Raw genomic sequence first — 72,089 nt, forward strand, 5'->3', positions numbered from 1 at the left:
ATTCATAAATCATGCTACTAAATGAGTTAAATAGAGCAAGCATTGAAACAGATGATTCCCTAATAATTAATGAAAAAACATATAAATTAAGAATCAATTCAAATACATGAGAGTTCAAAAGGTTACATCATTCCCCAACAACAAATAGAGTTTAGTTCCCCATAGACATGGAGAAACTATATGAATAATGGAAAAACATGAGATAGTGAAACCCTAAGAGTAGAAGAGGAAGCTCCCGCCTCCAGATCCGCCTTTAGAGAGTATAAGAGTGTGTTGTTGTGTTGCTCCAGCCAAAGATACAAAACCTAGAGCGCCCGATTCCTTTAAATAAAGTTGGAGAAAGAGTAGAAACAAGGTCCGGTCCAAAAGAGTCGAAACAGAGCAAAAACTAGGCCGGATTTGCAACGTGCGACGTTCAAGCGCCCCATTTAGGGTGCCCTGGCGGTGGACAATCCTCATGTAGGGTCTAAGTCTTCAATTGGATGCCCAGGCTTCGGGGGCCGCCGCCTGGGCGGCCTGGGAGAGCACCCGGGCGGTGGATGTCGATTTCTCGACTCTCAAGCCTCGGACAGGGTGCCCAAGCTTTGTGCGATTCCTCCTTTAGGTGTTTTTCCAGTCCTTTCTAAGCTCTAACTCCTTAGCACTTCATCTCTGTTTTCTGCATTCTCTCATTACCTATCAAAACAAGGGTAATTAGTCATAAAATCATCAAATTCAACCTCAACTCTCTTATTCACACAATTAAATGAAAAAGCATGAGTCCAAGTAAGTTTCTAAGTGAAAAAAGGTGTATTTAATATCGAATTATATCACAAACAACGATATTTTCAACCGCTAACAAGCCCTTGTTGTAAAAACTCAGATGATTATAGTGCATTGGCTTCCAATCTCGGGCAGAGAGGAAGGACACTGGATTTAGGCAGATTGGCCGAACCAATATAAAACTCAGAGTTTGAATTTTATTCTCCCTATATCTTTACATTAAATCGATTATACTCTGTCTGTATTCGAATATGCATATTGTTACATTGCATACATTTTTATTTGCGATTCAAGAAAAGTTTAAAGACTTATTGTTTTGCGAAAAAAGATTTCAAAAGCGATCATTTTTATATAGCACCAACTCAGCCCCCTTGGTGTTAGAAACAAAGCACATCTTTTCTAACAAGAAAGGACATTAATAATTTCATCATGAAAAACACTAAAACCACACACTTTATCACACCCTTTTCAAGGTGGAAGAGCTTGAGAGACTCCTCTGTCCACATAAAATACTTTTGTATCAACTTTTTTTTTCAACATGATAATTTTAATTGTCAAAAATTTGATTTATAACGCTTTTTAATTAATGATAAGTGTTCCAATCCCAAATTCGTTGAGTGACATAGTTAGAATTAATCACCATATATCCAAGATATTGTTCATTTTGGAGAGTGAAACTTCGTCACGATTTTATCCTTAAAAGATGCCTCAGAGGATGAAGGGAAAAATGAGTGTTTAGATTCTCTTGAGTCTTGACTCCTAAATGATCTTGATTATTGGGTGTAATAAGAATAATAAGGATATTTTATAAAGAGTCCTACAAAATGAAGGAGTTAATTTTTTTTTCTTTTATATACTTTAAATGGGTTATTTAATATATTTTTTTGATAAAAACTAAAAACAATGCTTTTAATTATTAAACTTACGACTTCAACCATGAAAATGTATTTTTGAATGTTTTGAGTAATGCTTTATACTATTAATTATAGAAGACCTTCAATTAATGCATATATTACACAAATAATTAATATATAATTTATAATTGTTTATGTTACATTAATATATTAATGTATGTGACAAGTTTGTACAGTAAAGATCTATAATCATTAGTGTCGTAAAGGGAAATGACAACAATTATGTTCACTTATATGCAGCAATTCATGAACCGAGTTATATACAAGTGAGGCAAAACTGGGTAGGCTTTTTGTTTGGTTTCAGATGTGGGGCTATTTTGCCTTGGTTCAAATGCAACTGAGGTGAAAGAGGGTATTTCATTTAAATTTGGCGGTAAAGGTCATTTTTTTATTTATTTTTTTAGAAAATAGAGTCTTTCACCATAGACTCCACACTGTCTCGATTATGGTCATAACCGATGTCTATTCTACAAATCTTTTTTAGAAGACAAGACTATTTTTGTAACAATCCTTACTACAGAAACATAACTGCATATACAGAAATTGTCCACAACACACAAATACAATCCAAAAGCTTATTTTCAATGAAAATTATAATAAATCACAAATCAATGCAATGTACATAAAATTCTAACCATAAATTAACTTAGAATCATAATTCAATCCAATGTACATTAATTAACCTAATCATAAATATGCTAATGTACAACTTACTATATCTTAATATCCACATACTATTATAGAGTTGAATTACATATTTTGCAAGTGTTTTGCTTATGTATTTAAGGGACTTCTCAGAAATTGAAAGATAGAACTGAATCTCTACCCAAGACATAATGATTTCAATTAGTATCACTAGTGTAGTAAGGGAAAATGGAATCGGTTATTTTTGCTTATAGGCATCGGTTCTACAACCTAGACATATATGGACGAGGTAGGCTTTATACCTCGGTTCAGAACTGGGGTAAAACGAGATAGGATTATGCCTCGGTTCTTAGATAACCGAGGCAATAACATGTTTTTTTTTTATTTTTTCAGCATCATCGTCCTTTGTTCTCAGTATTTTATCAACATCATCATCCTCGGTTCTTAGTATTTTTTCAACATCATCATCTTTTGCCTCGTTTTACTTTATCAGATTGCAACTCTTTATCAACTGCTAAGGCAACATACACAATGGAAGCATGCTCTTCAGATCCAAATGATCCTAAAACAAAGTGGTGCAAGTCAAAGTGTTTTTTAGTTGATGTTGGAAACATGGAACAATGCACAACTAGAAAATCGCAACCCGAGATCAAAATAGAGATCCAAGATTTCCCAATTTCAGAAACCCAATTTGAATGGCAATTACCTGTACTTGTTCTTCACTGGTCTCAAGAACAATGCGAAAAAAAAATCCCCATTTCGTTTCCAAATGTCCACCGCACCAGCGTAGCCTCCGGTGAAGTCCAACCTCTACACAACTTCGCCCTTCCCTTCTTGAAATGGGGAGCCAGCGACAAGAACCACCACACCAACGCAACACATCACCACGGCTGCCGCCGCCTCTCCTCCCACCCCTCCGATCACACCTCCGAACCTGACTCCGACCCCGATTACTGCCCCCACCGCCTTGGATCTAGGACTGCCCATAACCGATTTGTACTCTCCACCTGCTCCCTTAAGCTGCTAGCTCCACCACCACAACCACTTCAGGCGTCGTCGTGCGAAGCACGACATCGAGGAGGTAGAAACCCTGAATCTGATTTTTGGAAAAGAAAAAAACCCTAAGAGATTTAGCCATATGGGCTTGACCTCGGAAGGCGACGGTGGTCGGGAAAGGGACCCATAGGGGCGAGAGAATCCACGACCGGCAGAGGCACCACGGCCGACGCTGGAACCGTGTTGCTAGGGTCCAGGACGGGGAGCCGCAGCACGAGAAAAGCCGTTGTGTGCGAGATGGTGAAGGGTTGTTTAAAGAATGAAGGGAGGAAGAGTTTTGGTTTGGTAGTAGCAGTAGAGTAGTAGTAATAATGGAAGGGTTTGGTAGTAGCAGTAGAGGCAGGTCCTTATGCCTCGGTTCTGCTATTAACCGAGGCCGTAACTTTCTGTCAGATGAAAAGCCTCATTCACTTGAAAGTTCTTATGCCTCGGTCTTGTATCAACCGAAGCAGTATAAGATCCTTACTTTTTATGTCTCGGTTCTTTGTACACCCGAAGCATATAACTTCATCTTAATTTCAAAACTGCCACCACGTCTTTAAATGCTTCGGTTTTTACGAGTTAAAAAAGTGTTTTTTTACTAGTGTATATATTAATTCTAAACTATAGAGAAAAAAATTCAATAAAACCAAATATTACCATTTCCCATCCACTTATCATATGGACACGAATAGTGGTCATCATCCAATACATTATATAGTAATCACACTCATATGACCCGTTTTGTCTATTACACTACAATATATCATCATAATTATAAAATGTTAAGGAACATCACTGGAATGCTACAAAATGTAACAAAGTATGGACTAAAATAACAAACTTTAAGGGTCAACCATGTAATCTTTTTAGTGTTAGCAGTTAATCTCTCGAACAGAATCATATGTGTTGAAAGGGAACTGTTAAAAATAAGGCTTCAACATACATTTATATAACAAAGAAAGTACAAAAATTGAGGTTCTTACCAATGTACTACTTGTTTGAGATGTTTGGGGGGAAACTTGTGCAATGAGCAAAACCAAACAGTAGTGTTTTACAAAATGGAAACTACAAGTAGCTGCCAATGATGCCTGAAATTGGTAATATCTTAATTGTTATATATCAAAATAAAAAATGAAACTTTAAAGTTAAGGAACAAAATATAAATCCTTCCCCATTGCAAAACAACTAGTGACATATGTTTGGATGTCATCAAATTTATTTCCTTCGTGAGTCATTTGGGGGTCAATGAACCCATATACATCATTGAACCTCATCTTGTTAGTAACCCCAAACATATACCTAAAATGAAAAAAAAAAGTGCTCATAGATTACCCACATACACATTTGATATAAGTAACTTGATAAATACAATTTTATATAAATAACTGGTCATAGATTACATCATCCACAACTGAACGGGGGTAATATTAAGCTCTTCAAAACATCTTGTTTATCCAAGTACAATGGGATCTCAGAGTCTCTTCCAAATATAGTAGAATCCCATAGAACAATCATCGACGCAAATGCAATAATGTTAGAAATCTCATGTAATGCACCAAGAGGGTCGTTCTTGGATAAATGAATCTTCTTGGGTGTAGGACTTTCTTCTCGACCCATTTACTGTTACATGAAAAAATAGTTATGTTTGGACGTCAATAACAAGTAAATTTGAAAATTAAGAAGTGTATAGTAGGAGTCTATACTGAGGGGTAAGAAATATAACCAACCAAATATCTAGGCCAAGCGAGGAAAGATTGAAATACATGTCCCATAGTGACAATCTTATTTGTTGGCATAAGAATTATCACATATGGTACAATAATTTCATCTGTCATGACCTTCACCTCATCTTATGCTTACTCATACCATGAACTATAGTGGCTACCTCAAAGAATGTGGCACGAGCCTATTGAGCTAAACAACTTCCTTTGCTGCATCTACCTATCAAATTAAATTTTAGCTTATACAATAAGTAAATTATTAAAAAAAATGATTATTAATTTTACTTGGGGGAACATCCCATAACTCTCAAATTGCTGTTGAAACTGCCGCATAACCCTTTCAATCACTTTCGAAGCGACTTCATCATACAACTGCGCTCTAACCTTCTTTGTGATCTCCTGCATCAACCTTCTTTATACTCTTGATTGGGTGTGTATGAAGTATGACGCGAGGAACTCCTAAAAAAATGAGTAATTCCTATGCTAGATTCAGCAGCACACACTCGTCCTAAGTGCTTAGGTTGTCCGATTGCAGTAGCAAGAATATCCTGATGACCGTATTGAGTAAATTGACCTTGGGATCTCTACTCACCCAAGTATTCTTATAACATAACAAAAATTCAAACTTATTTCAAATTTCTGTGTAATATATATAACGAAAATCTTGTCAACATAAGATAAATGATATCTTACAATTCTTTCTGATATTTCTCTAACATTGTTAGAAGTCATTACAAGAATCGCTTATTATCGGCAAACATTATCGAAGGACTTTCGGCCATCGGTAAAACTGAAGGTGTGTGGTGATTTAATTTAGTGAGGGTGTTTGGCCTTCGATAAGTGACCCGACTTAAGCATTTGGGCGTATTGGTGGAGTTTGTCTCCAATTTCGTTGCACTCGAATCCCTATTGGTGCCCCAATTAGAAATTCCCTCTCGTCCTGTGGTTCCATTCTCGCCCTTTCCCTTTGCGTTTATCTCCCTCTCCCTTGGCGTTTATCCCTACTGGTGGTTGTTGGCATTGTGTGCCGATATCGTTGACAGCATAACCTCAGTGGGTGGTTGGGGTTGTTTGTTTGGCTAGGGTTCTTCAAAACGTTGTCGGTGTTGCGGCTGGGGTTGTGGTTCGTGGTGTGCGCTTCAGGATGTTGCGGCAGCAGGGGTGCTGATTCGTGGTTGTTGGCGTGTGTAAGTCGTTGCGGTGAAGCCAAGGTTGGTTGTTGTGTTGAGAGCTCGCACTCTTCCTTCGATCATTCTGGAGTGCGAGGTAAGGTCTTTGTTTTAGAACGCGTCCTCAATAAATGGTTTGCCCAGTTCATGCCTATATGTGTGGAATGTGTTTTGTGTTTAGGGATATTTTATAAATTGTTTGTGTTTCACGTGGTTAAGCAGGTCTGATGTTCATTTATTGATGAATGGGCATGTGTTTAGAGTTAAATAAGAATGATTTTATGGAGTGAAGTTAAATTTGAATCTGGTTACGTTGTAAATGAACATGATTGATGCGGCTGTCGCAGCCCATCAAATTTGATGTGCATTAAAGAATGCAGTATAGTGCTAGGAAGTGACTCCTAGGTCGTCTCTCAAGGAACAAATGTGGTTCGAGACTTAGGTCAAACACGTAGTGGGGGGGTTTGAAAGTGTTTTTGTGATTAGAAACAAACTAAATTAAAAATGGGAATTAAACACGACCGAACATAATTGAAAGCATTGAAATAAACTAACAAAACATGAAGACTGAACGGTTCTACATTGGGACTGAACGGTCTCTAAAGCAAGTGAGGAAATTGGAAATGCAGGAAGATAAAGAAGTCGAACATAATAGACAACATAATGAACGAAAACAGTAAACCAAACGATCCTAAAACAAGATATGTGAACTAATTAAAATGTAGGAAATAATAAAGGAAGACATGATAGACTATTCAAATGCATCACTTAATCTAAAACATTAAATACACAATGCAGCGGTAAAGAACAACAACCTATCAAACAAAATTCCAATAAAACCAAATAAAATGAAAGTGCAGATCTGAATGCATTGGAGTGAAAGAAAAACACAAAGATGAACACCAACTGTGTGCACCGTCCTCTCCAACAAAGAAAAGAAAAATCAATAAATCCCCGTTTGCACCATTTCTCCAAGAAAAACTGAAATGCTTTTCTCTAATTGAAAATGAACAATGAAAGTGATAAAGAATGTAACATCGTGCACACTTCTTCACAGCAAAACAACATTCTAATTTATAGAACATAGAAATGAAAATCTGGTTAGCATGAAGATAAAAACGAGACCCTTGTTTAAGTGCTACTTTTCACCCGTGCTCAAGCAGCTACGTGACAGCAGTGTGCTCTCCTTTTACTGGACGTGGCAGTGCTCTCTTCCACTTGAATGAAGATTAGATTCGTGTGCTTTCCAGCAAAGTGAGTCACGCGTCCCTCTCTTGCTGGCGGCTTCACCTCCAACAGTTAATCACCCATGTGCCATCTGCTGGATACCGTGCACACCAATGTTGCTCTCTTTCATTAATAGATTAAAAACCTCAATAAAGAAAATGCATGAACTAAATGAAAATGGCAATGTGTAAAATCAGCGACATAAAATTGAAGTAGATGCTTTTCATTCAACCGTAACAATGTTCACATTTTTTCCTCTCAAAATCCAAACGTTCCCCCAAAGAAAAAAAAAACTGAGTAAGTGAGGCGGTTGGAGCACATCTTCTCCTTGCCCCCATCCACGCTGGACTTGTAATTGCTTTCTAAAAAAAATTGAGATTGACTCCTAGTGCTGCTTCCTCCAAACCTCACCTCTCATTTAACCTCCAAATGTCCCAAATTGTATTTCCAAAATTTTCCCTGCAATTAATAATTCAAATAATTAGCTCAGATAATTCAAATTAATTAAAATTAGAATTTCTGGTCAAATTAAGCACAATTAGCAAAAATAGAAAAATATCGGACATTTAAGCACAATTCCCCGATTAATTCTAGCACAATAAACTAAGTCAAGTGAAGAAAATATTGATTCATCAATGATAACGTGGTAACTAAATTATTCTTACTATGTCCTTCACTGTGTTAACAAATGAACAGGTGTATTAGGTAAGGGAGGGGTTCGGTTCATGATAAATCAGGATTAACAAGGGTTTCATTAAATGAAATGGGGTTGTTTTGGGAAGTACGATAAAACTGAATGAAGTCTTATAATTGGCTGCACTATCAATTCAACATTAAAAATGTTTCTCTTCATTTGAAACCTTCCCTTTCTCTAACTTTTTCATCTCCACCTTTGGTAGTGAATTCTGCTTTTGAATCCTATAATGCTGAGGAGATAATTCTACAGTCGTCTGTGTTTCAGCCGATAATTTAGAAGCAACTTCTGTTACTTTTTTTGCTAATTTCTTCTGCCCTCTTTGATGCTGCTTTATCAACTCATTCTCCACTGGTATGTTTGCTGCTTCAGCCATCTAAGCCCTTTTGAAGACTTATTGTGTTTCATTTTTCATATCCTCAATTTCCTCTTAGGTTTCCTCTAACCTTTTTAGAACTTAATTTTCACTCACCTTTGTAGCTTCGACCTCTGCTTTGGCAGCATCCAATTTCATATCTTCTAATTTGTCAAAATCCTCGACCTTATGAACTAAGGACTTAAAATCCTCCCCTGATAAATTGAAGAGCACTTGCCTCAACTATTTTTGCTACCTCTACTTCTTTCAATGCTGCTTTGAGCTTTATTTCGGCATCTTCTAAAACAAGTTTAGTGACTACAACTTCCATCTTCAATTGTGCAGCCTCATTCTTCCAGTCTTGTGTTTCTTCCCTTGCATTTTCAGTTTTAGTGAACAACTGGTTCAATTTCCAAATAATTTCCTCTGATGCACCTCTAGATTTTGATTATTCTACAAATGTTGCTATACTTTGAACTTAACCATTTCAACAAGATTTAAATATCAAAACAAACTTGTTTGAGCTGCTAATGGACACTAATTCAAAATGTCACTTTTGCAACATTCAATTATGCAGAAAATTAACACAACCTCATCACCAATTCTGAGTTTTAGGAATTCAAATGACTGGCTAACAATAAAAAAGACTCAAAGAACTTTGAACTAACTGAACTAAGCTAGAAAAGGTCCAACTAAGTATGAAGAGAGCATAAATGAATTTACAAAGAAATTTAGCACAATGAAAAACTAATAATAAGACCTAAAGAAGCATGATTCAGATTTGAGAATTTAATTTGTTGGGGGAATTGAATGAGAATCTGCACATATCAAGTTTCTGAATAGTTTCTTATAATCAATGTAAAAGTATTGCACAAAAAATGGTTATCTCTTAGTGCAGAATGAGAACACCCATATTAGCCTTAGTTTCCTAAATAGCTATTTTCTTATGCAAGCTACTTTTATAATTTTAAAGTTGATTCCTAGGCTTTTGGCCTGCAATCAAAGTCTTTAACCACAAACAATTAGTCTCAAAGTGTTGTCTAGTTAATTTTTGCCACAAAAATGACACACAATTTGGTGATTTAAGACACAAAATGTCACAGCAGTGACTGTAGCTCAAAACTAATCACTATTGCAACTTGGATTAATGTTTTAAAACTTGTTCACACTTTGAATTGGCTCAAATCCAAACTGTTACTCAAAAAAACCTTGCCACTTCCCAATTTTGACTGAAAATTGAGGGTTTAGTATACAATTATGCACTTAGACCATTATAGCACTAATTGAACTCTGCTAGCAACTTTTAAACATCATTTTAGACTTGCTCAAACTGTCACACAACATAGAAATGGTAGCATTCGAAATCTGACTTTGTTATGGCCAAAAATGCAGAAAAATCACTCCATCACAAAAGCAAAACTGAGTTCATAAGATTCAATGGACTAGGCAATGTTAAAAGTGACTCTAGAATGTATAACTACACAATACCAAGCTGGAAAACAGCAGCTAGGTGGAGTTTAACTCGAATTAGACTCACACATAACTAAAACAACACGGTCCAAACTGCACTAAATTAGAATGCACTAGAATGGTCAAATTTTGCTAACTACACTAAACTAGCCTAAGAAACTACAAATAAACTGTCATAAGAAGTTTATAATGGTAAAACAATGCTAACTAGAAACTCACACTACAAGGCAACCTAGAACTCAAAATATGACACCCTAGAACCTCAAAAGTGTACTAAATAGGTGATAGTTTTGAAATTGACCTAAAGTAACCTAAGTATTTCTAATGAAGATTAATTTTAAGTAATGTTAACATCCTAACAAGTCTAAAGTAGTGGAATGATGCTAGGAAAGTGGTGAAAAACAAATAATTCCCTAAAAGTCAAAATCACACTACTTTAAACCTTAAAAAGTGAAGTAAAATTGAGTCCTTGCAGGTCATTTTTTGTTTTGCTGTGATTCTGTGATGTTTGGAAGTTTAAACAAGTCCAAATTTATGTATTAAAGTTGTTAGAACCATTGATGTGAAGTTACAAAGACGTGTATGCAATTTAGTATGTCAAACCATGATATTTGAGCCAATTTTGGAACTTGCAAAGTGAATCTGAGTTCCAGTTATATTTTGTGCGTAATTAGAGTTCAAACAAGTGTTTTTTGATGAATGAAAACTATTGAAATGATTAACAAAGTGTCATAATGACTTAGGTACAAAATCACTTCCAAAACCACAAATTTTGAGTCAATTTTAGGAACTAGAAAGATGATTCTGAGTAGTAGTTTGGTTTTGAGTTAAATATCAGTTTTAACATGTTTCAATTCATGAAAAAAAGTTGTTGAAGTGGTTAGTATTGATCTATAGCTATATCTGTGTCATTTTATTTCCTTGCAGAATTGTGTTATCAAACCTGCATTTAGACCATGAACGAATGTTGATGTATATATTGTATGTTCCTGTATATTGTAAGTTCATTTATTAGGCTACAACTTCATTAAGTTATGTAGTCATTTAAAGTCCTATGGTACTACACACATTCTCAATGGAATGAGAAGGGTAAAAGTTCCTTAAACACTTAGAACATACAAAATATGTGAAAGTACTCTATAAAAGAGAACTTTAGTAATGTCAGAAACACTACAAAAAAGTAGGGCATTACCGAAGGCCAGAAGCCCTCGGAAAATGCCAAAAGCCGTCGATAATGGGTGTTTACCGAAGGCCTATCGGCGGCCAAAAATCCTTCGGTAAATCCCCTGTCACTAACCATTACCGAGGGCTTTCGCCCTTCGGTAATTACCGAGGGCCAGAAGCCTTCGGTAATTACCGAAGGGCAAAAGCCCTCGCTAATTACCGAAGGGCAAAAGCCTTCGGTAATTACCGAAGGGCGAAAGCCCTCGGTAAGTTCCGAAGGGCAGGAGCCCTCGGTAATGAGCATACGATGGTATTTACCGAAGGGCGAAAGCCTTCGGTAATGGCCATACGAGGGCATTTACCGAAGGGCAAAAGCCTTCGGTAAAATGCAGGGCAGGTTTCAGCAAAATGGTTTTTCTTGTGCAACCCAGACCTGTATAACAAATTTCAATTACAAACAGACCTGCATAACAGTTTTCAAACACATACAAACATGCATAATGTGCATCTCAAAGATCCAATCAATGATCAATATCCAATGCACATCAAATAATCCACAAGACATCCATTAATGTATAAATAATGTATGAGGTAGTTCAAACATAAAACAATGTAACACAAGGATGTTGTAACATCCAAAGTCTGTAAGTACATCTAACATTGAAATGATATCAACTGAAAATGTTCTAATATCCAAATGTTTGTCTAACAAGTAATAAGAAAATGAAACCTAATAATGTACATAACTATCATCAGAATGATTTTCATCATCCTGCTCCTCTATTGATGGCTGGACTGGTGTGGGTTGGACTGATGAGGGTTGGACTGATGAGGGTTGGACTGATGAGGGTTGGACTGAAGTGGGCTGCTGAGTGGCAGCAGGTGATGAGGAGGCTCGTGGCTGGGTCAGAGGGATATTTTGTACTTCCTGTGAGGTTTCAGGCAAGACTCTCATGATCAGGGCCTTGAAGTTCGTAAACTCTGTTCTGAGATCAGTGATCTCCTGGTCACGTTGATGGAGTTCCTGCCTGAGGCGAACAACCTCGTCAGGAGTAGTGGTGGAAGAAGAAGGCTGGTGCTTCAGAGTACCTCCTCTGGATGCTGTATAGTTTGCAGCAAGCTGTCCCGCACCATATACTCGTCCCTTTTTCTTCCCACCAACGATGTCGATCCAGCACTTGTCCTACGGATGTCATCATCTGCATTACTGGCATCATCCGGTGTAGGAGCTGACTCATGTTCAGATCTAACCTGTGAAAGTCTCGTAGAAAAGTCTTCCTGTTGAAACATTAAAAGCAATGTCAGAGAACGATAGTATAACAGAAATAAAAAATTAGTAATAGTGTTATTTGCTTACATGAGTCTTCCGAGATCTTTCATCAACAAATTGATTAGTTCCCTTCCGAACATGAGTCTGTGCAAAGACCTCATCAACATGGACCGCCCGTCCTAGAGCCTGTGCCTGTAACATAATTAAGAATTACAAGCGTACATATGAAATACAATATACATAACTTGTGTATGAAAGAAAAAGTTATGTAATGAGATTATACCATACGAATGGCATGCTCATGAATGGTGATCGACCCACCAGTATGCAGGGTGCCACCCCTTTCAGACGCTCTGTTCCGCTGGGCTTTGGCACACTTATTGCGGAACTCTACTGTATTCCAATGGGCCAGTAAAGAGTTCCAAATGTGCTCACCCAGCCAGTTAGGGCGCTGTGCTGCATTCCGGGCATCCCTAAACATCTCTGACAGCCGATGAGATGCTTTCATGTGGAAATTTCTGTGTATCTGAGTTTCATGTTCAGGTTTCCACTGCACCTTCATCTGTAACATTAAAGAGAACAAACATTGATTACAGAACATACTAAAATAAGAGGACAATTAGTTATAGATTGCTCACCTGAAACGCTCCCAGAATGCTTTCTGTCGTCTGAGGTATTGCTCCCCAAGTAGGCCATGGACTTAAAAACTGTTGCTTTATTGAACGTGTGATGGCCTGGGAAGCAACCCTAGATGGAATAAACCTGCATAACAAAACTCATTTCAATTACAATATGGTTTAAACATCAAATGATATCAACAGATTATAAACTTACCCTTTACCATAGGGCTCAATCCATGGTCGATCATGGAGGGGCGGGTCAAGATCTTCAGCATCACCACTTGAATCTGGATCACCAAGTGGTGTGACAGTCTCAGAAGGAGGTACAGAAGATGAGGAAGGTATAGAAGTAGGGTCAGGGAGAGGAGTGGGGGTAATAACAATAGGGGAGGAGTGGGGGTGGCAATAATAGGAGGAGGAAGAGGGTCTGCTGCAGGGGTTGTAGAAGGGTGTGCTGCAGGAGGAGGAGAAGGGTCTACTGCAGTGGTAGTAGAAGGGTGTACTGCAGGAGGAGGAGTAGGGTCTACTGCAGGTGTAGGAGTCTGTATACTAGGGGTAGGAGAGGCCCCACAGATGATGTACTACCGGGAGCAGGGGTAGGTAGTCTAGCAGGCACCCTAAGTACATACTTTGGTGCCTGCCGTTGCCTCTTTGTAGGCCTTGCTACCCCTTTTCCTTTATCAGGACGCTCTGAACCTTGTCCTGTCATTACTGCATTCAAATGGTTACAAATAAAGCGAAAAATATAAACAAATAAAGAAGGATGAATTGTTTTCAAAGTCAATGTATAAGTAATTGCAACAACTTAAAGATGGTATTTTAGATAATGGTAATGAAATGATAGTCCAATTTGCTACAATAGATGTTCAACATTCAATCATCGTCATCATCATCATCATCTTCATCTTCATCTTCATCTTCAGCATCGTCTTCTTCTTCTTGTTCTTCTTCTTCATCGTCATCATCATCATCATCTTCTTCTTCTTGTTCTTCTTCATCTTCTTCTTCTTCTTCTTCTTCTTCCTCTTGTTCTTCATCACCTTGTATTGTTGCTTCTAATTCATCTCCATCACCATCAGGGTCGACCAATGCGGTTATACGTTCAACTTCGATAATTTCTTGTGTTTGTGACATTTGGTCAAGTTGGTAGGCTACATCTTCCTCAACTTCATTTGAGTCTATGCGACCTCTAGGCTTCGTTTGTATTGCTACGGCCCAACCACGCTTGTCAATATTGCGAAATGGTGGATATGGCACATAATAAACCTGTCTGACATTAGATGGTAGAATGAAAGGATCAAAAGGCCCATATCTTAATCTCTGGTTCAGTTCGACAATATTAAAGCGTGGATCGACTCTAGTACCAGCTCTAGAAGGATCAAACCATTCACAAAAAAGTACCACTCTGTTTGGAGAAGTAGTGCTGTTGTACTCTAACTCATATATTTTATGAATGATGCCGTAGAAATCATCATAAGACCCCTCTGTTAGGCCCTTGACATACACACCACAATTTGATGTTTTCTTTCCTTTAGACCATTCATGTGTATGGAATTTGTAACCATTGATGAAGTAAGTGTGCCATTCTTTGACACATCTCATTGGCCAATTGGAGAGATGTCTTAACTCTTGAACCGTGGGAGTTAATGCCTGATTAAAAACCTACAAAGGTACTAACAAAATTATAAAAGCAAAGTCAAATTAACCTTGCTCTAAACGTAGGAAAAACTACGGACCTGATTTCTAAACCAATGGGGAAACTCTGAGTGTATTCTAGCAGAAGTATTTCCTTCTGCGACTTGCTCAGCCACAACAAATGAGCTGGTACAAATGAAATTCATTAGTGTATAACAATTAAACCGTTTGATAGATTAGAGATGGATGATGACATACTCAAGGTACGGCTTGACTTCACTGCAATTGATCAAGACATGGACATGAGCAGAGTTGAATTCAGCATCAGTTAACCAATGAGTGAATTCTTTCCCTGCGTGACGGCCTGATTGTCGGAAAACTGATAATGCACCTTCACGTGGTTCAACTTGCCATTGCATTTCATTTCTGACATGAGTAGGGACAACATGAAGTTCTTGAAATAATGTGAACAAAAATAAGTTGTCTCTCTGTGCAAGTAAGCTGCACAAATTGAGCCTTCCACTCTAGCTTTATTTTTAACTGACCGTTTGGATTCTCCCATAAACCTTTCAAAGGGATACATCCACCTGTACTGCACGGGTCCCCCAAGCCAAGCTTCATATGCAAGATGAATTGGAATGTGCTCCATTGAATCAAAGAATGCAGGAGGGAATATTCTTTCCAATTTGCAGAGAATAATCGGGATATTTTCATCCATCTTTTTAAGGGAATCTTCCTTTAGTGTCGTGCAACACAAATCTTTAAAGAAGTTACTGATTTCTATCAGTGGATGTAACACGTGCATTGGCAAACAACTGAACGCAAGAGGGATGAAAGTCTCCATGAATACATGACAATCATGACTCTTCAACCCTTGAATAGTACCGTTCTGAACATTGGCACATCTGGACAAGTTAGAAGCATATCCATCTGGCATTCTAAGCTCCTTGATCCATCCACACACTATTCTTGTCTCGTCTTTTGACATGGTGTAATTTGCTTTTGGTTTAAATAATCGGCCGTTACCTTGTGCCTTCAACTCTAAGTCTTTTCGTGCACAATACAAAGGTAAATCTTTTCTTGCTTTCTCATCAAAAAAAACCAATTCCCTTAAAGTCCATGTTCTACTTGCCTATAATTCCAAGATTACAAAGGATGTTTACTTTAATGCACACATCAGAACACATGACATGGCATGATGGTAACAAAACTGAAGGATTTTTGCGTCATCCTTCTGATGGTGAAGCTTGGAAGCACTTCAATCATAAACATCCATCCTTTGCTAGTGAACCGCGTAACGTCAGACTTGGTCTATGCTCTGATGGGTTTACCCCGTACATTCAGGCATTTGCATCACATATTCATGCTAGCCTGTGATAGTTACCCCATACAATGTACCACCTGAGATGTGTATGAAAAAACCTTACATGTTTTTATCGTGTATAATACCAGGTCCATCTAATCCCAAATCATCGATTGATGTTTATTTGGAGCCTTTGATTGATGATTTGAAGAAGTTATGGAATGGTGTTTCTGACGTATGACGTTTCAAGGAAGCAAAATTTCCTTATGAGGGCAGCCTTGATGTGGACTATTAATGACTTCCCAACGTATGGCATGTTATCTGGTTGGAGCACGCATGGTCGATTAGCTTGTCCATATTGCATGGAACATACAAAGTCATTCCAATTGAGTTATGGTCGGAAAAGTAGTTGGTTTGACTGCCATCGACGGTTCTTGCCCATTGATCATCCCTTTAGAAGAAACAAAAAGCCATTTCGCAAAGGGCAAGTTGAAACGGATATGCACCCGCCGAAGTTGACTGGATCACACGTTTGGAGAAGAGTGAAAGACTATCCAAAAGTCACTGAATCTGGTCAGAATAGGATAGAAGGATTTGGAGAATGGCATAATTGGACTAAAAGAAGCATATTTTGGGAACTTCCCTATTGGAAAGACAACTTGCTAAGACACAACCTCGATGTCATGCACACACAAAAAAATTTCTTTGACAATGTCTTCAACACAGTTATGAATGTTATAGGCAAGACAAAAGATAATGAGAAAGCAAGAAAAGATTTACCTTTGTATTATGGATGAAAAAACTTAGAGTTGAAGGCGCAAGGTAACGACCGATTATTTAAACCAAAAGCAAATTAACCCATGTCAAAAGACCAAGCAAGAATAGTGTGTGGATGGATCAAGGAGCTTAGAATGCCAGATGGATATGCTTCTAACTTGTCCAGATGTGCCAATATTCAGAACGGTACTATTCAAGGGTTGAAGAGTCATGATTGTATGCCATGGAGACTTTCATTCCTCTTGCGTTCAGTTGTTTGCCAATGCATGTGTTAAATCCACTAATAGAAATCAGTAACTTCTTTAAAGATTTGTGTTGCACGACACTAAAGGAGAATTCCCTTAAAAAGATGGATGAAAATATCCCAATTATTCTCTGCAAATTAGAAAGAATATTCCCTCCTGCATTCTTTGATTCAATGGAGCATATTCCAATTCATCTTGCATATGAAGCTTGGCTTAGGGGTCCTGTGCAATACAGGTGGATGTATCCATTTGAAAGGTTTATGGGAGAATCCAAACGTTCAGTTAAAAATAAAGCTAAGTAGAAGGCTCAATTTGTGCAGCTTACTTGCACAGAGAGACAACGTATTTCTGTTCACATTATTTCAAAAACCTCATGTTGTCCCCCACTCATGTCAGAAATGAAATGCAATGGCAAGTTGAACCACGTGAAGGTTCATTATCAGTGTTCCGACAATCAAGCCGTCACGCAAGGAAAGAATTCACTCATTGGTTAACTGATGCTGAATTCAACTCTGCTCATGTCCATGTCTTAATCAATTGCAGTGAAGTAATGCCATACCTTGAGTATGTCATCATCCATCTCTTATCTTTCCAACGGCACAATTGTTATACACTAATGAATTTCATTTGTACCAGCTCATTTGTTGTGGCTGAGCAAGTCGTAGAAGGAAATACTTCTGCTAGAATACACTCAGAGTTTCCCCATTGGTTTAGAAATCAGGTCCGTACTGTTTCCTACGTTTAGAGCAAGGTTAATTTGACTCTTGCATTTATAATTTTGTTAGTATCTTTGTAGGTTTTTAATCAGGCATTAACTCCCACGGTTCAAGACTTAAGACATCTCTCAAATTGGCTAATGAGATGTGTCAAAGAATGCCACACTTACTTCACCAATGGTTACAAATTCCAACACATGAATGGTCTAAAGGAAAGAAAACGTCAAATTGTGGTGTGTACGTCAAGGGCCTAACAGAGGGTTGTTATGATGATTTCTACGGCATCATTCATAAAATATATGAGCTAGAGTACAACAGCACTACTTCTCCAAACAGAGTAGTACTTTTTTATTGTGAATGGTTTGATCCTTCAGGAGCTGGTACTAGAGTGGATCCACCCTTAATATTGTCGAACTCAACCAGAGATTAAGATATGGACCGTTTGATCCTTTCATTCTACCAACTAATGTCAAATAGGTTTATTATGTGCCATATCCACCATTCCGCAATATTGACAAGTGTGGGTCGTAGCAATACAAACCAAGCCTAGAGGTCGCATTGACTCAAATGAGGTTGAGGAAGATGTTGCCTACCAACTCGACCAAATGTCACAACCACAAGAAATTATTGAAGTTGAACATATAACCGCATTGGTCGACCCTGATGGTGATGGAGATGAATTCGAAGCAACAATACAAGGTGATGAAGAACAAGAAGAAGAGGAAGAAGAAGAAAAAGAAGAAGAAGAAGAAGAAGAAGATGATGATGATGATGACGATGACGACGAAGAAGAAGAAGAAGATGATGATGATAATGACGATGATGAAGAAGAAGAAGATGAAGATGAAGATCATGATGACGATGATTGAATGTTGGACATCTATTGTAGCAAATTGAACTATCATTTGAATAGAGTTATCTAAAATATTATCTTAAAAGTTGTATGCAATTATTTATACATTGACTTTAAAAACCATTGATCCTTCCTTATTCATTTCTATTTTTTCGCTTTATTTGTAACCATTTCAATGCACTAATGACAGGACAAGGTTTAGAACGTCCTGATAAAGGAAAGGGGGTAGCAAGGCCTAAAAAGAGGCAACGACAGGCACCAAAGTATGTACTTAGGGTGCCTGCTAAACTACCTACCATTGCTGCCCGCAGTACATCATCTATGGGGCCTCCTCCTACCCCTACACTACAGCCTCCTACCCCTATAGTAGACCCTACTCCTACCTCTGCAATACACCCTTGTCCTACCCTTGATGTACACCCTTCTCCTACCCTTGTAGCACACCCTTCTACTACCCCTGCAGTAGACCTTCTTCCTCCTCCTGTGATTATAACCCCCACTCATCCCCCTATGGTTAGTACCCCACTCCTCTCCCTGGTCCTACTTCTATACCTTCCTCATCTTGTATACCGCCTTCTGAGACTATCACACAATCTTCTAATCCAGATTCAAGTGGTGATGGTGAAGGTCTTGACCCGCCCCTCCATGATCGACCATGGATTGAGCCGTATGGTAAAGGGTAAGATTTTAATCTCTTGATATAATTTGATGTTTAAACCCTACTGTACTTCAAATGACTTTTATTATGCAGGTTTATTCCACCTAGAGTTGCTTCCCAGGCCATCACACGTTCAATTAAGCAACAGTTTTAAGTCCATGGCCTACTTGGGGAGCAATACCTGATGACGACAAAAAGTCATTCTGGGAGCGCTTTTAGGTGAACAATCGATTAAACTAATTGTCCCTCTTATTTTAGTATGTTCATTAATCAATGTTTGTTCTGTTTAATGTTACAAATGAAGGTGCACTAGAAACCTGAACATGAAACACATATACAAAGAAATTTCCACATGAAAGCATCTCATCGGCTGTCAGAGATGTTTAGGGATGCCCGCAATGCAGGAGAGCGCCCTTACTGGTTGGGCGAACAAATTTGGAACTCTTTACTGCTCATTGGAATACAGTAGAGTTTCGCAATAAATGTGCCAAATCCTAGAGGAACAGAGCATCTGAAAAGGGTGGCACCCTGTATACTGGTGGGTCGATAACCATTCATGAGCATGTCATTCGTATGGTATAATTTCATTACATAACTTTTTCATTCATATATAAGTTATGTATTTTCTATTTCATATGTACACAAGCTTTGGGATGGGCGGTCCATGTTGATGAGGTCTTTGCACAAACTCATGTAAGGAAGGGCACTAATCAATCCGTTGATGAAAGATCTCAAAGACTCATGTAAGCAAATAACACTATTATTATTACTAATTTTTCATTTATGTTATTCTATCATTCCCTAACATTGCTTTTAATGTTTCAACAGGAAGAATTTTTTGTTACCAATCAAGAGCATTGGTAAATTTGAAGATAAATGATTTTGATGATGCCGAAAGACGATACATTGTTATAGTTGTTTTAAAAGCACTTTGTAGATTATAAATGTATTAGGAAAAGCCTTAAACATGTAATACTTAGAAAAATTCGTATTTCTAGAACTGCTACGCATTTTATCGATTATTGAAAGCTATAATCGATTATCCTGAGCCCTTCTGAAAAACCTCGTTGCTCTGGAATAATCGATTATTACTCCAAATAATCAATTATCACTAGTTCTGATGAGAACTGCCAAAGTCTCTGGAATAATGGATTATTCCTCAAGATAATCGATTATCATTTTTTGAAAAACCTTGTAACAGACTCGAATAATCGATTATCACTAACAATAATCGATTATCTGTGGCAGTTATAATTCATCTTTGCGAACTTAGACCAGTTGGGTTTATAGGTTAGTTCCAAAACTCTTAGAACAGAACTTTGAGTTTTGAGAATACAGTGTGATCTGAGGAAATTCCAAAAGCTAGTTCATTGCACTGCCTAGTCTCATGAAAAGGAGAAGCTCGCGCTTTGTGGGTCAAAGGTCAGAGCGATTCTCTTCGAGTTGGCAACGCTACTGTTCTTCCAGTTCGTTGGTCGAAGGAAGAACTGTTTTGCACTGTTCCGGTTCGTCAGTCGAAGGAAATTGTAGATTGCTTGCTTCCAGTTCGTTGGTCGAAGGAAGGTTGTATCTCTCTGTTTTTTATTCACTTTTATTGTAATTTGTTGAAACTGATTTTAGTGAAATCGTTAATCACTTTTTATAGTGATTAACAACTAGACGTAGATTCTTTTGAATCAAACCAGGATAAAAATCCAGTGTGTCAATTTTCCTATACTCTTTTATGTTTTATGCACATTAACTGTTTGATAAATTTTCTCTAAGAAAATTGTTTTTCTAAAACGGACCATCTTATTACAAGTTTGACCGAACACGCTTTCCGCTTTCTATATTTTATTCCGCTGCGCGACTCTATAACGGTACCGATTGTTCTGACAATTGGTATCAGAGCTTGCTTTGATATTCTTTCAAACTTTTGCGAAAATGGCCGATCATCAAAATCAAGTATATGCTGAGGGTGCATCCATCAACAGACCAACTCTTTTTAGTGGTGATAACTATGCCTTCTGGAAAGTCATAATGGAAATTTTTATGGGGTCTGTTATAGAGGCATTTGGGAAGCTGTGCTAAATGGTCCCTATATTCCTAAAAGAACAGTTGATGATGTAGAAGTAGAAAAACCATACTTTAACTGGACTCCTGAGGAAAATAGAAGAGCCCAATTTGATATTAAGGCTCGTAATATTATTTCATCTGCTGTAGTACTTGATGAATTTTATAGAATTTCAGTGTGTAAGACAACATAGGAAATGTGGGAGGTCCTCAGAGTCACACATGAGGGTATAGACGACGTGAAACGTGCAAGGAAGAATACACTCCTCCAGGAGTATGAGATGTTCAGAATGCAACCTAGAGAAACAATTTCTGATGTCCAGAAGCGTTTCACTCACATTGTGAACCACCTAACAGGTTTAGGTAAAACTTTTGACACCGATGAATTGAATGTGAAAATATTGAAATCATTAGACAGGTCTTGGCAACCAAAGGTGACTGCCATCAAGTCAAAAGAAAGACGCTTGAGCTGAGTTTGAGATGTCAACGACAATTCTCTTTGTAAAGCTTCGTGAGCATGAGCTTGAGCTGAGGAGATTAACTGCAGAAGAGGATCAAGGCAAAAGAAAGACGCTTGCCTTCAAGTCTGAAATTTCAAAAGGAAAAAGTTATAAGAGAATTGAGAACGATGATTCCGATGACGATGAGGAAAACATGAGTCTTATGATTAAGAAGTTTGCTAAATTTATGAAAGCAAAGGGAAAAGACAAATACCGAGGAGAAAGGAAAGAAAATCAAGGATCTCCGTCAAGCATTAAATGTTATGGATGTGGAGAAAGAGGTCATGTGAAGACTGACTGTCCTAAAAATAGGAAAAGTCAAGCAAAGAAAGAAAGAAAGTTTCCAAAGAAGAAGAAAGCTTACATAGCTTGGGAAGAGAATGCTTATAGTTCTTCAAGCTCAAGCGATTCAGATGAAGAAGCAAATTTGTGCTTAATGGCAAACTTAGAAGATGCAAGAAGCCAAGTAAGTGATTCTAGCTTAGAGTCAAGTGATGAGTTTGATTTACAAAAGGCATTTCTTGATTTGTTAAATGAATCTGAAAAACTGATCTTGCTCAAAAAAGCTAAAGAAAGATCATAATGAATTGAAATTGAGGTATGAGAAAGTACTAGATGACGAAGTTGTTTTGAGAAAAAAAGTTAGTAATCTAGAAACTAAATTATCTGAATTTGATGTTATTGTACAACCTGTTGAATGTATATCGTGTAAGAGTCATATGTTTAATATTGACATTCTTGAGAATTTACTTGCAAAGGCAACCAAGTGTAATTCACATGTCAAAACAAACTTTACAAGAAGCAATGCTGGAAATAGAAACATGCATCAACACACAAAGTCTAAAGTAAAAAGAACTCATAGAGTTTGGGTAGAAAAAGGGACGTTTGTGAAAAATAAAGTGTGTGAGGCTTGTTGTTTTTACTGCATGAAATATGGTCACACCTTAAACAAGTGCCTCATTAAACATTTTGGTGTTCCAAATGGTAAATATGTATGGGTTAAAATTGTGAAAGGATGTGTGTCTACATAAACTAACCCCAAGGACCCATAATAAGATTGGGGACCTAAATTCTTGCTCAATTTTGTTTTGTAGTAACCTACTAAGTCAAAGAAGTCATTGTGGTATCTTGACAGTGGTTGTTCAAGACACATGACCGGTGACAGGAAAAAGTTTATATCTTTTGAGAAGAAGAAGCAAGGATTTGTGACCTATGGAGATAACAACAAAGGTAGAATCATCGGAACTAGAGACATTGGAGGAGGAAACACATTGATAATAAAGGACGTGTTATGTGTTGAAGGTCTCAAACACAATCTCCTAAGCATAAGCCAACTATGCGACAAGGATCTCAAGGTAACATTTGAAAGTGATAAATGCACTGTATATTTTAAAAATTCTACTGAGATTGCTTTGCAAGGTGTTAGGCATAATAACATTTTCTTGATTGATATTGAAAGTGCATCTAGTCATAACATAACATGTTTAGTTGTAAAAGAAGAAAATCCTTGGCTATGGCATAAAAGAGCTGCACATATTCATATGCAACATTTGAATAAATTGATTTCAAAAGATCTTGTGATTGGTTTACCTAATTTAAAATTTGAGAAAGACAAAATCTGCTCTGCATGTCAAAAGGGAAAGCAAACAAAATCCTCATTTTCGTCTAAAACCATAATTTCAACATCAAAACCTTTAGAACTTTTGCATATGGACTTGTTTGGTCCATCTAGAATTAAAAGTTTTGGTGGCAACTACTATGCTCTTGTGAAGAACATGGAATTGCTCATAATTTTTCTGTCCAAGAACTCCCCAACAAAATGGTGTTGTTGAAAGGAAAAATAGGTCGGTCATTAGAGGAACTAGCTAGGACTCTTTTAAATGAATCTAATGTGCCAAAATACTTTTGGGCTGATGCAGTTAGTACTACTTGTTACGTGTTGAACCGAATGCTAATTAGGCCTATTCTTACGCTAACTCCCTATGAACTGTTTAACGGTAGAAAACCAAATGTATCTCATTTGAAAATCTTTGGATGCAAATGTTTTGTTTTGAATAATGGTAAAGATAATTTGGGCAAATTTGATGCTAAATCTGATGAGGCAATCTTCTTAGGATATTCTTTAACTAGCAAAGCATATAGGGTGTTTAATAGAAGAACCTTGAAAATTGAGGAATCAATGCATGTTGTCTTTGATGAAATTGTGGACCTTTAGGTGAACCCTCTTGAGTCAAATAAACTAATTGCAGGTGATGAGGATTATTTGAGGGAAGCTCTTGAAGAAATGTATCTAAATGAAAACTATCCTCCAGAAACTTGAAATGAACTTCAAGCTGTTGCTCCTAAAAGCTATCAACAACCAAGAGGACTTTCTCTGGACAACATCATTGGAGATATATTAAAAGGGGTAACTACTAGATGCAATCTTAATAATTTCTGCTTAACAATAGCTTTTGTATCTCAGGTAGAACCTAAGAACATAAAGGAAGATCTTCAAGATGATAAATGGTGTGTTACTATGCAAGAAGAACTAAATCAATTTGAAAGGAATGATGTTTGGGAACTCATTCCTAGACAAGATGATTATCAAATCATTGGAACAAAGTGGGTGTTTAGAAACAAGCTTGATGAAGATGGAAACATCACAAAGAACAAAGCCAGGTTAGTTGCAAAGGGTTACTATCAAGAGGAAGGTATCGACTATGATGAAACTTATGCCCCAATAGCCAGGTTAGAAGCAATTAGATTGTTACTTGCTTATGCATCTTTGATGAAGTTTAAATTGTACCAAATGGATGTGAAAAGTGCTTTTTTGAATGGTTTTATTAAAGAAGAGGTATATGTTAGTCAACCTCCTGGTTTTGAGGATTTTAAATATCCTGATCATGTTTATAAGTTGAAAAAGGCCTTCTATGGTCTTAAACAGGCACCTTGGTCTTGGTATGAAAGACTTAGTACTTTCTTGATTGAAAATGACTTCTCTCGAGGAAAGGTTGATTCAACCTTGTTTATTAAGAAAGTAGGAACATATATCTTGATTGTTCAAGTATACGTAGATGATATCATTTTTGGGTCTACAAATGATTCATTGTGTGAGGGATTTGCACAAATAATGCAAGGTGAATTTGAGATGTCTATGATGGGTGAGCTTAAATTCTTCACGACTGCAAATAAAGCAAATAGATGGGGTAACTTTTATCTCCCAAACTAAATATTGTAGAGAAGTGCTTAAAAAGTTTGGTATGGATACTTGTAAAGAGGCCAACACACCTATGGCAACATCTTGCTATTTAGATAAGGATGAATTTGGTGAAGTTGTAAATGAAACCATGTTTAGAGGAATGATAGGATCCTTACTATATCTAACTGCTAGTAGACCAGACATTATGCAAAGTGTGTGTGTGTGCTAGGTACCAAGCTAATCCTAAAGAATCTCATCTAGTTGCTGTCAAACGGATTTTGAAATATCTTAAAGGAATCACATCTTTTGGACTTTGGTATCCTTCTGATGCTTTACCTAGTTTGATAGGTTATTCTGATGTAGATTATGGTGGCTGTAAAATTGATAGGAAAAGTACTAGTGGAACGTGTCACTTTCTGGGTTGTTCTTTAGTATCTTGGCATTCAAAGAAACAAGCTTATGCATCCTTGTCTACCACTGAAGCTAAATACATTGCTGCTGGAAATTGTTGTGCCCAAATCTTATGGATGAAACAACAACTGGAGGATTTTGATATCTTCCTTGATCACATTCCTCTGAAATGTGATAATACTAGTGCTATCAACCTAACTAAGAACCCCATAATGCACTCAAGAACTAAGCACACTGAAATTAGACATCATTTCTTGCGAGATCATATTCAAAAGGGAGATTGCCAAATTGAATACATTGACACTTTACATCAATTGGCTGATATCTTCACTAAAGCACTACCTAAAGATAGATTCTATGAGCTTAGAAGAGAGTTAGGAGTGTTAGATATGTCCTAAACTCCAAATTTATGAAATTTTCTCAATTCTCGCAAGTTCAGCGCTTTTAATCGATTATCCTAGGATAATAATCGATTATTTTTGGCTTTGGCAAAAACCTCTATACGCAGATAATCAATTATACCATAGAACAATCGATTATTCATATTCAAACGAAACTGGAAATTCATGAGAAGATAATCGATTATCTTCATACATAATCGATTATCACACAATTTCTGGAAAGTGATTTATGAGTAGATAATCGATTATTACTTATAATAATCGATTATTACGCGATCTGCTTTAAGAAAAATAGTCGTTACAGTGACTTCTAACGGCTGGCAACGGTCATAAACGGCTAGTTTCTCCATTTTTCTTATAAATAGCCCCCTATAATCGATTATTACTCACTTCTTTGCACCCAAAAAACTGCGGCACCCAAATTTGAACCAAACCTCTTCATTTTTTTTCTTTCTTCCAAAGTTTCCTTTTACCCACTACTCTCATGGCTGATTCAAGAAGAACCCGAAGGAGGACTGCTGGTGCTTCTTCCTCTTGTTCCCGAAATGTTCGTCCTACTTCTATCGAAGGTTGGATTTCAGATGAGGAGCAACATGGTGACTATGTCCATTTCTGGCAAGAACGACGAATCATGGCGGTAAAGTTCATCCGCCTCGACTTTTATCGTTTTTATGGCTTTCAATTTCCATATCTGTTTCATGCTCAAGGACTTACTCATCTCGTGGAGCAAAAGGGGTGCATCTACCCTGATCTCATCTGTGTCATCTACTTCAATATGTGTTATCGTGACGGCATCATCACAACAAAAGTGAAAGGTGTCCCTATAATTCTAAATGATGACATATGGACAAATTGCACAACTCACACTATGGGATGATGTTGTCAAAATCCATCTTGGAGTTCTGGACTTCAATCGTCTCCTCGCTTTTCAATCCTTTTTGCGCCATCCCGAACAACAAATCAATCGTCGACAACTGCTTGTAGGTGGATTCAAGGTTGAAGAAAGGATGATTCACTACCTAATTGTATGGATCCTATGTCCTCGTGCCACTAACCATGCTCAATGCTCGGAGCAAGATCTTCTACTACTATATGGGCTTTTAAATCACATCCACATTGATTGGCCAGCCCTCATCTCCGACACAATGGTAAAGGCCAAGAAATATTCTTTTATCATTTTCCATATGCCCTTCTCATCTCTCGAATTTTAGAATACAAAGTTGTAAGTGTGGACGGCGAACTCACTACCGCCATTCAAGCAATTGGCACTAAAATTGGTGAGGCAATATTTCGCCAAATGGGTTTTGTTGCTCGTGGCCGTGTGATCATTCACAAGGATGATGATCACCACGCAGAGGTTGATGGAGAAGTGCATACCTAAAGAGAATATACTAAATGACATTTAAGAGAATGGGAAAGAAATTAAAAATGGAAGAGATTAAGGAAGAGGAAACTTATGATTTGAAGATGCGCCACTTGAAGGAAGCTCCAAGATAAGCATCAAAGGAGGACCGCCACTTGCTTGAGCAAGATAAGGTCTGCCCAAAATAGGGACTTTGGAGACAGAATACTATCTCCAAGATGAAGCCAAATCAAGACAGCCCATGGTAGAAGCCAAAAAAAATGAATGAAAACTACAAGACAAATGATGAAAATAGAACCTAAAAATCAAGAAACTTGGCACACAATAAGGAGGCAGCAATCTAATGATTTTATGAAGACAAAAAAACAAGAAAAAAGGAGGCAAAATAGTGGCACAAAATGAACAAGACAACAGCAAACAAATTGACACAACTAAGAAGTAAATCACACCAACATGCTAGGCATACATGAAGAGTAAGATCAAATTAATGCTGGAAATAATTTGGCAAACCTCAAACCTATATATTCTGTAATTGTAGTAAAATAGAGGCTCAAAATGAAGCTAGCAAACACACCAACAATGAAGATAGCTCACGGCCAGACCAGCACAAACAATGCAAAACAATTTTGAATTTTTTTTGTGGTGCATGCAGTTTAGGAGATTGGCTAGTCTCGGCCAAGTAAAATTGAGGTGCTTAGGTGTGTTTGCACAAAGTTAATATTTGATTGGTTTAAGACCTCTACTAATGCAGAATATATAAGCAAAGTTTACACACGTAAATCCTATAATGATCAAACTCATTTCAGCATACAAACATGGAGATGTTAAAAACTCTTAGCTAAGCAATTTCAGAAAAATACTCTAGAAAACTCCTAAAGAGGACAAACATATGACTCAATTCAAAGTTAACAAGCAAGAAAAGACACATACAATCACTAGTGGAAAAATGACATTTTTATAACGTACAAAAATGACCTATTATAACGTAATTACTAAAGACATAGTTCTGGGCGATATAATAAGTCTGCGTATTTTATAACGTAGCAAAAATTTACGTTATAATAGCTTAAACATATTATAACGTAGTTTCTGAAATCGGTTATAATATGCGCGAAAAGATATTATAACGTAGATTTGTTGATACGTTATTAATATGGTGTTTTCAACACTAACGTATTATGACGTACATAACTTAGTACGTTATAATATATGTTTTTTTTTTAAAAAAAAAATTGATTATTACAATTTTTTTATTATAATAATTTGTTATTACAATAAAAATTGATTTATAACTAACTACTTATCATGTTTTTATGCTCCAATTTTTCCTGTAATTTAGTCCACTTTATTGTTTATGCTCCAAATATAGTGCAAATCAAATGAACTATCTGCACCAGGAGTTTTGCAAATTGAGGTTGGATTTTTTAAGTTTCATCCTTAAAGTCGGTAAATAATTAGTATTCATTTTTTAAAATCAAATGCACATGCTATGAAAATATAATAGTATTAGTTAATTAGCTTCTACCTTAATATAGACTTTTAACGAATACTAAATACAAACACTAATTATTAGTAAAAGGCAAACAATGATGCTCAATTTTTAACACTATATTGCTAAAAATATTTTTATTAACCATAATGAAAATAATGGTAAGTGATATATATATATATATATATATATGAATATAAAGTTTATTTATACGTTATATATACAAAAAGTTTCAAGCTCTGCCAATATAATTTCTTAATGCGTAAAAAGAGCTAAAAAGGCGAGTTATTAATAAAACATTTACAATAAAGACAACATTCTCCAGATTAATGCATTTGGCGTAGCACCCCTTCAATGTTTGAGACACCACTCTCACTCCAACAGTGTTCATCATCTCCAATTAAATACCTATTATGATCCATGGACAGAGCGGTCTTTCTAGTACCTAATATGAACAATTGTAGAAAAAAGGTCCATTAATTAGTGCTGCAAAATGGAAGAGGACAAAATCCATTTCTGGAATACGAAAGTTCTGTGTAACAAGACTGGTAAATTTCTGGTTCTAACACTTATTTGATGATCCAACAGAGTTATACCTGAGAGTCCAAAAAAGAGAGCAACATCCCCAGCTTTTCCCATGTTGCAGCCAGAGTGCAGGGATAGGATTTCGCGCTTAGGCATGAGATAGTGCATGACACTAAGACACCCTTCTTCATTTCCCCTGCATACTGTGTCCCAAGGATGATCATTTCCTTCCTTGCAAGATTAAGATCAATGCTAGTGGAGGATGTCATGCAGCGAGTGTAACGATTGCAAGGAAACTTCCTAACATTGTATATAGTGTATGGCTATCTCGAGCTGCATCTGTTGGCATTTTAATAGTAACAAATTCCATAAACACCATTCCTATGATGTACACATCAGTTTTCTCTGTGCCCTTTAGTGAGTATGCATACTCTAAAATCATAGAAATGTCAATCCATGGTTAACACTTGGACAAGATACTTAGAGGTTTCTGGAACAAAATTCTGATTAGATTAAACTAAAATTTCATCTGGGTATTAAAAGTTTGCATAACAAAAGAATGAGATGAATAACAAAAGTCAATGGTGTAATCAACTATTACCTAGGGCTATGTATCCATAAGATCCAGCAAAGCAAGAATTAGACAATGCATTAGATTCTGGATTCTCAACGAGTGATTTTTCCAATACAAAGTCTCCCAGGTGTGATTCTGGGCACATATAACTTGGAGTCCTAATGACCTAAGTTTATAGCAAGAACAAACAGAAATTAATTTAGACAAAAAATGTTGAAACAGTGAAAAAAAAATAGTTTGGCAATATATCATTGAGGAAGCAAGATCATCATATGTCAACATTTTAGCAAGACAAAAGTCCCCTGCATCCCCAATTTTTAGCATGCGGAAAGTATACAACACACCAAAATCCCAATTAGAGATGAAATCAAAAGAGCAGCGTGAGGATAAAATGAGTAAGCTATTTACCTAGACGTATATCTCAGCAGTAACCTTCTCCAATTCCACCAACTTCTGTTTGAAACCATTGATCTCCTTCTCCTTTTCATCAACCTTATCTCTCATCTCCTCCTCGAACCTAATCCTCTTGTTCCTTTCCTCAATTTCCTTGGTTTCCAGAACTCCAATCTTTCTCTCCAAATCCCTAACCATAACCTCACCCTCTGCCTTCACCTTCTTCAAAGCTGTAAGTTCCTTCTCCAGAGACTCAACCAACAACTCCTTCTCCCCTAAATTCAGAAGCATCCGCCCTCGCCTCCTCTAACGTAGTCATCTCTGATATCAAATCGTGATGTAACCTCGCCAAGTCCGTCTTCAGGTCCACTGCCCTCCCCGCGATAACCTCGGCCGCAACAACATCCTTCAAATCAACGTTTAACCGGTGGAAAGGGATTATAATCGGTAGAATGTGATTATAATCGGTAGAAAATGTGGAAAATGATGTTCAATTGGTGGAATCGAAGGTAAAGGCGAAAAAGATGAAGGTATGTGAGAAACCCTAGCAGTAGATGTGGTTGGATGATGAGTGAAGCGAAAATGCAGATCTGTGAAGAGAAATGGAGACTTACGGCTTAAGAACTCTCTCAAGAGAGAGTGAGAAGCTTCTGATGCTCGCCAGGGTGAAATGAGTGAATCTGTGGAAATGAGAGTGTTTCTCGCGAGAGAAGAAATGTTGAATGAAGATGTGAAGATCGGCCGTGGATGGAGTCAAGACCCTACTAAAGTGTGGTGTTAGGTTGATGAGGATTGGCGTCGAGAAAGAAGGAATAAGTCATTAGGTTTTCACAAGGTGAAATGAAGAGATATTATGACCAATTTTTGAACATCAGACATAATATATTACCAAACTCATATATTATAACATAGGTCAATAACTTCGTTATAATATATTTTTAATTTATTTACAAATTTGCCATCGCGTTTTATATCATGACTGATATTTATAATTTCGTTATAATAAGTTTTGAAATTATTTACAAGTTTGCCACCGCGTTTTATACTATAACTGACTTTCATAACTCCGTTATAATATGTTTTGAAATTATTTACAAGTTTGCCACCGCGTTTTATACTATAACTGATTTTCATAACTCCGTTATAATATGTTTTGAAATTATTTACAAGTTTGCCACCGCATTCGATATTATGACTGATTTCATAACTACGTTATAATATGTCTTGTTATAAAATGTTATTTTTCCACTAGTGAATCCAGCCAAGACAAGAAATTAAAGCTGGAACAGCAAGCAAAAAGGAATAAGGACACCTACTTGTTGAAGACTTCCAATAGCATTGTTGCTGTTTGAAGAAATGTCAGCATGGATAAGGCTCTGGACAGCCACGGGACTCACCTCCAAACTGTGATATGACGTGTTGAATCCTTGCTTAAGAGTGTTGGGAGGTCTTAGCATCGTCCAATTATCAAATCCAGCCACCACAAGTACCAAACAACAAGCAAACAATGCAAACAGATTAGAAGTCACTCAAACAATAAGCACTGGACTGACATAGGGGAGTGAAAAATTTACTGGGAACAGCATAAAACGAATTTGAACAAAGTAAAAACTATACGTGCAAATAGAGATCCAGACAAAACTTTGAAATAAAATTGCACAGAAAACGGACTAGCAATGAAGCTAAACTAAATCATACAAGTTGACTGTATTTTCACGCAGAGCTGGGCGAGACAGAAAATGACTCAGCGAAAATGAACATATCTAAGCTATTCTACTCTAGCATGAAATTCCTAAGAGATCAAAAACCTAAGGCTCATGATACCACATGATGGGGAAGTGCATACCTAGAGAGAATATACTAAATGACATTTAAGAGAATGGGAAAGAAATTAAAAATGGAAGAGATTAAGGAAGAGGAAACTTATGATTTGAAGATGCGCCACTTGAAGGAAGCTCCAAGATAAGTATCAAAGAAGGACCGCCACTTGCTTGAGCAAGATAAGGTCTGCCCAAAATAGGGACTTTGGAAACAAAATACTATCTCAAAGAAGATTGCTAAAGTGCAAATCAACTCAAAATTCAATTGATTCAAGGTAAGGTACAAAAAGGAGACCCCTAAGCCTTCTTATATAACCTTTGGAGTGAGCTAGGATGCAAGATCTAGGAGATGTGGGACTTATGAGTGTGGAGGTCATCCAGCAGCTGCTGCAGTTCCTCTAGGGACTTTTGAGTCCCACATTGCTCAATTCTCTCCACTCCAAAGGGTTTATAAGGCAACTAGTTCTCCTATAGTTCAAAACATGAAAACTACCTATGCTACCTAATGCTACACGCCTAGGACGCCCATTTCCTCTTCTTTTCTTTTTAAGACCAAGCCATGGAGAGTCCCACATTGCTTGTTCTTAAGGAGAAAGAAGAGTTTATAAGCGTTTATTCACAAGAACTAAGAGAAAGAAATGAAAGAGGCAAATACACGCCTATGAAACCTATTCTACTCTTTTTTACGCTTGTTCTCACTTTAAAAGCTCTTCATTGTTGCCCCATTTATGATATATCATCCCCCAGAGGTTGGAGAGGATTCAACCTCGAATCTTGAAAAACCTACAACAAAGAGAGATTAGTGACTTATTTCGTGTATAAACCAAAGCAACTCCTCCTGGATCAAATGTCAACCTGTAAAATTCATTAAATATTTTGTGAATGAATTTATGTTGACTAATCAATGTATATAAACAAGTAATTGTAAAAGAAAGTCTCCTAATATTTTTATTGCATTTAGTGGTGAAAACTAGGAGACCATTTTTAGAGAAAAAATTATTTTTGTCTTGAGTTGAATGGAACTAAAGGGGTAACACTAACTCATGATATGTTTCACAAATATTTATGGAATAGTTGGAAAGAAGGAAAGAGGAGGTGAAAGAGTTGTGCAAAATATTTTTGGAACAAAGAAAGAAAACTTAGTAAAAGGAGAAAAGTATAAGGATTGAAAAACTCCCCTGTCATGGTTTAGATCTATTTGAATGATGGGAGTCTGTGGTGCCTTCAGTAACACTTCCCTTTATACTAAGACTTTGTCCTTCTCCATTCTCTCACGAGTTCTTCTTTTTCTTTTTTCTCTCTCCTTTCTTTCTTTTCTCTTAGTCTTCTTTTACTCTCTCCTCTTTTTCTTTTCTTTTTCATTTAAACAAGTAAGCATGACCTTCTCTTTGGCATCACTTGATGAGGAAGAAGAGCTATAGGTTGGTGAAGTTAAGGAAGAGGTAGACTCGTTAGTCATAATTACTTCACCCTCAATGCATGTTGCCTTTTTGGTGGGGCAGGCAGAGGCTATATGACCATGTCCTAAACATTTAAAACATTTAATGTGACTTGGTCTAGAAGGAGATTTAGTGGGGAAAGGAATGGTTAGAAGAAGAATGAGGAAACGATTTGTTAGTGGGCTCCTTAGAAACATCCTTGGTTTATCCTTTGATGATGAGGATTTGTAGAAAACATCTCTTTAAGATTTGGAAAATTTGTTGTGACAAGCTTCTTTTTTCAAGAGTTTCTTCTCTACTTTCATGGCTCTATGAACCACTACATTTAAAGTCTCATCATCATAGAATTCAATTATATCTTGGATGTTGCTATTAAGTCCACTAATAAATCTAACTATTTTTGCATGATCATTTTCTTTAAGGTTAGTATGATGTAGGAGCACTTCGACCTCACGAGCATACTCCTCCACACTTCGTCTACCTTGAGTAAGCCGTTGAAGCTTAATCAAGAGGTCCCTATGGTAGTATGGAGGGACGAAACGTTGGTACAAAATGTCCCTGCAATGTTCCCATGTACTCGCGGGTGAGGCCATGGTTAAGTATCTCCTATTTAGCCATTGTTTGGCGTATCCCTCTAAAGCTAAACAAGCTAACTTTACACGCAAAGGTCCATTTACAGTATACAAATAAAAAATTTGGTCTACTTTAGCTATCCAATCTAGAAAAATAAACGGCTCTTCCCCTTTGAAAGTAGGCAAATTCAACTTTGGTAGTGTAAGGCCTTGGTCCATAGCTTTATCTTCTTGATGCTTCTTTGGTGAGGGAAGGTATACATTTACGGTTCTAGCTTATTGCTTCTTCTTGTAGGAACCATGATCATGACCATGAGGTTGCTCCTCTTTTGCTTTCGCGTCCTTGTCCAACCGTTTACTAATAGAGTCAAGTTGATGTTGCATTTGTTGAAAAGCCTTCATCAAATTAAATTTGCTAGAAGCACTTCCGTGATGACTACTTCCAGTGGAAGAAGAGTGTCTTGAACCTGCAGACATGGTTTTCTAAAGGCAAACAGCAGCAATACTTACATAAAAAATAGGTTAGAAACCAGTCCAAATACAGCAGCAAAACTGAAGTAAACAGCAGACAAGGTTCACTCGCAGCAGCACCAAAAAATTAGGCTCAAAACTCACGGTGTTTATGTCAAAACAAAGCAAGATGACTTCACTCACTTGCACTCTTCTTTCAAAATAGTAAGGTGTCTCTCAATTTAGTATTTTAGAGTACCAATTCAAGGACAAAAGCAAGTGGAAAGATGTACAATCCACCCTCAATGCAAAGGAGCCAAATCAAGACAGCCCATGGTAGAAGCCAAAAAAAATGAATGAAAACTACAAGACAAATGATGGAAATTGAACCTAAAAATCAAGAAACTTGGCACACAATAAGGAGGCAGCAATCTAATGATTTTATGAAGACAAAACAGCAAGAAAAAAGGAGGCAAAACAGTGGCACAAAATGAACATGACAGCAGCAAACAAATTGACACAACTAAGAAGTAAATCACACCAACATGCTAGGCATACATGAAGAGTAAGATCAAATTAATGCTGGAAATAATTTGGCAAACCTCAAACCTATATATTCTGTAATTGAAGTAAACTAGAGGCTCAAAATGAAGCTAGCAAACACACCAACAATGAAGATAGCTCACGGCCAGACCAGCACAAACAATGCAAAACAATTTTGAATTTTTTTGTGGTGCATGCAGTTTAAGAGATTGGCTAGTCTCGACCAAGTAAAATTGAGGTGCTTAGGTGTTTGCACAAAGTTAATATTTGATTGGTTTAAGACCTCTACTAATGCAGAATATATAAGCAAAGTTTACACACGTAAATCCTATGATGATCAAACTCATTTCAGCATACAAACATGGAGATGTAAAAAACTCTTAGCTAAGCAATTTCAGAAAAATACTCTAGAAAACTCCTAAAGAGGACAAACATATGACTCAATTCAAAGTTAACAAGGAAGAAAAGACACATACAATCCAGCCAAGACAAGAAATTAAAGTTGGAACAGCAAGCAAAAAGGAATAAGGACACCTACTTGTTGAAGACTTCCAATAGCATTGTGCTGTTTGAACAAATGTCAGCATGGATAAGGCTCTGGACAGCCACGGGACTCACCTCCAAACTGTGATATGACGTGTTGATTCCTTGCTTAAGAGTGTTGAGAGGTCTTAGCACCGTCCAATTATCAAATCCAGCCACCACAAGTACCAAACAGCAAGCAAACAATGCAAACAGATTAGAAGTCACTCAAACAATAAGCACTGGACTGACATAGGGGAGTAAAAAATTTACTGGGAACAGCACAAAACGAATTTGAACAAAGTAAAAACTATAAGTGCAAATAGACATCCAGACGAAAATTTGAAACAAAATTGCACAAAAAACGGACTAGCAATGAAGCTAAACTAAATCATACAAGTTGACTGTATTTTCACGCAGAGCTGGGCGAGACAGAAAATGGCTCAGCGAAAATGAACATATCTAAGCTATTCTACTCTAGCATGCAATTCCTAAGAGATCAAAAACCTAAGGCTCATGATACCACATGATGGGGAAGTGCATACCTTGAGAGAATATACTAAATGACATTTAAGAGAATGGGAAAGAAATTAAAAATGGAAGAGATTAAGGAAGAGGAAACTTATGATTTGAAGATGCGCCACTTGAAGGAAGCTCCAAGATAAGTATCAAAGAAGGACCGCCACTTGCTTGAGCAAGATAAGGTCTGCTCAAAATAGGGACTTTGGAAACAGAATACTATCTCAAAGAAGATTGCAAAAGTGCAAATCAACTCAAAATTCAATTGATTCAAGGTAAGGTACAAAAAGGAGACCCCTAAGCCTTCTTATATAACCTTTGGAGTGAGCTAGGATGCAAGATCTAAGAGATGTGGGACTTATGAGTGTGGAGGTCATCCAGCAGCTGCTGTAGTTCCTCTAGGGACTTTTGAGTCCCACATTGCTCAATTCTCTCCACTACAAAGGGTTTATAAGGCAACTAGTTCTCCTATAGTTCAAAACATGAAAACTACCTATGCTACCTAATGCTACATGCCTAGGATGCCCCTTTCCTCTTCTTTTATTTTTAACACCAAGCCATAGAGAGTCCCACATTGCTTGCTCTTAAAGAGAAAGAAGAGTTTATAAGCGTTTATTCACAAGAACTAAGAGAAAGAAATCAAAGAGGCAAATACACGCCTATGAAACCTATTCTACTATTTTTTATGCTTGTTGTCACTTTGAAAGCTCTTCATTGTTGCCCCATTTATGATCATATCAGAGGCAAGTGACGATATGGACGCCCATATGGTTGATCCAGTCCCAGCTGCTACCTCTGCTAATTCTGGTCCTTCTCCCATGCCTTCTACTTCATCCCTGACTATGGAGGAGCATTTTGCAAACCTGTCCAAACAACTGGAGGATATGCGTCTCTTTCAACATACTCACTTTGACCAAATATATGAGTGGCAAAAAAATCATGAAGAATTTGTGATCCACCAGTTCAATGATCTTGATACTCACATTGGAAACATTGAAAATCACTTTAATCTCCAACCTCCAGAGAGACCACCAAGTCCTGAATTTTAGATTTAGGATTTTATGTTAGTGTGTTTCATGTTTGTTTGTTTTTGAATTCATAGGATGTTTTATCATGTTCATGTCCTTCTTTATGTGCCCTTGTAATCTTTCATTTTTTCATGAATAAAATGATCTATTATTTTAGTACATACACTGTTTAAATTGAGGGGGAGCTCATATTAAGGGGGAACATTATAACTCTTTTTGCATATGATCAAAAAGGGGGAGAAATATGTGCAGTTACTACTAACTCCTATACTCTTTTCTGTTTTATGCACATTAACTGTTTGATAAATTTCTCTAAGAAAATTGTTTTTCTAAAACGGACCATCTTATTACAAGTTTGACAGAACACGCTTTCTGTTTTCTATATTTTATTCCGTTGTGTGACTCTATAGCGATACCGATTGTTCCGACAATTGGTATCAGAGCTTGCTTTGATATTCTTTCAAACTTTTGCGAAAATGGCCGATCATCAAAATCAAGTATATGTTGAGGGTTCATCCATCAACAGACCAACTCTTTTTACTGGTGATAATTATGCCTTCTGGAAAGTCAGAATGGAAATTTTTATGGGGTCTATTGACAGAGGCATCTGGGAAGCTGTGCTAAATTTCTTCCACCACTATTGCTGACGAGGTCGTTCTCCGCCTCACGTAAGCACTAGAGCAACGTGACCAGGAAATCACTAATTTCAGAGCAGAGTTTACAAACTTTAAGGCCCTAGTCATAAGAGTGTTGCCTGATACTTCACAGGATGAATTCAATATCGCTCCGACCTAGCCACGACCCTCCTCACCACCCGCTGTCCCTCAGCAGCCCACATCAGTCTAACCCTCATCAGTCCAACCCACACCAGTCCAGCCATCTATAGAGGAGCAGGATGATGAAGATCACTCTGATGATAACTATGTACATTATTAGTTTCATTTTGTTATTAGGTGTTATAGAAACATTTGGATATTACAACATTTGGAGTTTAGATCATTTGGATGTTAGATCAATTGGATGATTTGGATGTTAGAACATCATTATGTTACATTGTTTTATGTTTTAAATATAAATACATGTTCTATGGATTAATGGATGTTCTATGGATTTTGATCAATGATTGCATCATTGAGATGCACATTATGCAGGTCTATATGTGCTTGAAAACTGTTATGCAGGTCTATTTGTGTTGTGAACAGTTTGAAATACAATTGTGCCTTAGATTTGCCTCCAACTTACCGAAGGCTTTTTCCCTTCGGTAACTACCCACGTTAGGTAATTACCGAAGGCTTCCGCCCTTCAGTAATTACCGAAGGCTTTCGCTCTTCGAAAATTACTGAAGGCTTTTGGCCCTCGGTAATTACCGAAGGGCAGAAGCCCTCTATAAATGTTAGCGACAAGGGATTTACCGAGGGCTCTTTGGTCGTCGATAAGCCGTTTGTAATTACCTTTTACCGACGGTTTTGGGCTGTTTTCTTGGCCTCGTGGCCTTCGGTAATGCCCTTCTTTTTTGTAGTGAGTGTAGAAGCCCAATGCTACAAGGTAAGACCTAAAAACATCTGCATTTGGACCAGATGCTACACCGATGACCACATCAACAATGATAAGTGTCCTCACACCTGCATTTCTTCAAAGTAAAAGTTGTCTCAACCTGGTCACTCCTTTGGTGGGTCTAGAAGTGGGATCTTCAATCCCCTGATAAATGTGGTGGCCTAGTCATATATCTGTCAAAAGAAATAACATCAAAGATTAGTAAAAGACTTATACAATAAAACATGTTATTTAACAAACAAAATCCATAAATTTTAAACACATATGAAATTCATACATAATGATATGGATATTTTTAAACAAATATGAAATTCATACATAATGATATGGATTAATAATATGTATATTCCCTCATGATCTATTTGAATTGCATGTAAATCGTCAACTAGAGTTTTAAATGGTTGGTTGTAATACGAAGATTAGTTAGATTCTTTGTTAACTTTAATTTGTTTTTTTCCTTGAATTAGTTAGATTGAAGATGTAGTTAATGTTATTGAGATTCTCCTTCGGATGTGACAATTAATATTGTATCACCGTGATGGTTCTACATTACAGTCTACGAAATTCTTAAAATAATTATACTAAATAAATGTTGGGAAATCTCACAATATACGCACTTTGATATTTTCCTAAAATTGAGTCTTGTTATTCATTATAATTGAAGGGCTTTAAATAGCCATAACACTTACAATATTACGAGAAATAAAAATAAAATATCAATTATCTTAAAAATAAAATCTGCTTAATCTATCATAAAATAATATTATACCTAGATAAACCGAAAATCAGAACTACGTGTCCCTATTTTATCTCTATCAAATCAAACTAAATATTACTATACCCAAAAACTAATAAAATAAGATTTAAACAAAATTATTAATAAAACCCTAAAAGTTAAGTTTATCCCAACAAACTCCCCCATAAACTTAAATTCTTCCTTCCTTCGTTCGATTTTCCATGTGCATCATCCTACTTCGGGTTTGCATCTTCTCTCCAAGATTTTTAGCTTTAATTCATACAACCGGTTCTTCTTCGCTTTTACCTGGGTTGTTAGACCATCATGCTTATCCTTTAAATATAGTACCTGATTTTTCATAAATATTGAATTACCTTTTTCAATTATTTGACCCATGCTTAAAATATTGCTCTTCAACTCCGAAACATAATAAACATCCCTAATCTCTCCAACTCGTCCATTAATCTGAATATGTCGAATTGTTCCACGCCCTTTCATGGCCACCTTGGAGTCATCTCCAAAAGACACAAATTTGGCCTCCACCTTGGTGAGTTCATAAAAAAAAAGTTCTTGTTCCCACACATATGATTGCTTGCTCCAGTATCTAGATACCATACTGAGTTGGTAGAAATCTCATCATCCTTCATCTCTTCTTCATCTTCTTCCCTATTTTTATCTAGTTCAATAACGCTAGATGCATTCTCTTCCTTTTTAGGAGCCATCTTCTTCAACTCCTCAAGCTCAACCCTCTTTTATTCATAATTTCATTAGCTTCATCCAGAAGCCTCCCCATCCGCTGAATCTCTTCATCTTTTTGTTTGAGTTCCTTTTCCACATTTGTCTTACCTTTTATCGAGATCACTTCATCCAATATTGAGACAGAATTTTCCATGTCCACTGTATCCGAGCTCTTTGTCAGCAATAATTCTTCTACATCTTCTTCTGCATCTTCAGTAACGAGATTCGTCTCCCCCTTTGTCTCGGTCTTGCAATACTTTGCAATATGACCAAACTTGCCACAGTTGTAGCACTTTGTTGACCTACACTCGTTTGCAAAGTGGTCGTACTTGCCACACTTAAAACACTCCACTCTTGACTGATCTTCTCGACCTTTTCCTTGTCCTCGATCATGCCAATTTTGCTGACCGATTTGATCTTCATTATCATTACCTCGGCCACGTCCACCTCGTCCTCTGCCACCAAGACCTCGGCTTTGAGTAATCCGAGTTTTATTCGAGTCAAACTGTACATGTAGTGCTTGGTCGTCGGGTTCAACTTGATCATCCCAACTCCTTCTCCTTTGTTCGTGGGCTTCTAATGACCCAACAAGTTCATCCACTGTGAGAAACGAAAAGTCCTTCGATTCTTCGATGGCGCACACAATACTTTCGAAATCTTTTGTAAGAGATCTCAAAATTTTTCCCATAACCCGGTTAGATGGCATTTGTTCTCCATTCCTACCGAGTTGGTTGGCCACCTTCTCCACCCGAGTTATGTACTCGGTTATATGCTCTTTGGGTTCCATCTTCAATTGTTCAAACTCTCCTTTGAGAGCTTATATTCGGACTTGTCTAACGCGGTTGTCACCTTTATATGCAACCTCCAATATCTCCCAAGCTTCCTTTGTTGATTTGGCATTCGCTATCTTTTCAAATCCCGACTCATCTACTGCATTGTAGATGAAATATAATGCTGACCCATCTCTTGCACGAGTTTTCTTCGATGTTGTCATCTGTGCCACCATCTGATGTTTGTCCGTATCAGGTTCAACGTACCCGTCTTCCACCTTATCCCAAATGTCTTGGGATCTCAATAATGCCTTCATCTGTAGGCACCAATTGTCATAATTGGTTTTTCTTGTCAATTGTGGCACACTCATACCATTAACAACCTTTGTCATGTCTCAAAAAATCAAGCACTCACTTTTTCTCTCACGATGTTTGACTCTTTCCTCTCTCTTTTTCTCTCTCTCGGTACTCAAAGCATAAAGCTCTGATACCACTGTTGGAAAAATCTCACAATATACGCACTCTGATATTTTCCTGAAATTGAGTATTGTTATTCATTATAATTGAAGGGCTTTAAATAGCCATAACACTTACAATATTACAAGGAATACAAATAAAATATCAACTATCTTAAAAATAAAATCTCTTTAATCTATCATAAAATAATATTGTATCTAGATAAACCCAAAATCATAACTACATGTCCCAATTTTATCTCTATCAAATCAAACTAAATATTACTATACCCAAAAACTAATAAAATAAAATTTAAACAAAATTATTAATAAAACCCTAAAATTTAAGTTATCCCAACAATAAATACTGTGTAATATAAACAACGAGTTTCAACTACGTTAATTCATCATTTGAGTATTGTTTGGAGATCAAATTAATATTACATTCATAATTGAAATCACACTTTCACACTTTTTCTGCTTACATCACATGAAATGTAGCATTACATTCAGAGGTTAAGAACACGTGTATTTACAAACCATCAATAAGCGTTTCTCTTATTCTCCTTTAATCTTTCCCATCATATAACACTCTTCAATTTTGTTTGGACCCGTGAAACAAAAATATTCATAAATTTCTATCTGAGGTTGGACCTCAAGAAATTTGGGAAATAATATAAAGAAATGGGAAAATCCCACGCTGACAACTTTGACAGAAAAATTGTCCCCATTTCCAAATAATGTCCCAAATCATCATCCTGTCATTCATAAACAAAAGGCTTCTGTTAGAAATTAGAATCAATTTCATGGCAAAGATTATCCAGCACTCATTCATATATATAAAGATAATCTCCGTTTTCATGTATGTTTTTTGACAGAAAAATTGTGAAACGGTACTCAATATGTGTATCACTAAAAAAATGAAAAAAGTGGAGGATCTAATTATATATACGATACCTTTGGTATACTTCCTTGATTTGATTTTGAGAATCTCATTTCAAAACTTTATGTCTGCATCTTCCTCGTCTTCACCGTTGTGTATGCTGCTGCCCATTTCTCCAAACTCTAAATATTCAGAGACAACTAAAACTATTATTTTCTTACTGATTAAAATTCCATAACTTTGATCAGAAACTCTATCAATCTCCGCTTTATATAGATGAAAAAAAAAAGGAGATGAGTAATTTAAGGAAAGAGGATTAATAATAATTTTTATAGTAATTCCTGTTTCAAAAATATTTAAATAAGAAAAGTAATAAATAAATGCATTTGATTAATAAATAATGTCATTAATGTAATAAATTAATGTATGTGATATATTATTTATGTAATATCATTCAATACGTTACACGAAGTTAAAATATATAAATCAATGAAACATAAATAACCGTAATTTATTTATTTATTTATATGCGTAAAATATTAATATATGTATAAATTTTGTTTATTATATAATGGTCTATTAAAACATAAACAGTCTATTAATATTAAGTTTAGGAATAAGGACTGTCAGAACCATTAAAAACGCACCTAAAAATCCTCTGAACGAACGCCAGGTGTCAAGCGGAGGGGATCCTGAAATCAGATAATGGAATGCAGGTGTCAGCATATGAGCGGACATTCATTTTAAGCAAAATTGAGTTTTGGAAAGTTTACGTCACACTCTATGCATGCACCTTCTTCTCCAAACTCTGAAATTTTCATTTCTCCTTCTTCTCTCTAAAAAGCTCTCCCTTCTCTCTACGAAATGTCACTCTTTCTCTTCTCTGATCTTCGTTCAGGCACTGTAGAAGCACTTCCAGCGTCAAGAGCTTCAGTTTGAACCGATCGGTTTCGAGTTCTGAACTGGTAAGTTCTTTTTGTCCTTAGTCGTTCGTTATCTGGTACATCAAAACCAAGTTTTGGTTGCATGATTTCATCTTGTCTGAGCCATTGTTGGTCTTCTGTTATTTGGTTAGTTTGAAGAATTTTTGAACGTGAGGGTAGAAGGAATTGTAGTCAGGCGAGCCTTAATTTTGCCTTTAGGAACGTTCGTTCACGCTCAGAGGTAAGGGAAGCTTATTTAATTTAATTTGTATGTTTCCTGTGCTACATGAACGCTCGTTGAGTTGCTAAATTAAAGTGAAGCATGATTGTTGAGATATTTGACTATATGAAATATGATGGTTGCTATGTTCTGATGTATGAAGTAAATGAAATTTACTATGATATGAATGTATGAAATTATGAAGATATATGATGAGAATTGAAATGAGATAAATGATTTCTAAGTATAAAATTTCCCCTATAAAAGTGTATGTTCATCACTGAATGGTCCTTGACCGTTCGGTTTTCTAGTGAACTTGGTTAGAATTAGATTCCTTCATTTGGGAAGAATCCTAGTTGAGGACGAGCGCCTTCGTGTTGTAATACTATGTTTGAGTGTTCGGCCAAGCATAGTTGTATCTAAGTATTCTGTGATAAACTATATATATATATATATATATATATGTGTGTGTGTGTGTATTTGTATATTTTAGTTATTCTTAAACACTACTCAAATAATATCTGATTATATTTATCAAACCTATTCTCTATAATTTAATTAGTAGCACTTGGTCTTATACCAAGTGTTCGTTCTAAGCAAGTGTTTGGTCTTACACCATGCACTCGTTCTAGTTCCTTAAGCCAACTTCATAATAAGAGCGTTCGTTCAAGCCCAATAGGGTCGCTCACTATAGTGTTCAGTCTTTGACTGGCATTCAGATTGTTATTGGTGTTTAGCTACTTCAAAGGCTAAGTATTTATTAACGTTCGGTTTCATCATGTAAATTTTATAAGTATTATTCTTTGAAGTGTCTGTATTCATTGGTTTCGGCCTAGAGTTTTAGCAATTGACATCATCTTTAAAGTATTCATTTTGATCTTCCAAGAGTCAGTTCATTTAATTGACTCACTTTGTAAGTAACACGCTCGTTCTAGTAGTTCTTGTCATATATGATCTTACTCGGTTTCTTTCTCAACCCGATGGTAATTCTCTTTGATATTAATCCGTTCTAGAACTAGAGACCTCTCGGTCTCGCTCCAAGTGTTGGTCTCGTTCTGAGTTTAGTGGTTGAACGTTCGGTATTTAGTACCCTTAGTGATCCTTGTACAACTGGTTAACTTGAGATGATTGATTATGAAAGATGAAGAGAATGTGATATGGATAAAATGTGTTGAGTTATGGACGAGCGTTCCGGGGAGGAATGACTCATGTTTGAATATTGGAATTGGTAAAGTATGAATGTGGTCATGCTAAGCTGGCGGTTCATCTTGATGTTCCGTGAGTACTCGTCCTCACGTAGAGGAGGGTATGTCATGTGTGGGAACGATAGGAGGTCCTAGTCCTTAGGGTTACTTTGGACAGATAAGACTAACCTCGGGTGGTAGCTGTTGAGGGTATCCCAGTTACTACATCACCTGGGTGCATGAACATCGTAGCTACACAGATTTCATATATTCCGAACAGTCAGTCTAGTATTAGGCTTTATATGAAAAGTATGATGAATTATATTTTGTGTGTGTTTGATTATGTGATATGTATGTTTATACATGAATTAAATTACATAAGCTTACCCTGTGTTTCCAGTCTTGTCTTGTTTTGTACGTTCGTCTTGTCATTGCAATGATCATCCGTGTGGATGTGAGCAGAAGGAGACGAGCATTCGGTGGAAGAAGAGAACCTGATCAAGGTAGAAGTGAAGACCGAACAGTAGGACGTTCGGTTAGTAGTCTAGTTATAGTAAGGTGGTCGTTCGATCACCTTCCCTTTTTGTTAAGTATGACCGTTCGGTATTTTCTTCTGTAAATCGTTCGGTCAGGTTTGCTTATCCTGTATAGTTTAAATTTTTAACTCTTTCTATAAAGTCGTTCGGCCATGAGCGTACGCTCTAACTTTAGTGTAAGACTGATCTGGATTATTATTTAATGTGATTATTCTATTATATAGTTTTAGACTGTATTTTTGGATATTACAAGGACAAAATTGTTATAAAAGATTGTTAAGTAAATACTTAAAGTAATATTCTAGTTTAACAAGGGACTTTAAATTATTAAAATCTAGAATATGATTGTAAATAGTTATAAAATAGGGTATGCTTTCATTTGTAGAAAAGGAAAAAAATATATGTACTGCCTTAGAAATTTTGTTTTCTCGCTCTATCAAGACAGATTACAAAAGCATGCAGTTAGGCACCATTATTATATTTTAGAACTCTCTTCAATTTGGTATTAGAGTCGACCCATACTTATTCATATCTAATTTTGAAATTTAAGTTTTTTTTACTGATATCAAAATACGTATATAGTGAAACTTAAAATTGGTGTTTCCAAGTTCACGATGAAACTCATTTTAAAAAATTTCATTATTATTATTTTCTTTGGATTTGATATAGAAAGGTTCAAATTTTGGTAGTTTTTTCAAATGAGATAAATGAATAAGGAATTTACCAAAGTGAGCTCTCTTTAGTAGATTGTTCATGAGAAATTTAAAATGTTTTGTGTTTATGTTTATCATGCAAGTACTGATCGATCCTAAGGAAGATTAATTTTTGGTCGGATTACGTACATACATGTGATGGTAAACTATGAGATTTTTCATCCTCATGATAAATCAATCCAACGATAGGTTTATTGTTAGACATGTTTTATTTTCAATGTTTGATCATTACAATAAGATACTCCTAATTAATGTTATTATCCCAAGACTTAATATTAGTGGTGCATTAGGTACTTTGAGATAGGTTATGCCATTATTTTAACATATATTAATTATTGAGTTTTGTTTATGATGTAAGCACTATTACATTTTTTATTTTATTCTCAATTTAGTTATTATGGTTTCAATCTCTGCTAATTTTTATTCAGTTTTGGTTCTTAAAAGAAAAAATATTACAGACTAGAAAGAAAACATGAAAATTGTTTTTGGCTACATGACTTTGACCTTACGTTAATGACTTAGAAATTCACTTCTATTACGAACTCTAGGACCTCTTAACGGTGTCTCCTCCACTCAGATTTTTTCTCCAACATTGATCAATAACATTCATTTTCAAACCATTTATCCTTGATTGATTTGCAAAAGTAAGTTTTGGAAGGAGAAAGAAAATCAAAAGAGGCAAAAACAAGTATTGAGTTTAAGAAAGGCCATTGTGAAGAATACTTGTTCTTAAGCAAAATCAAGATAAGATAGATAGAAGAAAAAGAGAAGGGTGGTTTTATAGTATCGCTTCTTTTTGTATGAAGTTGTGGTGTAAGAAAGTATTATATATGAGCAAAACTTGTTATTGTGTTAGTTTAAGTTATTTTTTCAAGCTATGATAAAGCGGGATACTTCACCAAAAGAAGCTATGAATAGAAATAAGTGAGTAGAAATGTTTAAGTAGTTTTACATATTAACCTCTTACCTAAATATATGCATTAACTATAAAAGCCAATCTACAAAATTTTAATAATATTGTTTTCCATGGCTGAAATTTAATTTAAAATTTATTAAATACTGATTTAAATTTAATATCACAGTGTATTGAATATCAATGTCATAAATGGATATTGTAATTAGCATTAACTATTAGAGTTACAACTACAATAGAAACTATAAATTTTAAAAATAAAAGTTTTAGAGTCATCGTCATAATTTATTTTGCACAACTATAGAAACACCATAAAGATAAAGATTGGCCAATGCGTTCCTTGCAAAATTTCGAGCAACTTTCATACATAAAGTGTCTCAATCCGGGTTTCCTATCAAGTTATAAGCATTTCAAGTTTTATGGTATAAAAGTGTTACATGAAAATTTGTTTCAGTGATACACACTTTAACCATTTTAACCACAGATATATCATTATAAGATTTTAGATCAATGTACCTCTCACTAAATTCAAGCTTCTTGTTAGAACTGAAAGAGCTACAATAGTTCCAACAAAAAAAAATAACATTATAGTAGCATAAAGCTCATATTGGAAAATTCGAAACTTAAAAAAGGTTATTATACAAGTAAGCAATCAACACGGATGGGAAATGATGGCATACCTCCTAGCAATAGCCAAGCACAGTCAAGTTGTGGTCATCTGTAGAAGATGAGTCTGGACTTTCTCTCTCTCTTTCTCTCTCTCTTGGGTCATCTTGGGCCATCATGGAGCTTCTAGTAGAGTAGGAATAATTTAGGCCTTGTATTTTAGACAAAGTAGCTAGGATTAATTTGGACTTTGTATTAGGAGCCAAGTGTAGGATTTAATTTAGGCCTTATATTTTGGGCCAAGTAGTATAGGTTTTTTTGACCACTTGAGCCAATAAAGATCAAGGCCCAATGTTGACCAAAAGTGGATGTCTATGAGCTTAGGTTGACCATGTGGTCAAAGTTTTACCTATTTTTGTGGACAAGGGTGAGTGGGATGTCCAAGTAAGAGTGGTCATGTGTCATGCTCACATTGGAGAGGTTTTCTCATACCACGTGGTCATATATGTCACTCTAAGACTGAACAGGATTCTTCATGGGTAATGACCACATGTCCTCCTCCTATTAGAAAAAAATTTTACTTTTGTCTCTGATGGAAGACCATCTAAGACGCACATTGGACCTCTTACTAGAGCCATGGCAAAGAGGATTCAAGAGGAAGAAAGATCACCTACCTTTTGCTTTTATGGAAGGTAATTTACATTGATTCTTTTTCCCATAATTAAAAGCACATTTTTCCTTGCTTTGTAGGATTAATAAAAAGCAGCTGCCAATATAAAAACTTGGGGGAAAAGCTTGCTGCCCAAACTATCAAACAAAGGTGTTTTACATGTGTGCTGCTGGCCAAAACCACCAAAACAGAATTTGGCGCTTTCCATTTTCAAACTTGCTGCCCAAGAATTCACATGAGCTATGTGAGCTGCTGCCCAAACCAAAATTGGCGCCATTCATTTTAGTTTAATTGTCATTTCATTTTGAATGTCATTTCAGATCTGAGGCTCTTATTTCCCTATAAATAAGAGACCTCTTTCACCATGTAAAGGACTTTTGAGCTTAGTAAATTGCTGCTGAATTTAATTTCCAGCCCTATTGCTCTTGAGTCATTTGTTCTCTCTACTTTCTCTTCCCTTTCCTCTAGCTTCCTTCCATTTTAGGAAGGCCTTCTGAGCTGTGAGATTCCCCCACATACCATTCCACTCAAACACACCAACCATCAAACAATCTCACTCAATTTCCGCTGCATTCACACTGCTGATTTCAATCTGCTGCACCAATACTGTTCTGGATTTTTTTGAAGCTTTGTCTACAAGGTCCAGGTCATTCTAAGCATGGCTAAGCTTCCATCAAGTGGTATCAGAGCCTTGGTTGTCCACGCAAACTAAAGCTAAGTTTCTCTTCCATTTTCTGCTTCCAATGGTGATCTAATTTCTGTTTCAGTTTTCCAAATCAGTGTGTTCTGTTTCCAGAGATGTTGTTTTTCATTTATGTTTTGCTGTGTATTACTTTTCCAGTAGTTCATTTTGAGTTTCCTTTATGTGTTGATGTTGTCCTTTCATTTTAAACGGTGAATTTTCTTTGTTTGAGTCATTTCCAGCTTTAATTTTCAATTTCAGTGCTGTCTTGGTCATGTGCAAGTGAATATTGCAGTTTTAATTTTTGTCACTGCTTTGGTATTCTTTTCTGCTGGTTTAATTCGTGTTGCTTGAGTTCAAGTGCTAGATAAACTATATATCAACCAATAAAGGCAATGAGAATTTTTTCTAGCCTTGGTGATACAAGCTAAAGCACTAGAAATCCATTTTGATTTCAAATCTGTGTTGAACTCTGCTGCAAAATTTCAATTCTGTTTTTAAATCATGAATCTGTTTTCCAATTGATTTTTTTTTATTCTAGTGCTTTATACAAATTTGGTTGATGATATTGAATGATGCTAAAAGTGTAGCAAACCATTACAAGCAATGAAATGCAATTTGCATAGCTTGGTTGCTCACAATTAATAGCATTCCACTGTTGCAGTTTTTAATCCAAGCTTTTCACCGTGCTAAGTTTCTTTGAATTGTCTAATCTGAGTTTGGTCATGCTAAGCACATTAAATCTAGCTTAGATCTGTGTTTTTACACTTCTTAGAGTCATTTCCTTTGCTGTCCAGTTTTTGAATCCATGAAAAACTAAAGGTGGTTGGTTAATTGATGGTTTTTGCATAATTTGGCCATAGCAAGGGTGATTTTCGAATCCTGCTATTTCTGTGCTTTTGGAAAGCTTGAGCAAGTCTAAATGGATGATTAAAAGTTGCTAATACTGTTCATTTGGATACTTGAACCATCAAAATTGAAGTTATATGCAGATTGGATACTTAAACCATCAATTTTGAGTTAAAATTGGAAGTGGACCAGTGAATTTGAGTAGTAAGCGTTAATTCAGTTGTTTAAGAGTTTAAACATGTTTAATATCATGAATAAAAGTTGTTTGAACATTCATCCAAGCTGCTGAAACACTGCTACTCATTTTGGGTTCCAAAACCACCATTTTAGTTCATATTTTTTTGTACAGATTTTGATTTTTTTCCAGCAACTGTTTTGGTAATTCTGGTTTAAATTACATTGCTGGATTGTGAAAAAGCTGGTTCAATGTTTAAAAATGAAAATACATGATCAAAAGAAGAAGAATCAAGTGTTAAAAAGTTGTTAGAACCAACCAATCCAGATTACAAGTCTTGAAAAACAAAGCTGAAACTCAGTGAGGCATTTTATCAAACACTTTTGAAAATTATCAAACAGTTTGTATTGGAAGAATTTCTGAACTGTGCTTGTGTTTTTCTTGATTTATTCATCCATTCTAGTGCCTTTGATAAGTTCCTTTTGTGTACATTTCATTGGTGTGCTATTCCAAATTGCTGTGTCTATTTTTTTGGCATCCTAAGTTTCAAAACAGCAGCATAGTTTGGTGCAAACAGCAGCATAGTTTGGTGCAGATTTTTTAAACTGATTGGTGTGATTTAGCTGAGTTTTGGAGTGTATGTGCAAGCTGATTGGGGCATCCAGCACCAGAATCCTTCTCCTACTTTGGTAGCCTCCTAGGAAGTGGTTTGAGCATTGAAAGTGGAGTAAGAAGGAAGACTCAACAACAGCCAAACACCACTGTCCAGCAGCTGAAAAACTCTGTTACAGCAGCATTTCAAACCTGGAAAAAGAGCAACTCACACCTTCATTTTGAGTAGCTTTCTCAGCAGCAAGAAGACAAAGCTCACATTACTTCTAGGCCTCATTTCAAGTTTATTTACACCAAATATCACGGAATTTGCTGTTTGAAATTGTATTTTTTTTCTTTGCTGTGTTTTTGAGCCAAGTGACTTGGAAAAATGCTCTTGAAGCAATTCCAAGTTCACAATTGAACATTGTAATAGTCCAATTTTTTTCTTAGTGTGGAAGTGTGTCAAGGGGCTCCAAGTGTCACTTGCACTTTCACTTAGGGCCGTCTAACATTTACATTCTTGCATCTTTATTGCTTTCTTTAATTTCTTGCTTAATCTTTTGTTTTTTTTTTTAAGTCTCCGTGGTATATAGGATTGCATAGCATTTAGTCAACCTTTCTTTGGTTTTAGGTTCATTTCATAACATTTGAAAAGAATTTGAAGAATTTCTACTTAGAAACTAAGGTAAAAGATAACTCTAAGGAAACTCTGGCTAAGGAAGAACTTGGTTTCTAAGCTTGTCCATTTGTGACTCACCTCTTCTTCCTGGGAGCTACTTAGAAACATCTTTTGCCTCTAGAATCTCTTTAGAAATTTTTCACCAAAAACAAAGAAAGCTTGTGTTTTCACTCATTACTTGTCAAATATTTTGAAAACTTTGTGAAAACCTTATCCTTTGACAAGAATGAGTCAATCAAGTGTGCAAGGAAGTTTGAAACCCCATAGTGAGAGTTCTTTAAGGGAGGAATTTGAGCAAAAATTTGAACAAAGGGATAGAGAGATTAGTGAGCTCAAAGACATGATTAGTCAACTTTTGACTAATCAAGACAAAAAGAAAGAGAGATCTTCCCATAGGAGAAGAGAAGAATCATCATCTTCTCATAGTGAGCTTGAGCAATATAGTAGTCACCACAATGATGACCACTACCAAATGCCTCCTAGAAGACATCATAGAGTTAGAGAGCACCATCCAAGAGAGCCCAAAATTGATCTTCCTTCCTTTCATGGAAAGGATGATGTGGAAGAGTACCTAGAATGGGAAATGAAAGTTGAACAAATGTTTGAGTGCCACCAAATAGATGATGAAAGGAGAGTCACCATGGCTTCTCTAAGCTTTCAAGGCTATGCCTTAATTTGGTGGACAGCCTTGGTCAAGGATTATAGGCTAAGACACTTACCTCCCATCAGATATTGGAATGAGTTGAGAACCGCCTTGAGAAGAAGACATGTACCAGCCTATTATGATAGGGAATTAATGGATAAGCTCCACAAACTCCAACAAAGAAACATGAGTGTTGAAGAGTATAGGCAGAAAATGGAGTTGCTTATGTTGAGAGCTGGAATAAGAGAGGAACCAAGGATAACAATTGCTAGGTTCCAAAGTGGACTCAACTATGACATAAGAGATAGGGTTGAACTTATACCCTACAATGATCTCAATGAATTAGTCCAACTTTGTGTGAGGGTGGAGCAACAACTCAAGAGGAAAAGCTCCACTAAGAAAGATTACCCTCATAGTTCATTACCCATAGTTCCAACCATAAGAAAGAGTACAAGAGGAGGGTAGTCTAACCAAGCCAAGATATGAAGAAGTTAGGAGAGAGAGGGGAAAAGAAAAAGTCAAAGAACCTTCAAGAGATCATAAGAGTAAGGAGACTAAGTGCTTTAGATGTGGGGAAAAAGGGCACTATGCATCTGAGTGCCGCAATAGAAGGTCAACTTACATCCTTGAGCATGAGAGTGAAAGTGAGGGTTCTTCATATAGTGAGTCTGAAACATCCACTTCTGAAGAAGAAGAAGCTTTACCTTGTGATGGTGACTTACTTATGGTAAGGAGACTCCTGGAAAGTAAACATGTAGAATTAGAACAGTCACAAAGAGAGAACCTATTCCACACAAGATGCAAAGTTTTGGAAAAGACATGTTCAATGATTGTGGATAGTGGTTCTTGTTGTAACTGTTGTAGTTCTAGAATGGTAGAGAAGCTTGGCTTAACCATTACTCCTCATCCTAAACCTTACAAACTTCAATGGATCAAAGAGGATGATGGAATAGTAGTTAAAGAACAAGTAAGAGTACCCATTATTGGCAAATATGAAGATCAAATTGTTTGTGATATAGTACCAATGGAAGCTGGGCACATATTACTTGGAAGACCTTGGCAATATGATAAGCAAGCTTTACATGATGGAGTCACCAATAAAATCACCATTCAACACAAGGGAAAGAAAATTATCTTGTGTCCTCTTACACCTTCACAAGTAAGAGAGGATCAAATAATTCTTAAAAAGAAGTTGGATGGAGAAAAGAAAAGTAGGAAAGAAGGAAAGGAGAAAACCCTAAACCATGCCTCAAATAAGGAAGTTGTCCAACCTCAAACTTTGAACATTTCTAAAAATCTTTTTCTTGGACAACCTCATTTTCTTCTCTATTGCAAAGAGGCACTTGTTTCAATAAATCATGAACTTGGTTCTCTACCAAAGGGGTTGCAAAAACTTTTAAAAGAATTTGATGATGTATTTCCTAAAGAGGTACCAAGTGGATTACCACCTTTAAGAGGAATTAGAACATCAAATAGATTTAGTGCCTGGGGCCAGCCTTCCTAATAGGCCAGCCTATAGGACCAATCCCATGGAAACAAAAGAAATAGAGAAACAAGTCAATGAATTGTTGAATAAAGGGTGGATCCAAAAGAGTTTAAGTCCTTGTGTGTGCCTGTGTTGTTGGTTCCTAAGAAGGATGGATCTTGGAGGATGTGTACAGATTGTAGGGCCATCAACAATATAACTGTCAAATATAGGCACCCCATTCCTAGATTAGATGACATGTTGGATGAATTACATGGAGCAAACATTTTTACCAAAATTGATCTCAAAAGCGGATATCATCAAATAAGAATTCAAGAGGGAGATGAATGGAAAACTGCTTTTAAGACCAAGTTTGGTTTGTATGAATGGTTAGTCATGCCCTTTGGCTTGACCAATGCTCCAAGTACATTCATGAGATTAATGAACCATGTTCTTAGAGAATGCATAGGGAGATTTGTAGTGGTCTACTTTGATGATATCCTAATCTATAGTCAAGGCCTTCAAGAACATCTTAACCATGTCAGAAAAGTCTTGCTTCTTCTTAGAGAATATCATCTCTTTGCCAACTTTGACAAATGTACTTTTTGTCAAGAAAGTGTGATTTTCCTTGGATTCAAAGTTGGAAAAGAAGGTGTACATGTTGATCCAGAGAAGATCAAGGCTATACAAGAATGGCCAACTCCCAAAAATGTAGGAGAGGTGAGAAGTTTTCATGGATTAGCAAGTTTTTATAGAAGATTTGTGAAAGACTTCTCCACCATAGCCGCTCCTTTAAATGAGCTAGTCAAGAAAGACAAACCTTTTCTTTGGGGTGATAAGCAAGAGTTGTCTTTTGAGACTTTGAAGCACAAGTTAACACATGCACCTATTCTAGTTTTGCCTGATTTTTCCAAAGCCTTTGAACTAGAATGTGATGCATCTGGGGTAGGTATAGGAGCTGTTCTAATACAAGGAGGACACCCCATAGCTTATTTTAGTGAAAAACTTAGAGGGGCAACTTTGAACTATCCTACCTATGACAAAGAATTGTATGCCCTCATTAGAGCTTTAAAAACTTGGGAGCATTATTGGTAACTAGAGAATTCATAATACATACTGATCATGAATCTCTCAAGTACATTAAAGGGCAAGCAAAGCTAAACAAAAGGCATGCAAAGTGGGTGGAATATCTTGAGCAATTTCCCTATGTCATCAAACACAAAAAGGGGAGTACTAATGTTGTTGCGGATGCTTTATCTAGAAGACATGCATTGTTAATAACCCTAGGATCTCAAATATTAGGATTTGATGACATAAAAGATTTATATGAAAATGATGAAACATTTGCATCTACTTATTCATCATGTCTTAAGAAGCCTTTTGATGGATTCTATCTTTCTGAGGGGTATCTTTTTAATAAAGGAAAACTTTGTATACCCCAAGGATCCATTAGAAAACTTCTTATCAAAGAGAGTCATGGAGGAGGTCTCATGGGTCATCATGGAGTTGATAAAACTCTAAATTTTGAAAAGTAAATTTTATTGGCCACACATGAGAATAGATGTTCAAAGGCATTGTTCTAAATGTATAGCTTGTTTACAAGCTAAGTCCAAAATTATGCCTCATGGACTCTATACACCTCTTCCTATAGCTAATACCCCTTGGAAGACCTTGCATGGACTTTGTCTTAGGATTGCCAAGAACTCAAAGGGGGTATGATTCTATATTTGTGGTAGTAGATCGTTTTAGTAAAATGGCTCATTTTATACCTTGCCACAAAGTAGATGATGCTAGCTATATCTCTAGACTCTTCTTTAAAGAAATAGTGAGATTGCATGGCTTACCCAAAACTATAGTGTCTGATAGAGATGTGAAGTTTCTAAGCCATTTTTGGAAAACTTTATGGGAAAAGCTTGGAACTAAACTTCTATTTTCTACTACATGTCACCCACAAACTGATGGGCAAACTGAAGTAGTAAATAGATCTTTATCTACACTATTAAGGGTAATATTAAGAGGTAATAACAAATCTTGGGATGAACATCTACCTCACATTGAATTTGCTTATAATAGTAGTCCACAAAACTACTAATCTTTCTCCTTTTGAGGTTGTTTATGGCTTTAACCCTATCACACCTCTTGATTTACTACCTCTTCCAGAATCATCTTCTTTTTTCATAAAGAAGGTAATTCTAAAGCAGAGTTCATCAAGAAGTTACATGAGAAGGTCAAAATCCAAATTGAAAAACAAACTCAAAAATATGCAGAATACAACAACAAAGGGAGAAAGAAAATAGTTTTTGAAGAAGGAGACCTAGTTTGGCTTCATTTGAGAAAGGAAAGATTTCCCTCTCAAAGGAAATCCAAACTTAGTCCAAGAGGAGATGGTCCATTCAAGGTGGTCAAAAGAATAAATGATAATGCATACATCTTAGATCTCCCTGAAAGTTATGGTGTCAGTCATACTTTTAACATCTGCGATTTAATTCCTTTCACAGGGAATGATCAACAGGGTGAATCAGATCTGAGGACAGATCCATTTCAAGAGGGAGGGTCTGATGGAAGACCATTAAGACGCACATTGGACCTCTTACTAGAGCCATGGCAAAGAGGATTCAAGAGGAAGAAGGATCACCTACCATTTTGCTTTTATGGAAGGTAATTTACATTGATTCTTTTTCCCATAATTAAAAGCACATTTTTCCTTGCTTTGTAGGATTAATAAAAAGCAGCTGCCAATATGAAAACTTGGGGGAAAAGCTTGCTGCCCAAACTATCAAACAAAGGTGTTTTACATGTGTTGCTGGCCAAAACCACCAAAACAGAATTTGGCGCTTTCCATTTTCAAACTTACTGCCCAAGAATTCACATGAGCTGTGTAAGCTGCTGCCCAAACCAAAATTGGCGCCATTCAATTCAGTTTAATTGTCATTTCATTTTGAATGTCATTTCAGATCTGAGGCTCTTATTTCCATATAAATAAGAGACCTCTTTCACCATGTAAAGGACTTTTGAGCTTAGTAAATTGCTGCTGAATTTAATTTCCAGCCCTATTGCTCTTGAGTCATTTGTTCTCTCTACTTTCTCTTCCCTTTCCTCTAGCTTCCTTCCATTGTAGGAAGGCCTTCTGAGCTGTGAGGTTCCCCACATACTCATTCCACTCAAACACACCAACCATCAAACAATCTCACTCAATTTTCGCTGCATTCACACTGCTGATTTCAATCTGCTGCACCAATATTGTTCTGGATTTTTTTGAAGCTTTGTCTGCAAGGTCCAGGTCATTCTAAGCATGGCTAAGCTTTCATCAGTCTCCAAGTTAGGTCAAGGTAGTGTTTTTAGGGTTCTACTTCTACATTTTGGAGACACCCATAGCCTATAAATAGAGTTGCTTTCCACCCTTGTATTCCCACTTTGAGAATAATAATAAAATGCTGCCCAAATGTTGAGCCATTATATCAATCTCTAAAGTCAAGACTAGAGCATTCTATGTTGCCTCATCTAGCCACCTTCTTCTAGAGTTGGCCTAATCTCTCTTAAGATACCATTAAACACCATCCCATCATCACCAAATCACCAAAATCATGAGTCTTACCCTTATCCTCCATTGCTTCCGCACCTTCATCCTCATCATACCATTTCTTCTAGTTTTGGCCTAACCTAGCTTAAGGAGGTTGTTATCACTTTCCTAATGTTGTTACAATTCCAGCAAGTGCAGAAGACAATATTGAGACCAAGATGGTTGATCTTACCAGCTACATAGTGGAATCTTCTACTAATGTCTCAAATAAACATTTCACACACCAGCAAGTTCACACGTCATAAATCTGGAAACCATATAGCATGTTCACACACCAGTTCAAGAAAACCTGAATAAAATAAAATCAAATATGTGATAAAATCAAGCAAAACCAAAACGTAAGCCCATCATAAAACCCCAGATAAATCAGAGAAATAAACCAATAGACATTGTATTCATTTACTTGATTAATTAATTTTTCGCAAAGGGTTTATGCTTTCCATTTGTGCTTCTTGGTCTAGTTCATGAAAGTCGTTCGTTAAGCTTGTTCGTGAAGGGTCATCCTCAAGCTGGTTCAGGAATGGGTCTGCTTTTAGTTCGTAAGGACCTAGTTCAAAAAGAGCCTGGTCTGTTAGTGAAGTGGCCTACTACGACTCTAATGGTTGGTAAATAATGAGGGGAGGGCAACTTTCGTGGTTAGTGAAAGGTGAGAGGGCGACTCTGGTAGTTTTTGTCAATGTATTTTGTAAAAATGCACATTAAAATTAGTCATTATTTTCCATTTTTTAGTAGTAAAAATATCGTAACTATGAGAAATATATATATATATATATATATATATATATATATATATATATATATATATATATATATATATATATATATATATATATATATATATATTGTTGAATGGTTATGAAATACATGAATATACATTCATGTCCTACCAAAATTGAGTTTGATACATTAAAACTCTCACATTGAATGTCATGATTAAAAAGAAACTTGATGGAAATAGAGACGAGAAAAAAAACATTGTCATTCTATTAAAATGTCATGATACTTATCAATAATATCAAGATTTAAAAGATTGGTTGTCGACAAACTAGATGCAAAAGACTTGATGCAAATAGTAGAAAATGTAAAAAAACCATTTTTTATAACATATAATTAAAATTAAATGTATTACATATATTAAACAAGGTATATAATTAATATTAACTGTTGAGTTTGTCTTAACTTAAGAAATAATGTTTTAGTTTTTATATATTGGGTTTGTATATCATATTGACTTTATTATTTCTAAATTAAAATTGGGTTTGTTAAATTACGGTATGGCCTCCTATTGGAGACCTACTCGATACTCGAAATGTACAAAACAATCAAAAGTATCGATCCAAACATTTAAGGTATCAACCTTGGACCAGTTGGAGAACTTGAAGATACAACAAAGTCTTATCATTCAACCTACAACAACAAGGACTAGGAGGAGCGTGAATCATCAAGGTGACTATGGGAAGAATAACACACTAACACTAACAATGTAGCACATTATGCCTCCACAATCATCACAAGAAACCTTCGACATGTGTAACTCATGAGAAGATGGTGGGTTTCTACTTAGTCATCCGTTATAACTCAACAATTAATCCTTGTGATCGAAGCTTGCCTTGGTTCGAGACATTATCCCTCCATCTTGGGACATTTATACTCTTTTAGTCAAGAATCAAAGTAATCTCATCATCCCACAATCATAAATAATTATTTTTTTTATATTACCTAAAATTCACAGTCACAAATTTAATGAAATAATTTCTTTTGTTAAAAAAATTATTTTTAAAAAAAATAACTGCCAAACGATTAATTTCATAAAAATAATAGTGCTTTATAAAACACTTATATTATTTAATTTAAATATACTTTCATTGTTATCGTATATTGAAAGACAATGTTATTATATACACATTAGAGATAAATAAATTTACATTATAGTTTACAATATAAACACATCACACAACCGTCATTTTAGAATATGTTATACAATATAGTTTATTTTTTTAAATTTATTTTTAATTATTTTATCTTCAAAAAATAAAATAATGAAATTTATGAATCATAAAAGTTTCATAAATTAGTTTTTCGTTTAATTTTTTAAAATATAAAAATAAACTGTCTTCTTACAAAAGTTTTAACTTTTGAATATTTTATGAAATATAGGTTGTTCTATTTAAATTAAATATATTTTCAGTATGAAAACTTTGTTTGTTTGAAATTATATTATAAAATAAATTATTTTAATAGGAAAGATCTTAGATTTTGAGACATTTTAGGTGAGATTTTCAAAAGAATAATTTAGGAAAAGGTCTTTTCAAAATCTCAATATACTTATTTCAGCTTATACTTTAATAATAAAATAAAATCATTTTAATGCATTTAAAATTAGATTAACATTTTAATACATTTTGATAGTGTACGTGTATTTTATTAAATATTGGTAGTTATTATATTTAAAATTGTTTGTTTTATAAATAATATACGATTTAGGTTGAACAATATTTTTATAAACATATTCTTAAATATTCTGTCATGTTAACTAAATTATTTAATGTGGACATTTTTATGTTATAGGTATACGTTATGAGGATTTTAAAATTTGATTTTGTAGCTATAATTGAGTTATATAAGTATATTTTATATGGATAATAATTTTGATTTGGAAGTTATATTCAAAGTTCATTATTAAATTTAAAGTTAGTTTGGTTGCAGGATAAGTATGTTTGTTAGTGACTAACTTAAGCTCACTTATGTCTTGTTCACTATAGATTTGAGGAAGAGTGATTGAATGGATTTGAGAGAATTTGAAGGTAAATTTTTTGTTGTTTATTTGAATGAATTTTGGAGATAAGTGAGAGTAAATTTAGAAATAAAGTTTATGAGAATTAGTGTTTAGAATTTGATTGATGTGTCTCTCACTTGTCTCCAAAATTCACTCAAATAAACAACAAAAAATTTACCTTCAAATCCTCTCAAATTCATTCAATCACTCTCCGAAATTTATTCAAATGAAAAATGGCTCAAGATTTAAGGATGAGTACACCAATGTAAAGTGACTGATTCTAGTTCGACTAATGTAGGAATGTTTGTTTAAAAATCAACTAATACATAAAGTGTTGTAGAAGCTGACAATTAAGAATAAAGATCACGAACAAAATACTTCCTGAGGCGTGTAGATCACTGTCCTTAAGGACTTATCCGCGGTGTATTGCGCAAGCCCCCCAGGATACAACAAGAACTTCTCAGAAATTTCTGAGGATCTCAGAACTAGCAAGGAACTCTAAATAGAGTATAAGAATAACCCAGAATAATTTTAGAAGAGAAAAAGAGCTAGAGAATGAAACTCACAAAAAAAAAATAAGAAAGAATGAAATTTTGTGTGTCTTGGAATGGAGGAAGGCCACTCTATTTATAGAGTGGGAAATCAACAAAGATTGGCCTAAGGCCCAACGCCAATGGGAAAAATCCCGTGCCTTCCGAAAGTGGCTTTAACCATGCAACAACAATTTAAACATTGCACATTAAAAAATATAACATTGGCAACCGCATCATACGAAACTTGCGGAACGTATCAACTTTAAATTATATTTTGCAATATTATATTAATAAATTATAACAATCCCCCACATATTACAAAAGATAAGAAACAATGATTTGAAAGAAAGAAAGAGAAAAATCCTGGGTTTTATAAGATGTAATGCATCAGAGCTGGTATAGCAAGCTATATGAACCAGTCCTAGATCAAGAAACTTAACACACAGTATATTTGGTATAGCAAGTTATATGAACCAAAGATACTTGAGTGTGTTAGAGGTTTATCAATCACAGTACACCCCCACAATCCTTGCTGTTATCGCTGTGATGCGCTTACTAGGCCATGCGCGTGCTCGGTATTCATGAGTGCTCTAGAGATCATGCCAAGATCTCATGCAAGCGGCCCCACTTGACACTCATATAGGTGATTTCATCAAGTGTATGCTGCAATTCATACACCACCCGTAAGGGATATGAAGATCATTAAAAACTTTGTTTAATTACAAAGTTTAACCTCTCAATAATGCAGTCTCTAGCACTTTCACACACACACACCCCCCATAGGGATGGACATATTTGATTTAAAATCAAATTAGTGCTATCAGAACTAACAAATGACTTGTTTTTACCCATATGAACCTTATTCATGGGATCTCCAATCACAAAGGTTGGGTTACCATCACTTGTTTGTTTGCTAGTGGCTTAAGTCCCATTCCCCTCGATGTTTCTAAGATCATATTTCTTCCCAAGGGTTTTGTTAGAGGATCTGCTAGATTCCGTTCTGACTTCACATAGTCAATGGAAATAGTTCCACTCTTTAGCAGTTGCTTCACCAAATTATGTCTCAATTGAATATGTCTATTCTTTCCATTGTAATTCTTGTTTTTAGCTATAGCTATTGCCGATTGGCAATCACAGTGTATTGACACCGATGGGGTTGGTTTCATTCCTAGTGGAATGTTTCCTAAGAAGTTTTTCAACCACTCAGCCTCACTTCCAGTCATCTCAAGAGCGACAAACTCAGATTCCATTGTTGATCTTGCAATAATAGTTTGTCTGGAAGATCTCCATGTAATTGCACCACCCCCAAGTGTGAATACATAACCACTAGTGGATTTTGTCTCATCTGAATCAGAGATCTAGTTAACATCACTATACCCTTCTAGTACAGCGGGAAATCCACTATATTCAATGGCATAATCCATTGAACCTCTTAAGTATCTCATAAGCCTGGAAAGTGCATCCCAATGTTCTTGATTTGGACACTGAGTGTACCTGCTCAGTCTACCTACTGCATAAGCAATATCGGGTCTAGAAAAGCTCATCAAGTGTAGTAAGCTCCCAATTATCTAGGCATACTGAGGCTGAGATAATGATTCTCCTCTATTTTTCACTAATTTAGAGTTAGCATCATAAGGGGTACTCACGGGTTTGAAATCATAATACCCAAACTTCTTAAGAAGTTTCTCAATGTATTGTTCTTGGGATAGTAATATACTATCTCCCTTCCTTATGATTCTAACACCTAAAATTACGTTGGCTTCACCCATGTCTTTCATTTCAAAGTTCGATCCTAGAAATAATTTAGTTCTAGTAACAATCTCATTGCATGTACCAAAAATTAACATGTCATCCACATACAAACATATAATGACACAATCACCATTTTCAAATTTAGAGTACACACATTTATCAGCATCATTAGGTGAAAAACCATCACATAACAATACATTATCTAGTTTTTCATGTCATTGTTTTGGTGCTTGTTTCAATCCATACAAAGATTTTAAAAGTTTACATACCTTATTCTCTTGACCAGGTACAACACACCCTTCAGGTTGAGTCATATAAATTTCCTCTTCTAAATCACCATTTAGAAAGGCAGTTTTAACATCCATCTGGTGTATCACTAGCTTATGGATTGCTGCTAAGGCTAACAGAACTCGAATAGAGGAAATCCTAGTCACAGGGGCAAAAGTATCAAAGTAATTAATCTATGTTGGGTTTTTGAGTAAAACCTTTTGCTACTAATCTTGCCTTATACTTCTCTATAGATCCATCAGGATGATACTTTTTCTTAAAGATCCACTTACAACCAATGGGTTTTGCTCCTTTAGGCAAATCCACTAAGGTTCAAGTATTATTTTTCTGAATTGATTCAATTTCAGTCTTAATGGCTTTATCCCACTGTTTTGCATCAGGAGCACTAATGGCTTCTACAAAGTTACTTGCATCATTATCAACTAGATAGGTATAGAAATCATTACCAAATGAAGTTTCCTTCCTTTGTCTTTTACTTCTTCTTAATTCCTCACACAAGGCATCACTATTATTATTATTTTCTATAGGTTGAGACGTCTCACTAACCTTTAAAGAAAAAAAAAATAAGAAAGAATGAAATTTTGTGTCTTGGAATGGAGGAAGGCCACTCTGTTTATAGAGTGGAAAATCAACAAAGATTGGCCTAAGGCCGAACGCCAATGAGAAAAATCTCGTGCCTTCCGGAAGTGGCTTTGACCATGCAACAACAATTTAAACGTTGCACATTAAAAAATATAACGTTGGCAACTGCATGATACGAAACTTGCGGAACGTATAATTTTAAATTATATTTTACAATATTATATTAATAAATAATAACATAAATGGATAGAACACTCAAAGGTCGGTCCAAACATTTAAGATATCTACTTTGGACCGGTTAGATTTAATTAACATATCTTATAATATTAAAGATATTTTAGCAAAATATAAAAAGATTTATATTTTATTATTATCTATATCTTGGACGTGACTAAAATACTTATAAATAGAAACACATTAAAGGCTTAAACACTTCGAATTTCTGGCTTGAAGTATTATTAATTTTGAATCATATTATTCGGTCTTTGTATATTTTTTCTCCACGATAATAAGCTTTTTAAAGGAACAGTAGTGAAACAAAGTCTTGCTATCATTTGTTTGATTGAATCAATAAATCGAAGTATAAGAGGAAAACTCATATTATCTTGTAGAGTTTATGAAACAAACTGTTATATTACATGAAAATATAAATATAGTTTTTAATTATTATCAAACATAATGTAATTGAAGTTGGTCATACATTTAGTTTTAAAACATTAACGTTCTTTATATTGCAATCCAATTAAAATTTTAGAGATGATATTAGATTGAAAACTTAAAATTACACTTCAAAGGAGTAAAAGTAGAAATTACATTTAAATTATGACTTCTTTTTTCTTCTGACATGATAATTACTATGGAAAAAAAATAACATTACATTAAAAAGCTAAAATGGCGTTGTAAATTCAGAATCTCCTCTCGTCTTTCTTTTCACCAAATCATATCCTTTATATTGCGCAACCCATTTCTATTGATCTCATCACATTTTTCAAATAATATGAGGATTCATGGGCTGCGAGTACATTGAACATATTGCTCATCTGGATTCCTCATCCTTCCTACAAACATATTAAGCATGTTGAGATAATAATCAAATACTCTTAAATAACATGAAGGAATGTGTAGATATAACATTACATATCAAATAAGATCATACATTAATCAAGAATGATCTTACCCTTATATGTTGCACATCGAATTAAGAGAATTGTGGATGTGAAATTTGGGGCAACTGTAATAAAAGTTGTTGGTTAATAGAAAGTAGTTGTTTGTGATGTAATATGAAAGAAGAGAAGAAGAAAACCTAAATATAAAAGTGAAGTAAGAACTAACCATTTAATGGAGGAAGAACCCTTAACCTTTAATCGGAAGATTATCCCTCCGATCATAAAGCTTTCTCCTAATTTAAAAAAAAGATATAGAAAAATCAGTATGTTAAACAAATTATAAGATGCAGCGTTGCTTTAAAGTTGGTTTTGTGTTGAGTGTGATTAACTATAAATCAGATACCTTTGGTATTTCCTTGATTTGATTTTGAGATTAGGATCTCATTCTTCAAAAAGTATACATTTTTCTCCTTCTCCTCTTCTTCATCTTTGCTTAGGCTGTTGCTGCCCATTTCATAACTTGCCTGACAACTCTTTCAATCTCACCTATATATAGATGAAATAAGTAGGTTAAAAAGAATAAGTTATTTTAGTAATTTCTTTTAAAATGAATTATATTTTCATTAAATTATTAAATTTATTATTCAATAATCAATTATGTTTTTTTTATAAATTATATATATTCCTCTTAAATTTACATGGTTGGTTTTTTAATAAAAAATTGTTCTGTCTTGTTTATCATTTTCTAATATCAAGATAATATTTTTATTTCATACCTTTAATTTATACAAACAGAAAAAAATTATTTTTTTATTATTCCAAATTTTATATTTTTCATAAGTAATTTAGTAAGATGTAGGATAAGTTCATAACCACACTACTCAATTATTGAAAAAAAATATATAAGTAAAGAGCTAATTGAAAAAAATAGAAAAATTCTAAATACTTTCATATATAAAATAAATTAATAAAACATTAATTGAAAATAGTTATATTTATGACATTTAAAACTTAATTAAGAATAAAATTAATACAAACATTAAATAAAGTTTATTTAATTTATCAACCGTAACATGTAGCAATTAGAAATTAATATTCTGCAGTTTAAAATACACGCGCAAGTTTATTTATTCAATGGATGCATTCATATCAAACTCAATAATATTAATTATTATATTAATTAAAAGTAACATATAATTAAGTTTAATATATATATATATATATATATATATATATATATAGGTCTGCTAACTATAAGCTCTTTATCAGTTGGTACATTTTAACAATGTGTACCGAGTTTTAGTAGATAAAAATATTTCATATATTATGGATTTTATATTTTAAGGTCAATGATATTTAAATAATTGTCATTCTCAAAACTAAAAAAACAAAAAAATCCTTAAACCCTTACTCACCCCTCTCTCATTCATCTTTCTTTTAATCATTTCTCTTTCATCTCTGTCACTCTAATTCTTCCTGTCATCCCTTTAGTAGCCCCAACAGAAAAAATCAGAAACACTCACCTAACCCTAATTCACCTTTCTCACTTATCCAATTTGTTTTTTTTCATTTTCGTCTTCCTTCTCACCCACACACAATAACCCGCGACATCGCAATTTGTTGTTCTAGCTTTGTTAGTTCATTTGTTTTCCACTTTAACAACAAAATAATTGATGATGTTGATGTTGATTTTTGATTTGAGGGTTGTGTTATATTTTTTTCCCTTCTTATTGTTATTTAATTTTGTTTTTAAATTTTTGAATTAGTAGTTTATCTTTAGGGAGATTTGATATTTTGACTATTAAGTGGTTCGAAAATATTTTCTAGAAAAGAAAAAACCTTATGTGGAAAGGGAATTCAAGAAGGGGTAAGTCATTGTCCAGAAAATTGATTTATGAAGTCAGCTCTTAAAAATAATTCTAAAAAATATTTTCCGTTAAAAATAATATTTCGAAATATACTTTTCACCTTCCTGCATATAACGAACATCAAAACACAACAAAAAATGAAGCTCCTGCACATCATACTAAATGATTTAATAGAAACAAATTATTGAAGAGAGTTATGAATAGAGAAAATTGTTGTGGTTGACTCTATCCCTTATTCAGAAAAGAGACAATTGCTCGTTCTCTTTCGAATGTTTCATATTGATAAGCATATTTTCATTTCATTTATGTAAAAAGAATAAAAATATTCTAACAAATTACACATCTTCTATATTTGAGTAGATTGTAGAATATTGAGTAGTTTCTAAGAACAACTGCATTAATATACCAACTAATTAAAAATCAACCAGAAATTAGTAAACTAGTCATAATGAACCTTTTAGCTCTTAGTTGGACCGGAAAATTACTTTCCAAAGTAAATCATATAATGTAAGTTTATTTTAAAGAATTCATATCTCCAACTTGTTTGGTGAATATAAACATGATGTTGATCATTTTGATTTATCATTTGCTGCAGAAGCGAAATTAAAAGAAACAAAATGCACTGAATTTCAAATTGAATTTAAACTTAATAAATTTGTTACCATCATGCTCATAGTTTAACTTTTACTCCTTTCATTTCTATGTTTTTATCAACATTTGTATTAAGAAACTAAATGTTTTGCAACTATTATGGTTTGTTGCTAACGTCTTTTCGTGGGAGTTTCTCGTTTTTTTTTCTTTTAGTTTTGAAATTATTGAAATTATTCTAGACTTTAGTTTTTTACAAATTTAATAATCATCAGAAGGAAAAGATATAACACAACCCTCCAATCAAAATCAACATCAACATCATCAATTATTTTGTTATTAAAGTGGAAAACAAATGAACGAACAAAGCAAGAGCAACAAATTAGGACGTTGCGGGTTGTTGTGTGTGGGTGAGAGAGAGAATGGAGATGAGAAAAAACAAATTGGATAAGTGAGAAAGGTGAATTAGGATTAGGTGGTAGTTTCTGAATATTTTTAGTTGGAACTACTGTAGGGATGAGAAAGAGATGAAAGGGAAAGCCTTGAGAGGAATGAGAGAGAGAGAGGTGAGTAAGCGTTTAGATTTCTTGTTTTCTTTAGTTTGATAATGGAAATTATTCAATTACCCTTGATCAAAAAACATAGAATCCATAATATACGAGGGTATTTTTGTTTTCTAAAATCTGATATACTTTGTTAAAATGTACCCACTGATAAAAGAGCTTACCTATTTTATCAAACTCATATATATATATATATATATATATATATATATATATATATATATATATATATATATATATATATATATATATATATATATATATATATATATATATATAATATGTATTCAATCCATGGATTAAATATTAAACGCACTTTTCATTACAATAAAATTAATGCGAATATTAAATAATATTTATGAGATGTTTGTAGTTCTTAACAATTAATATTCTACTGTTTACAATGAATACATTTATTGATTTAATGGGTGCATTTATTACAATTTCAATAATCTTAATTATATTAATTAAATGTAATATATAATTTATTGCATATATATATGAGATAATGTATTTAATCCATGGAGTTGATATACACTCTTTATTACTATAAAATTAATACAAACATTAAATAAAATATTTACGACTATAACTTGTAGTAATTAATATTTTGCAGTTTACAATATACCCTTTATTTATTGATTTAAAGAGATTCATCGCAATTACAATAATATTAATGGTTATTTTAATTAAATTTAATATTATATATATATATATATATATATATATATATATATATATATATATATATATATATATATTATTTAATAAAACAAAAATGTGATTCAAACACGCAAAAATGATATTTATTAACTAATAATGTTATTTATGTTACATGAATACAACATGAAAATCGTAGTGCAGAATTGGCCTTTAAGGTCATCCTGTAGACGTCGGTCCACCAAATAATCAACGTAAATTATTGATCAATGACATTTTCGTAAATAAGTAGACATATAGACGTCCGTTAGGAGGGGCCCGTTGTCTACAATATTATAGACGTTGGGACCCCTCCTAGCAGATGTCTATATGGCTGAAAGGGTAGGTGAGAAGTATTTTTTCCGACGTCTACAGCTAGTTATATATACTACAAAACACGAACCCGCGAGGAGTTGCGCTCACTGTTCATCGTCTTTCTCGCGTTTTCTGTTTGAGACATTGCATTTCCAAGTGCGTTTCCTCTCTTTTGGACTGTTTAAATTTACTTTTACTCCGATTAAGTTACTCTTTGATGAAATATCTTCCATTTGAACCGATTAAAATTCGTTTTCGTTACGTTTTGGTGCAATTTCTGGCTTGTGCTAAGGCGACGCTTATGACTCTTTTTTGGCCGACGATCTTGGGCGTGAATTACTCCATTTTCCCTGCATTACTCCATTTCCTGCATTGCTCTTTTAATCTGCTAAAAAGGTTAGCTTCTTTGTTGATAACTTTTTTGTATGCATGTTATTGGCTTTTGTGTATGCATGTTATTGGCTTTTGCGTATGCATGTTTTTGGCTTTTAGGTATGCATGCGTTATTGGCTTTTGAATATGCATGTGATAGTTGTGTTATTATAATTCTCATTTTAGATTTTAAGTATAAAATCATTGAGTGAAACTTAGTTCCCATTTGAAATTTAACACAAACGATTAATCTTTTAATCGTTTGAATTAAATTTTGAATTGTCCGATTGGACAATTTGGGAAAATTATTTTTCATAATTTGCTATAACATGTACGTTGGAGTTTATGGATAAGATTGATAAAATTCTGGTTTAGTATTTGTGTTGTTCTCTAGATGCATATTTGATTGTGGTCATCCTTGACTACTCTCATTTCGTATATTTTGGAGACCAATGCGAAATGTTGCCGAAATCTTATCAAATTTATGATGCAGACTTCGTTGCATGTGTCTTAGCAATTTATGAAAAATAATTTTTCTGAATGGATAGGGCCTAACCTTGTGAGAGTTAAAAAACTGAAACTGATGAAGTATGTTACGAACATAGTATGAATCAAAGCTAGATGAATGAACGTCGCATCGGTGAAGAATATGAGAAGGGTGTTTCGGAGTTCTTGCATTATGTTGAACAAAATGCTAAGTCTGTGAACGAGACATATTTTTGTCCTTGTGTTCGTTGTCTTAATCAAATATGACAATACTTAGGCAATATGCGTGACCATCTATTCATGTTCGGCATAATGAGAACTTATACCGTTTGGACTTGGCATGGAGAATTACTAGACCCGCCTACCACGTCACGAGGAACGAATTATGTGGAAGAATGGATGAGTGATCATTTAGAGGACATGATACGTGATGTCGGTGAAGATAATTTTGGAAGAGCTAATTTGTATGATTCTCTTATAAATGATTCAGAGCAACCGTTGTTCCCAGGATGCTCGAACTTTACACGTCTGTCTACAACTTTGAAGTTGTTTAGTTTAAAAGCAACGAACGGATGGACCTATAAAAGTTTCACAGAGTTATTGGAGTTGTTGAAGGAGATGCTTCCAGAAAATCTGATGGGAACATGACATCTTCCTCAGCTGCCTTGATCTTACAAAGAATTGCAAGTTCAAATTCTAAACATTGTTTGATTGTGTTATTATCATAGCATGTCTTCTAAGTAACTTAGTTTTTTTTTATGTGCAGGATGAGTTGGTTGAGCAGCAGACTCAAGGAACATTTGTTGTCCAAGGTAGGGACGACATTCTAACAACAACCATTGGAAAGCCCGAGCACCCAGAACGTGTACGTGGAGTTCCTAGGCCGATTGGTTTTCGTGACTACTTTGGCCCTACACAGAAAAACACTCAATCAATGAGTCAGGAGACATTGAGGCAGATGAATCTTTAGTGTGAGGAAACACTCAACCAATGCACGAGATAATTGGAGCGACGATTCATGGAGCAGCTACAAGAACAAAAAGAACCACAAAGAGCGCTTAAAGAGAAGCTCATTCCATGACGCAGGGCACCATGGGGCCAGTTGAAGCTCCCACACCACCTCTTGTTAGCACTAGAGGATCATGCTCTGTTGTAGAACCTACTCAGTATAGCGATCAATATGAGTTGTTGGTTCATGGGGATCCCCCACACATTTTCGCTGTCGGACGAGTGCTTGAGGGAGGGCAGACTATTCATGGTGTTCCCATATTACCCCACCATGTGCGTGTGATGATTGACGAGGTTCGGGATCCCCAAGCTCAGGTGCCTGTACCCACTCCAAAAATTCATTTTGTGGGGAAGGCCATAGGATCATTTATAGTCTGACCTAGAGCATTGATCATGTCACACATTGCTACTCCACAGGTATAATGTCTTTGTTATTAGTATTTCTATGTTAAATTTAAAAATATTTATTGATAACTTTGAAATTCTTATCTTCAGTTCACATGTCCTCAAAAGAAGTTGATTCATGATACAGTCATACATGAAGATGATGACATGGCTGAAGCGAAGGATGATCCTCTATCAAAGCTAATGACAAGATTACCCAGGTTGAAGAGAGCACCATTAGAACTATACTGTGATTTGAGAGTATTTGGTCTCCCCCCATGTGCTAGTATATATCACATTGACTGATGCATTAGAGGTAATTGGGGGAGACAAGATGTTGAATATTTTCATCATTGAATTGTGGTGCATGTAAGATAGTTAATTTTGTCTTCCATATTAGTGTTATTTGCATTCCTAGTTTTTAACAACTTAACTTTGTTGTTTTAGGTACATGGACACAATCGTTGTAGACCAAGGTCGGTCTTCCATGTACGAATTTGTTGAACCTCAGACCATTCATGGATGGATGAGTCAAAAAGAGACGTATACATTGTGCCATACATTGATGGGTAGGTGTTGTTATATGTAAAAGTTCATTAAAGTTTACTTAATTAGTTAACTAACTCTTTGTGATTCGTGATAGGTCGCACTCACAGCTGATGGTCATCATTCCCAAACAATGTAAAATTATATGGTTTTGTTCGATGCACAAGAAGATGAAAACTGACTTGAGAACCATGCTTCAAGGGTAAGTGTTTCTCCAAAAATGACTTTGAATTTGATGTTCACCTTAAACTTTTATGATAAATATAGTTATATTAATTTTACTTTGTGTTTTCAATCAAAATAGAGTTATTGTTAAATCTCGAGGTCAACTAGTTCAAATTTTGTATCCAAAGGTTGTAAGTCATTTATACTTCTAATTCATTTTCTGTTATTGAATGATATAAATTCTTGACTATTTAGTTTGTCATTTTAGTGTAACCAGCAGCTAGATTCATGGGAATGTGGCTTCTATGTCATGTGTTGCATTAAGACCATCATTCGAGTTGTCATTACATACAGATGACTGGAATGAGGTAATGATGCATACCTTGGATACATTACAAATCAAATTCATCTTTAAACATATATGAAACCATAATGAATCTTTCTTCATTTTGCAGCGCTTCAAGAGTACATCTCCTATACCAGAGGACACAATTAGGCAGATAAGGCAGGAGTGGAGAACTTATCTTCTGCAAAGATGGAGCTAGGAACACTTATATTTCTTGTTGAACATTACTTTGGTTTAGTTTAAGTTTATATTTTGATAGTTTTGGTATTGGATTGTTTTTTACATTAAGTAGAACTTTCTTTATATGAAACGCATGTATATATATATATATATATATATATATATATATATATATATATATAGTATAGTATATTGTTCTGGGACAATATATATTATAGTATATTATTCTGGGACAATTTTTTGTTTTTCAGGAGTGATTTTATTGCAACAATAAATTAATTTTGAAAAAACAAATATCCAGTAGATGTCGGTTAATGCCATGCCCGACATCCAATGAGTTACAGTGAACAAAACGTTTCAAGGCCTATAGACGTCCATATGCCTACAGGTGACGTCTATATGCACATCTGTTATATCCAACATCTGACGTCTATATAGTTGTCTGATATACCCAGTCTGACGTCTGTATAGACTTCGGGTATACACTGCCCGACGTCTGATTAACGTCACCCACAAAGACGTCAAATATGGATCCGACGTTAAAAGGCCAAAATAACAGACATCTAAAGCCCTTTTTGCACTAATGGACTTTAAGTACACTAGTACAAAATAGATGTATAACGTCTAACGCTCAACGTCTTACAATCAAGTATCCAACATTAAAAATGACTGGTGGTAATATTGTAAAAAAAATCACACTATTGACATCAGTTGGTTAGAGAAACAGACGTTAATTGCCTTTTTGGAGTTTGTTAGTGAAAAAACATACGTCTTTTAGTGTTCAAATTCATAAAAATTAAGCGCAAAGATATTTTTAGAGACCCATTAGACGTAGGTTGGTTAAAAGAACAAACGTTAATTGCCTTTTTGAAGTGTGTTGGGTAAAGAACAACTGTTTTGAGTGTTCAAATTCATAAAAAGTTAAGCACGAAGATATTTTAAGAGA

General features: G+C 35.3%; 1 protein-coding gene, 2 long non-coding RNA genes and 3 pseudogenes across 3 annotated transcripts; 1 reads left to right on the top strand and 5 right to left on the bottom strand.

Moving 5' to 3' along the window:
- Window positions 1–8,309: 8,309 nt before the first annotated feature.
- Window positions 8,310–12,991, bottom strand: LOC148201005 (uncharacterized; annotated as a pseudogene).
- Window positions 12,992–29,338: 16,347 nt separating this feature from the next.
- LOC148201006 (uncharacterized) lies at window positions 29,339–30,394 on the bottom strand. The gene is made up of 3 exons (XR_015786385.1): window positions 30,141–30,394; window positions 29,760–29,898; window positions 29,339–29,590 (listed from the first exon to the last, which is right to left on the bottom strand). It is a non-coding gene; the product is annotated as an uncharacterized LOC148201006 (long non-coding RNA).
- Window positions 30,395–32,640: 2,246 nt separating this feature from the next.
- Window positions 32,641–34,433, bottom strand: LOC148201007 (uncharacterized; annotated as a pseudogene).
- A 4,300-nt stretch (window positions 34,434–38,733) lies between these two features.
- Window positions 38,734–41,208, bottom strand: LOC148201008 (uncharacterized; annotated as a pseudogene).
- A 10,162-nt stretch (window positions 41,209–51,370) lies between these two features.
- LOC148201009 (uncharacterized) lies at window positions 51,371–52,006 on the top strand. Its single transcript, XM_088113110.1, has one exon. The coding sequence runs from the start codon at window positions 51,371–51,373 to the stop codon at window positions 52,004–52,006; it is 636 nt and encodes a 211-aa protein (XP_087969236.1).
- An 11,410-nt stretch (window positions 52,007–63,416) lies between these two features.
- LOC148201010 (uncharacterized) lies at window positions 63,417–63,918 on the bottom strand. The gene is made up of 3 exons (XR_015785829.1): window positions 63,850–63,918; window positions 63,695–63,748; window positions 63,417–63,575 (listed from the first exon to the last, which is right to left on the bottom strand). It is a non-coding gene; the product is annotated as an uncharacterized LOC148201010 (long non-coding RNA).
- Between the last annotated feature and the right edge of the window lie 8,171 nt (window positions 63,919–72,089).

Source organism: Vigna umbellata, chromosome 4, assembly GCF_029865625.1.
Source record: "Vigna umbellata cultivar VRB3 chromosome 4, Vumbellata_1.0, whole genome shotgun sequence".
In the NCBI taxonomy this organism is placed as follows: Eukaryota; Viridiplantae; Streptophyta; class Magnoliopsida; order Fabales; family Fabaceae; genus Vigna; species Vigna umbellata.

Coding starts and splice junctions, on each gene's coding strand:
- LOC148201009 (XM_088113110.1), top strand. CDS start 51,371: ATGCCTCCTAGAAGACATCATAGAGTTAGAGAGCACCATCCAAGAGAG.